Source organism: Leucopleurus acutus (genome assembly GCF_964270905.1).
Source record: "Leucopleurus acutus genome assembly, chromosome: 13".
NCBI lineage: Eukaryota > Metazoa > Chordata > Mammalia > Artiodactyla > Delphinidae > Leucopleurus > Leucopleurus acutus.
The window spans coordinates 5,199,456-5,271,249 of NC_139155.1; the positions used below are offsets into that span (position 1 = coordinate 5,199,456).

A 71,794-nucleotide genomic window follows, 5' to 3' on the forward strand; every position below is an offset into this window, starting at 1 on the left:
TTTGTCGAGGCTACATGAGGTAACTGCGTCTTTTACCGTCCACGAGGCTCGTTTACATCTCCTCTCACACTAACAGTCCACCTCGACACTCGCAGCGGAACGACTTTGTTACAAATTAACGCCCAGCTCTGCCTGATCTGACCTGATTGGGAAATCGCGGCGATTTTGATGTGGGGTCGCTGCCCTACACAAGATGGACTCTGCGCCCGCCCCGTCGGACCCTCCCTCGTCGGCCACCTCGCCTTGTCCGCCACGAACACCCACACCCGACGGCTCAAGCCCTGGCGCCCGATCTCCGCGCCACCGCCTTCTGCGCAGACACAAAGGAAGCCCCTCCCTCCGCGTGCTCGTACAGCTGTGACTGTGAAGGGCACCTTCTGCAGCCAATCAACACTCGCGAACTGGGCGCGGCCCGTTGGAGTTGGTGGAGTGTCGGCCGAGGGCGGGATCCTTGAGTGACACGAATTTTGGCCAATCATCGGAGGCCTTGCTTCGGCCTCCCCCCCACCCCCACCCCAGTGCCTGCCTCCCTGCCCAGGCGCTGAGTAGCGCCGTGGGGAATGTCCCGGGGTAAGTTAGCGGAGACGCCGGTTGAACTCCGCCCGGCTGCGCTGCTAGTTTTAGGGCCTGAGGCTCGCCGCGTTCCGAAATGGCAGAGGAGTCCGACAAAGCCGTGAAGTACTATACCCTGGAAGAGATCCAGAAGCACAACCACAGCAAGAGCACCTGGTTGATCCTGCATTACAAGGTGTACGATTTGACCAAATTTTTGGAGGAGGTGAGTTGGTGGAGGCAGGATGCCGACTGGAGTTTGGGGGTTCCCTGTCGAGACTTGTCGTTCGCAGCGTGGTGGGATTGACCTGTCCGGCTCTATATGCGCACCTGAGTGTGTTAACCAGTGCGTGCGCACCCGGCTTTGCACACCTGGGAGCTGCTCCCCGTGTCTGCATACTTGTGTGTGCACCCCCTGAGTCTGTACACCTGGGAGCGGACCCCGAGTTTGTACACCTGAGGCTGCGCGCCCGCGTGTTCACACCTGGAGGTGCATAAGCCACTGCCGCGACCAGGTGAACCAATTTAGCAGCCCTTGTAGGGCAGAAACTGTCTCCCGAGACCCTTCGCGGGCATGTAGGAGAGCACCACTTCGCACTTCGTGGGAAACAAAATCTCATCTGGAGCTGTCTTCCTAAGAGAGAGCGCAACTACGGAAGGATTTTTGAAGATCCTTTTTATCCTTGAGTGTGCATAGACCAGGTCTTCATCTAGGACAGGGGTCGTCCTACTTATTATTCCTGGAGTGGATTCCTAATTGGAGCCGGTTGGAGACCACCCACCTTGAGAGCTGTGGGATCCCACAAGAGGGGACCTTGAGTTCGGAGGTCCAGGTGTGGTCTGCGCCGGCTCTCCCCCTGGCATCCACAAGCCCACCCCACCATCCACGCCCACCCACCCGCTGTTCACCTAGAGGGCGCCCAGTGATATTTAAGGTATCCAGTGACGACTTCGGTGAGGTACAGTAGTGGACTCCTGCGGGTGAGCGTGGGGGTATGTGTGTGGCTTTGATGAGGAGCAAGGGGGAGGGACAGAGAAGTGAAAAATGCCAGTGCGACTTCATTCTTAAGCAGCTTTGGGAATTGTAAAGTAACTTTGCTTAACTTTGAGGAAAACATTTCTTTGATGAGATTCTTTGCGTTGATTATAATTTTTGCAATAAATTCTAAGGAGTTTTTCTAAGGAGTTTTCTTTGCTGCCTCTGGCTGTGTTATATCACTGTGGGGGAGTTTCAGTCATAAATCTTCATGTAACACTTACTCTCCTTCATTTCCCCAGACAATAGACAGGAATGCTTAGTGATGGGAATTTTCTACATAGTTTGTGAGGAAAATGAAGATAGAGGCCTGGTCTGAGCTGGATCACAATTTATATCAAAGGACATTGGTTTTGTAGAGAATGTTTTAAAAAAAATTTTTTTTAAGATTGAAGTTGATGGTTATTAGTAAGATATATTACTGTTAAATTGTCCTCAGGTGATGTGCCAGAAGATAAAATAGTGTCCTGATCTGGTTAAGAGTGGTTTATAGTAGGGGGTCAGATCTGATCTGTCCTGTTCCTTCTGCTGAGCTACAGAGCTTATTTGCTATTAGAGATTCTTGAACTAGTAATCCTGCATCATAAGGTCAGGTCTAATTGATACCAGATGTCTGCTTAAAACTGTTCCTTCCCCCTTCCCATGGTATATGTAATTGTAGAATTTTAAGATCCATTGTGTGCTTTCTTTATTTGTGTCTATAAAAAAGAATAGCATTTATAAAATAATAGGATATTTTATGTTATGAAGCTTTGCCATTTTTTTCTTTCTTTTTTGTGGTGTCTCTCCTATTCATTGTGTTGTACAGGGGGCCTCTATGGTCTCCCCCCACCAGATGCCAGTATCACACCCTCCCCCCGTTGTGACAACCAAAAATGTCTCCAACTATTACCAAATGTCCCCTTGGGGACAACAAAGTCACTGCTAGTCAAGAATCACTGCCCTAAGATATATTTTGCATAACTTTTATGGGTACATTTCTCAGGAGATAAGGAAGAGAAGATGATTAAGCTTTACTATAAACCATTTACATTTCATTCTTATGAGGCAGAAAAGGAATTGCACAAGGTTTTCTAAGCGAAACGGGAAGAGATGCAAACCAGCTGTTCAATGGGTGAATTAGCTGACAGCAGATTCCTTTATTTTTCACTCAGTTTTCAATACTCTTTCTTTAAAAGTAGCTTGGGGAGAACATCTCTCAAGAAAAATGCGATGAGTCGAGTTTATCACTAATATTTGATAACTAATACTTATAGCAAGATAACTCAAAACTACTGTTTATAGTGAGATACATAAAAACAAGTTTACAGCGGTTCCTATAAACTAAACTTTTCTTAATTGCTTCTTGGTAGAAACTCCCCAGAATAGCCTATCTGTGACACCACTGCTCTCTGGTACTCACTCACGCCCTTCCTTTTGATCAGTGATCCTGTATCTGCTGAGTTCTTGTAGTGGAGACTGTGGAACTCGAGAGGAAGAGATATCAGTTCTATTCTCCGAAGTTTCCGTTTGAGGAAGCAGGAATAACACAGAAAACAATGCATGGGCAGGGATTACACACAAAGCTGTGCTGTATCAGCCAGTCTAGTTCAGCGGTGGGGAGTGGACCCGGAGTGGCCGTGTGAGGCGTCAGGCATCGACTCTGGTGAGTAGGGCCTAACATCAGCGGTGACAGACCGGCTCCCAGAGCTGGTCTGGATTAAGGTAGAACAGGACAGTGGCTGACATTGTGAAATGGGACCGATCAGAAGGATGAAGGTATGCAGCGAGGAGGAGGCTCCTGCAGCCTGTTCTAGCTGGTCATCGGCGGTGCCAGCCTTCCCAGAGCATCTGATTCTACTTTTAGGGGACATATGTTCTATTTACTGTTTTCACTATCTGTTTTCACTTTTTGTGACCATCTCTGATTAATGCAGTGTCCTAGGCTTTGGCTTCCTGCCCCAGCTTAGCCATCCTAGGATTCCCTGCCAGTGACTTACTGCATCTTCAACACGCATCTCCTTCAGAGACCTGCAGGGCGCTCTGCCAGAATTTTCACTTCTTCCTAGATTCCTCCTGTTCCGTTGTTAGGGCAGTGCTATTTCTCTCATCCCTTCTTTTGAAACAGAGAAAGGAGCCCAGAAGATATGTTTCTCCCCCCTTGCCCTGCCCCCTTTCTTCCATCATTTAAAAGCTCCAGAAATTCATGAAGCCTTTGCGTGGTAACTAAAGAAGATTCTACTTTCCCTAACTTACCCAAATATGAAAGAAGTTTTTTGTTTGTTTTTTGCCTTCCTGCCTCTAAATAGTGAACTTTCATTATGGGCTAGATCTCCGTATATATCATAGATCTATATGCATGTCTGTATTCATGTTGAGACAGTATATACTGGGATGGATGGAAGGGGGTCCTAGACTGTGCCTGCGCTCTCTATGCCTCATATGCCTTATTTAACGTAAAATGGGAGGATGACAATAGTGCCAACTTTGAGGGGTTATGATAAGAAACAAAATAATGCTGGTTAAACATATAACACAATGGCAGGTGTATGGTCTTCACAGTAAATGCAAACTCCTATACCTGTACAGGTCAGCATGGGGTGTGGCTTTCTTTCTGTAGCACCATATGCAGCTGAGTGCTAACATGAGATTTTAGGTGAAGGTGAAAATCTGGCAGGTGATGTTGAAACAGGAGAGCATTATAAAAATTATACCCTCTGGGCAAGAACACAAGTGAAGTTTCTAAGTTGTGCAGTGAGCTCCATCTCCTGAAATAATAGCCTTATAAAGCTGTTTTGTTTTCCAGAGAAGGGTAGACACCTGAGAGGGAAGATTGGCTCCTTATTACTGGCAATCTCAATAGCAGCAGGTGTTCAGTTACTATCTGATACTTATCTATGAGATTATGAGCCTTGTTGCCTACGTATTTTTTGAAAATTTATTTATTTTATTTATTTATTTTTGGCTGCGTTGGGTCTTTGTTGCTGCGCGCGGGCTTTCTCTAGTTGTGGCAAGCGGGGGCTACTCTTCATTGCGCTGCGCGGGCTTCTCATTGTGGTGGCTTCTCTTGTTGTGGAGCACGGGCTCTAGGCGCGTGGGCTTCAGTAGTTGTGGCATGTGGGCTCAGTAGTTGTGGCTCGTGGGCTCTAGAGTGCAGGCTCACTAATTGTGGCGCACGGGCTTAGTTGCCCTGTGGCATGTGGGATCTTCCCGGACCAGGGATCGAACCTGTTTCCCCTGCATTGGAAGGCGGACTCTTAACCACTGTGCCACCAGGGAAGTCCCTGCCTACGTATTTTGAAGTAGGTGGGTTTTGTTTTTCAATTCTGAGTTATAGTTTTTGAACTTATATTTGTGAATTTGAGTCTTGTCATTTCTGATTATATCATTAGCAAGGTTAACGACTGTAGAACTTTGAATGAAAATGCAGGCATTTGGGGCCAGGGAGAAAAATGGTTTGCTTTTCCTTTTCTGTGAGTTGGGCAGTAGCATTTATTCAGGTCTTATGAGTGCTGTGGAACATGAGAAGAAAATATCACATAATTGATGGCAGTAATATTAACTTGCTTTCAGTTTAAGTCTTTACATGTTTAATTTGTGAAATAGACACCTTCCTGAAAAATACTATAAAGCATAATATTTTGTGTCAAGTTGTCCTCCTTTACATGATCAAAATGGAAACTTGTTTCTGTAGAACTTTTTCTGGTGATCTTGGGATTCTGATGCTCTGTATCTGCATCTTAGATGTTCTTTAACAGCATTCTGCCTTACAAAGCTGTTGGCTTCTGACTCACTTTTGCCTTTTGAGTCTTAGGCAGTATTCTCTGTAGCAGGTTTTGTTTTAAGGACTTACTTTTTGTTGTTTTCCTTGAACATGGCTGCCTGCTTTGCAGAGATGAGTGGTTCCAAGCCTGGGGGACCTCAGTGCCCTGGGGAGCCAGGAGGAGAGTGTGGGTGCTTGAAACTCAGTGTCCTTAATTTTGAAAAACACAGAGGACCCTACATCTTTACTGTTGGTAGGACTGTCATATTTAGTGCTAAAATCCCAAGTGCCTTTGTTTTTTTCAAGGAAGTTTGATAATATCCTGAATCTTATACTACTATAAAGCTGCAGTTGCAAATATGTCTTTGATGAGCGTGAAATGGAAAAGTTATTATTATTTAACATACATAGTTTGGTAAATAAACCTCAGAAAATATGAAATCCATAGGAGGAAAATGTAAAGGGATCCTTGGTGGTAAAGGTGGTTCAGGCATCTTGGGTAAATAGGCATCAGAGCCTCATCTCACAATGGTGAATGTGAGAATTTATATGTTGAAAAAATCCAGGAGCTGTGAGCACATTTAAAGTTGTGACACTGGATGAGATGGCCGAGGGAAAGTGGAAAACACTAACTCTGTGACTAGGGCAGGGGACCTAAGATAACTAGTACAGCTTTAAAAGAAAACAGACATCCAGTTGCTACACAGCTGCTGTTATTTGCTTTGAGATTCCCCCCCCACCCCCATATCCAGGGTTCTCCATAGGAACCAGGGAGAAAGTAAAGGGAAGTTGTGAAAGAATAAAAAGAAAACCTTTGGAAGGTCAAAGGGCTAAAATGTGCTTTTCTTTCCATCTGCTGTCGTTTTACTGTGTTGCCTTCTAGAAGGTGGAGAAAACAGCCATTCCAGTTGCCCATGGGGAGTTTTTAAGTAGAGAAAGTTCTGAAGGAGTCTTCAAGGATGCCATTTGTTCTAACACAGATGACATCTGCATGATTTTAAGAATCTGTATTATTTCATTCAAGAAAGAGATTGTTGGGCATGCGTGCAGAGGTTAAATGTTGTTTTCTAAAGGCCTCTTAAATAACTGGCCTGGAAGGGCTTGTTCTGAATGGAAATCTGATGAGGTTACTGCTCTGATGAAATCCTTCTGTGGATTTAGCTAATCCCCTGCCCTCTCCTTCCCACCCCCTCGCTGATTTCGGTCCTGCCCTCTGAGCTGTGGGTGGTACTGTGTTTGCTTGTCTGCCAAAGTCCCTGTCTCACTTACACGTGGTTCCTGGGGGCCTCAGGAAGGGTCTCTCCCTCCTTCCTTCACACCGTCGTCCGTCTTCACCTTCCTTTCTTGTGGCTCTAGTTGTTAGACTGTCTTCCTCTTCAGAGCCCCTTTCCTGACATAGTCTTCAGGATTTCAGTGGTTCCATCACATTGGTTGTTGATTTATGAGGTTTCAGTTCAGGTAATGTATGTTGTTATTGTGTTAAAGAATGTGATTTCTAGAAGAACATAAAAAACTTCATTTTGTAGAAACAGACTGTCATTTCTCTGCTTAGTCCCTTTCCATGGCTTCCCAATGCATTTAGAATAAAATGCCATCTCTCTCCCGGTGTAACAAACTCTGCGTGATCTGGCCCCTTCCTTCCTCTCCCACCTCAGCTGGTAACACTGTTGCCTTGCCCTCCACACCTTTCTGTGTCCCTAACAAGTCAGGCTTGTTTCTGCCTTAAGACCTTTGTGCAGTTTTCCTTCTGCCTGGTGTGCCCTCCTTTCACCACCCTCTTCAGGTCGCCGCCCAATGTCTTCTACCAGAAAGGGGGATGTTCTGTCTCATCCTGCAGTGTCGGAGGCCCCGGGGCCCAGTGTTTTTCACTTTCCCTCAGCCGTCTCATCCAGTGTCACAACTTTAAATGTGCTGACAGCTCCTGGATTTCTATCTCCAGGTCACAAAGATGTCTCTCCTACACTCAGGATTCTTGTATCTGCAACTCACTTCGCATCTCCACTCAGATCTCTAACATGCCTCTCAGACACAACGTGTTGAAGACTGAACTGACCTTCCCTCACACATCTTGCTGCCACCTTCCCTATCTCAGTGATGACACTTCCATCCATTTGCTCAGGTCGAAAACCCTGGGGTCATGTCTGATCCTTCTGTCTCTCTCACACCCACACTGAATCCCCCAGAACATTCTGTGGGCTCAACTTTTATAAAGGAGTCAGAATCCAACTAATCTTTCCCCCTCTATGCCGGCTCCCTGCTCCAAGCACCATCACCTCCAGCCTGGTGACCCTCACCCCTGACTGTGTATTTTTGGTAGTAGAGTGCTATTTTAAGATGTCAGATCCTATCACTTTCCTATTCAAACCCTTCAGTGGCTAATGACACCACCCAATTTAAGACTTTGGATATAGCGGCAGTAATCAAGAAAGCGTGGTCCTGGCAAAGAGACGTATACGTAGATCAATGGAACAGAGTAGAGAAACCAGAAGTAGACCCATGCAGATACTTCTGACTTTTGACAGAGATGCAAAAGCAATTTGATGGAGGAAGGACAGCCTTTTCAACAAATGGTTCTGGAACAATTGGACAACAGTAGTCAAAAATATAAATCTTGACCCAAACCTCACACTTTATATAAAAATTAACCCCAAGTAGATCATAGATCTAAATATAAAATTTTGAAGAGACTTAGGATTAGGCAAAGTTCTTAGACACAACAGCAGAAGCATGATCCATATAAGAAAAAGTGGATAAATTGGACTTCATAAAAATTAAAAACTCTGTTCTTTAAAAGATCCTGTTAATAGAATGAAATGACGGGGCCATTGACTAGGAGAAAACTTTTTCTAATCTCATATCTGACAAAGGACTTATATCCAGAATATATAAAGAATTTTCTAATCTCAACAATAAGGAAACAAATAATCCAAATAGAAAATGGGAAAAAGACTTGAATAGACATTTCCTCCAAGAAGATATATGAATGGCAAATGAATACATGAAAAGATGTCCAACATCATTAGCTGCTAAGGAAGTGCAAATTAAAACCACAGTGAGATACTATAACATACTTGTTAGAATAAAAATTACTGATAACCCAAATTCTGGTGAGGATGTAGAAATGCTGAATTGGTCATGCATTGCTGGTGAGAATGCAGAATGGTACAGACACTCTGGAAATCAATCTACCTGTTCTAAAAAGCTAAACATAGACTTACCGTATGACCCAGCAGTAGCACTCCTTGACATTTGTCCTAGAGAAATGAAAGTTTATGTCCACATAAAAGCCTGTACGCAAATCCCAGCAACTAGAACAATGCTGGCACAGAGAGAGGACTCAATATTGATTGATTGAATGAATAAAAGTTTGTAAGTGTAAACAGTATTAGACAATTGATACAGAGTGGCTGTTGGGCTGGCAGCTTTATTTGTAAAGCCCCGAACTGGAAACAACTCAACATGTTCCTCAGTGGGTCCCTGGTGAGACTGGTACATGCATAGAGGGAAGACAACTCAGCAGTAAAAAGGGAATAAAGCAACCTGACTGGGTGTCAAGGGTATTACGCTAAGTGAAAAAAGACAGTCTCAAAAGATTGCACACAGTGTGCTTCCATTTCTGTGACATTCTCAGAATGACGAGGTCACAGAAGTGAAGAACAGATGATAGGTGGTGGGGGAGGGGGACTGCAAAGGGGCAGGAGGGGGAGTGCCTTTGTGGTGGCAGAATGGTCCTGTGTTCTGTGAATCTGCATGTGGGGAAGTGCCACAGACCAGGACACAGAGATACACCAGACAGACACACAAGTGCACACAACAACTCTAAGTCAGTCTAGTGACTCCTATTTAAGATATTTGCTGGTTTTGACGATGCATTACAGTTATGGAAAATGTTGCCCATTGAAGGAATCTGAGTGATGGGCACATGGCACCTCTCTGCAGCTATTTTCAATATAAAGAGTTAAAACAGAAAACACATTCATCAGCTCCCTCTCTTTCGTGGTTAAAGCCAAGCCTGTAAGGCAGCTACAAGGTCCCACCGCCTTCTGGCACGTCCTGCGTCATGCATGCTGATGCCCTTGCTCTTTTATGAACGTGCCAGGAAGCCTTCCACCATATAACCCTTTGCGCTGGAAGGTTATCCCCCAGATAGCAGCATGCTCACTCCTTCGCTGTCTCAACGAGGCCTCTCCTGAACCCCGTTTACAACTGGTCACCCCCCAGCCCCTGCATTCTGGGCCCACCACCCTGCTCTGGTGTTTCTTTTTCCTGTAGCACATGTCACCTTCTGACATGCCATGTAACCTATTTCTCACGTTTACTGCTTATCTGTCTCCCTCCACTGGAATGTAAACTCTGTGAATGCAGGAAGTATCCCAGCAACTGGAACAATGCTGGCACATAGAAAAAACTCAATAAATAGTTATTTATTGAATGAATAAGTGAAAGTTTACAAGTGTAAAATATTAGAAAATCGATGCAGAATGGCTGTTGGGCCAGCGTGGGTAATTTCCTGACAGCTTGTTTTATTTCTCTCCTGCCTCCAGTTGCCTTTTTTAGCCAATTTTTTTAATTCTTAACACTAGATATAAAAGGAAAAATAGGCCTAATGATTTGGTATTGAGGAGGACTGGTTCCACCCTCAATCCTCCTTTTCAGTCTCAATTGTAGCCTGTCCTGTCCTCTCATCTTTTGGCCATTCCAACTCAAGATGGATCCTAGCATAGATAGAGGAATAGCTCCTCTTAGATCATAACCCGTCTTCCACTGGGCCCTCAATTTTGGTGGCTTTGCTTGTTCTTATGAGGAGCGTTGGGTTGAGCTGGGTCACAAGGCAAGCGGTGCGTGTTCTAACTCTCCTGGCCTCGGTGTCCCCTGCTCTTGTCCCTCGGAGGCAGACCTGTCCCTGCCCCTTCCTCTACCCCAGGGTCATTACTTCTCAGTCTGGGACTTACTCTTCCCTTCAGAGATCCCAGGAGTTGTTACGTCTCCAGTGAACTCACTTATTTAACCTAATGATATAAGTTTAGTGACGGTAGAATTAAAAATATTGGTCAGGGCACACTGACTAAATGCAAAATTATCTTTGATTCATGGTAAATTTGGGGCCAAACATTTACTGTCTCAACTCTAAAAGTAACCATGGGGCTTCCCTGGTGGTGCAGTGGTTGAGAATCTGCCTGCCAATTCAGGGGACACGGGTTTGAGCCCTGGTCTGGGAAGATCCCACATGCCGCGGAGCAACTGGGCCCGTGAGCAACAGCTACTGAGCCTGGGCGTCTGGAGCCTGTGCTCTGCAACAAGAGAGGCCGCGACAGTGAGAGGCCCGCGCACCGCGATGAAGAGTGGCCCCCACTCGCCGCAACTAGAGGAAGCCCTCGCACAGAAATGAAGACCCAACAGCCAAAAAAATAAATTTATTAAAAAAAATATATATATATATTATATAAAATAAAAGTAACCATGAATGATTTTTCTTCTCTTTCTTTTCAAGGAGAGAACACTATAACAGCACTCTGCAGGTTAGTTACCAGCTCACAGCTGCATTGCTTATCTGTTCTCATCCTAATGACCTTTAAGAATGATTTCATGTAGCGAATGTTCTTTGTCCTTATGGTATGTTGTTTCTATTAACTCTTGTCATTGGGTCTGTGGCTTAGTAGGATCAAGCCAGTTGATTAAATCCACAGAAACCTCTTGAAGATGAAGGGCAGGGTGGAAAGAAGGGGTCCCTTGGGGTTTGGGGTTTGGTGCTGGACTTGGCCTCAGCAGTTTACAGGGACCAGGCGCTGTGTGAGGTTCTGTGCAAGGTTCTTTCTGGCAGTATTGAATGTGCAGTATTGAATAAGAAAGGGAACGAAATTGATATTGATGGAACACCTATTACATGCCAGGTATTATACTAGTTATATCACTGATCTCTGTAGTTTAAGTGGGAGAGGTATCTAATGATGGAGAAATGGAAGCTCAGGAAGAGCTGCTACCTTCCTGGGTTGCTCTGCTAAGACGTGGCAGAGCTGGATCTTGAATTCAGCTTCCTTTGCTTCCAAACCTGGGCTTCTTCCGTAACACAGTACTGCCTGGACGTGGAGGCCAAGACAGCTGGAGACCAAACCGCAACAAAGGTGCAGGGGCTATGGCCAAATACGTGACTGCTGAGGGGTCTGCTTTAACATTTTGTCGAGTGATATGGGGAAGGGTCATTGATAGCAATTGGGAGGTGACATGTGCGTGATTCTGTTTTCTCATTGCCTCCCCCAAACAAAAACAAATAAAAAAATGATCAACAGTGCATTTTTATCCATGTGAAATCCGGTTATTTACAGTGCCTGCAGTTCCTCCAGGGTGCCATTGTGTCTCTGCCTCCGGGCCTTTGTGTTCTCCATTTTCTTTGCATAGAACACGCCCTTCCCCACCCCTTTTCACTTGGTGAACCACCAGTGTACCTTTTACACCGGAGTCTAAGCACCCCCTCCTTAGCGACCCCTCCCTGGCCGCTTCTCACCTCCAGCTCTGGGAGAGCTCATCCCTCCCTCTGTTGTGCCGTGGCTCTGCACCTGGGGCTTACTATGTTTAGCTCTTACTTGTCTGCCTGTCACTGGAGTGTAACTCCCTGAGGGCAGGGCCATGACTTACCCACCTTGGAAACAACAGAGCTTGGCGTGGCACTTGGCAGATGTTTGAGTGAGTGGGTGGGTCTCATAAGCCAGCAGCGGGAATGCAAAGATGGGCCTTGTTTCATGTTTCATTGCATCATTTTCAGAGTGAAATGAGAAGTAATTCAGATGATGCCTGTGAGCCTCTGGTCCCTAAGCTTTGAGGGTTCAGTGAGAAGGTGCGCAGAAAGCCCCGAGGCGGTGCAGACGCAGGTTCCAGCCCCTTCACCCAGTCCACAGGGGGGCAGAGCAGAACAGAAGTCTGGGGAACCCAACCAGCTTCAAGGCCATCACCCTTTGCCTTATCAGAAACAGTGTCTAGAAGTGATAGGAAACATTTGGCTGTCTTGTTATTTTTTTCTAAATTTTATATAAATTGATTGCACTCCGAATAGTTTTCATTTTTGGCTTAACTATTGAAGATCATCTCTTTAGATAAATTTGTTTTGCCTAGTCATTGTTTATGCACAGTCTTGTTTGTGCCACCGTTTTTTGGCAGTGTTAAGTGTTTGGACTGACAGATCCTATTTAAAACTCCAGAACTGGTGGACTTTGGGTCCCTATAACATTACATTTATGTGGAAAAGGTTTTTCTGTTATTATCATTTGTTTTTGCCTAGTTAAGCAAACCCTTGAAGTGAATGGCTTTGACCTGATGAGTATTGCGATACTGCAGTGTGGTTCTGCATTCCCTTCTGGGTTTTTTATTGGGACAGCCTCGTAGCCAGACAGAGCCCCGAGACAGAAGCATGTCTATCCTTTGAATTGTCCTTAGTTATTAAGGCCCAGGAAGGCAGGGCAAATGACAACATTTCTTGGGGTCTAGAAGTGAGATTCCCCAACAAAGTCCCCAAAGAGATATGTGCAAAGAAACTTTATTTTTAAGGCATCTAAAGTCACTTTGTTCAGAAACATGAAAATGGCCATTTAATTTGCCCATTCAAAAAAGAGAGGGGAGGTTGGACTGTAAGTCAGACCCCAGTGTTCTGGTCCTGCTACTCCATGAACTGTCAGTGCGATGTTGGGCTTAATTTCTCTAGACCCCCAGTTATCCATCTGTGAATTTAAGGATGTTGGGTCTCTGAAGGTTCTTTTAGACTCTGAACTTCTGGGGTTTTAACATGTAGCCTAGCCTTTTGAGTTAAGATCTCCAGTTGAGTTTTATGCTTTTGATGCTGTGCTCACAGGTGAGGTGGAGGGCAGCCGACTTTCAGGAAGCCGAGAGGGGCTTCTTATTAAGGCTGGCGCCTGTGGGCCGGTAGAGGGAAAGAGAGGGGTTTGTGCTGCTATGCTGGTCAGATTGCTGCATGTCTGCAGTGGTGCTCTCCCTGTCTGGATTTTGAGCCTCTCTGTTCTAACCATGACAGGTCCATCCGGCATTTTGTCATGGTCGCTCTGCTCTTCAGGAACCCACAGTGATCCTCAGTGTCTTCCACTTCACACTGGCTCTCAAGGCCCTAATGGTTTGGTCCTTCTAACCATCCAGCCTGTGTTAGGATTCTCCAGAGAAATAGAACCAATAGGAGATACTCATACATATTTCATATATATATTTATGTATAAAGAGATTTATTATAAGGAATTGGCTCCCATGATTATGGAGGGTGAGAAGTCCCCCAGTCTGCCATCTGCAAGCTGGAGACCCAGGAGAGCTGGTAGAGTGACTGTCTGAGTGTGAAGGCCTGAGAACCAGAGGAGTCAATGGAAGGCTGAGGGCGGGGGAAGGAGAGATGAGATATCCCAACTCAAATAATGATACAGGAAAACAGGTGAATTCTTCCTTGCTCCACCTTTTGTTCTATTCAAGCTCTGAATGGATTGGATAGTGCCCACCCACATTGAGCAGGGCCATCTCCTCCACTGAGTCCACTGATCCAAATGCTAATCTCATCTAGAAACACCTCCCAGAAATCAAGTTTCACCTCAAGTTGACATGTGAAGTAAGCCATCACACAGCCTCACATGTTTTACTTTATTCACACTCGTCTCTTCCGTTGCCCCAAGTATGCCATGCATATTTCAGCTCTACCCACCACCAGTCCCTCCCATCAGGAAGCGTGCACAAGCCTCTTAGATAGCCTCATCCACCAGAGGGCAGACACAATCACAGAGAGATAGACAAAATGAAAAGGCAGAGGATTATGTCCCAGATGAAGGAACAAGGTAAAACCCCAGAAAAACAACTAAATGAAGTGGAGATAGGCAACCTTCCAGAAAAAGAATGCAGAATAATGATAGCGAAGATGATCCAGGACCTTGGAAAAAGAATGGAGGCAAAGATCGAGAAGATGCAAGAAATGTTTAACAAACACCTGGAAGAATTAACAAACCAACAGAGATGAACAATGCAATAAGTGAAATGAAAAATACACTAGAAGGAATCAGTAGCAGAATAACTGAGGCAGAAGAATGGGTAAGTGACCTGGAAGATAGAATGGTGGCAATCACTGCCGTGGGTCACACATGAACAGTCAAAACTATGAAGCTATATCTGTGTTTTTCTTCTTTAACCTCAAATTAATTGTATGCTTTTTCAGGATCAAATTATGTCTATTTTTCATGTACTTTTGTGTGTCCCAGGCGATGCTTTGCCCATAGTATTCATAAATATTTGGATTAAATGAATTAAACAAAATTGAATTTGAAATTATATGGTTTCTGAATGGTACGAACTATTATAGTTCAGGAGAAGGAAAGGGGTGGGAGCTAGAATAGTTGGAATGGGAAAGTTGTTGTCAGTCACTTAACCAGTTGTATGTACTAGTTCTAAGACCAATGTGTAATCAGCCGTGCACATCTCCTTTATTTATCCAAACTTGCTTACAAATATTTCTTTGTATCTGCCATGTGCCAGGCATTGAACTAGGTATTGGGCAGCAGGGATGAGTAAGACAGACAAAGGCCTCTGTCCTCATGAATCTTACAAATGATTGACAAAATAGAGCTTTAGGAGTTCTAGGTGCTGTGAAGGAAAGAGCAGGGAGGGGATAGAGACCGTGGTGTGAGGACGGGGTAGGCCCTTGTGGATGGGCAACTCAGCGAAGGGCTCTGAAAAGCTGACATGTGAGCAGGGATAAACGAGGGGACAGACGAAATCTCATCAAGGTTTGGGAGAAGAGCATTCCACACAGAGGCAAATGTAGGGGTTCTGAAAATCCTCAGATGTTAGCTTAGTCCAGGGTAGCTGGTCATAGTGGAAGCGAGAGAGGTAACAGGTAAACAGGTAACAGGCATGATGGAGTAAGCACAGTCGATTGTGGGAAGGATGGAGAAGAAGCAGGAGACCCGTTAGGGGTCAGTTGTGGTTGTCCATTCAGGAGATGCTGGTTTGGTCTTAAGGTGGTAGCATTGGAAGTGGGGAGAGGTGGTTAGCTTCTGAATATGTTGTGAAGATAACCAGCTGGATTTGCTGATGGATGGCAGTGAGAAGGAAAGAGGAATGAAGTTTGATTTCTAGTTTTTGGCTGCAGCAACTGTATGCATGGTGGCAACATTCACTGAGAATAGAAAAACTGGGAAGGAGTGTATCTGGGGGCAAAGTAAAACGTTCAGTTTTGATTATGTTATGTTCAGGATGCTCATTAGACATTGAGTGAACAGGTTAAGTAGGCTGTTGCATGTGGGAGAAGTCTGGAGCTCAAAGGAAGCCTAATGAACTGCACTCGCTAGAGAACAGGTGATATTCTGGGTCGGAGACCAGGTAAGATCACCAGGAGAGCTAGTACAAGTGGAATGGGAGAGCGCCAAGGACTGAGCGCTGGGGTTGAGACTCGGAGAAGATCAGGAGGGGAAATAAAGTTGAAGGGAAACTAGGAGAGCCTGTTGTACTGGAAGCCACGTGAAGAAAACATTTCAAGGAGAAGAGATCCACTGTGCCAGCATTGCTGAAAGCATTTATGCTGTGAGCAGTAGAAAGCCAGTTGTAATTCCAGGACCTGGTAGCCACCATTCTCTTTATACCACAAGAATTTACCACGTCTTTCTGAAAGTGTTCTTAGGAATGGGTAGAGGTTGTGACAGTTGATGTCTTCTGAATTATGGATTATGCCAATGTTTCATCTTTTAAAATCTATTTCCTGTTAATTTGCTTGCAAATAACCTTTATATACAAAAAGATGTAAAAAATGAAAGCTATTTCCAGTTATTTTATTGGTATTCCCTAGTTTGTATCTGGAGATTCTCATATGTTATCAGCGCAAGGTGGTACTTGGGGACCTTATAATAAGTAGAGATTTCACAGAAGCAGACAGGGAATTATGCACATGGAAAATGGAATCTTCCTCTGGAAAAATGGGAGATTTTTTGTTAGAAGGACAATTCCAGTGGGAATGGCTTGTTTTGCCATGGCTGCCGCCGGTTCTGTCCTTCCTGGGTCCTCCTACCGTCACCGCTGACGTTCCCTCCAGTCTTTCTCTCTCTCTGGGCTCTACAGCGGCTGACTGCCTGCACACGGTGGGATGAGTGGAGGTCCTAGCGAGTGACCCTTTACCAGGACAGATTTCTGATACAGACTTCACCAAAATTTGTCTCAGACTCTTTTTTTTTTTTTTTTTTTTGCCGTACACGGGCCTCTCACTGTTGTGGCCTCTCCAGCTGCGGAGCACAGGCTCCAGACGCGCAGGCTCAGCGGCCATGGCTCACAGGCCCAGCCGCTCCGCGGCATGTGGGATCTTCCCTTACCGGGGCACGAACCCGTATCCCCTGCATCGGCAGGCAGACTCTCAACCACTGCACCACCAGGGAAGCCCCGTCAGACTCTTTTTTGTTACCTCTAATCTTGCCTGCCTGTAACTAGGCATTTTGGTCTTTTCCTTAATCTTTTAGAAAATCCTCAGATAATTTTGCTTTGCATGCCTGTTCTTATATCACTTTCCTTTTTCAAAGCCTTGCCTTTTCTTTGGGCTACCCCAAATTCTATAACCTGCCCCAAAGATAGTAGTATGTTCTCTGAGAGTTTCTGGAAAGAAATGGGAGACATAGACCATCTCTGGGAATAACCAAGACGGTGCCAACACCAGTGTTCCCAGTTTTCTTTCTTTGTCACTTTCGGGCGCCAGCAGGTAAGGAAGAGCATTTCTTTTAGTCTTCAAATGTGATGGTTGCCTATTAAAATGGCAGCATGAACTTAGTCACAAGAGTGAGGACAGTGACAAGACGAATTGCGGAGTTCCACACCATCATGATTTAGACTTGATTTCCTTGACAGTGTGTCTCTGTTTGCCTCTCCCTGCACATAACAAGCCAGTCCCATATTTATTGTCTTACCAAGACTTGAATTATTTTTTTCCAAAAATCAATTTTTAGGCTTTGTTTCCTTACTAATTGTTTAAAAAAATCCAAAAAAATCTTAAAAAGTAGAGCAAATGTATTTTAGCATCAATTCATTTATTCTATATTTTTTCCTAAACAGTGGTCATTCAAACCAATATAACCCAAGATGTTTCTCTCATTCTCTATTTTTTTCCTTAGAAAACTGCCTTATGAAAAAAAAAAGAAAACTGCCTTATAAATGATTTAGGCAGGGTCTGAATCATAAATGGTTACATATGTGCATGCATATACATATGCATAATGCATACACACTTGCACATGCAATGCATGTGTGCATACATACATGTAGACATGTTTCCTGTGCTTGATGAGAAATTAAGTTGAGAAGTTGTCCTTTTGTTTTAGGTGAAGACTATTGTGTTACGGTCTGTGAAGTAGAATGTTTACTTTCTTCAGTTTAGCACTTTAAAGATAAAATTATATATATATACACACATATAAAATAAATTTATTTTATTTATTTATTTTTGGCTGTGTTGGGTCTTCATTGCTGCGTGCGGGCTTTCTCTAGTTGCAGCGAGCGGGGGCTACTCTTCATTGCGGTGTGCGGGGCTTCTCATTGCAGTGGCTTCTCTTGTTGCAGAGCACGGGCTCTAGGCACGCAGGCTTCAGTAGTTGTGGCGTGCGGGCTCTAGAGCGCAGGCTCAGTAGTTGTGGCGCACAGTCTTAGATGCTCCGCGGCATGTGGGATCTTCCTGGAACAGGGCTCGAACCCATGTCCCCTGCATTGGAAGGCGGATTCTTAACCACTGCTCCACCAAGGAAGTCCCAAAATTCTATATTTTTAAAACTTGTATAATTTTCTGATTGTTTACAAAAGGTCAATCTATGTTTTTGTTTTTTGTTTTTTGTTTTGCGGTACGCGGGCCTCTCACTGCTGTGGCCTCTCCCGTTGCAGAGCACAGGCTCCAGACGCGCAGGCTCAGCGGCCATGGCTCATGGGCCCAGCCGCTCCGCGGCATGTGGGATCTTCCCGGACCGGGGCATGAACCCATGTCCCCTGCATCGGCAGGTGGATTCTCAACCACTGCGCCACCAGGGAAGCCCCAATCTATGTTTTTAACCTCATTTGAAATTTTCCTTTGAAGATAGGCTGTAACTGGAAAATAATGATTTAATTTGGGAGACTTGTCTATGGTCACATATCTTTAACAGGACCCAAAAGTTAAGGAACTCATGAATGAAGCCACCCACACAGAAGAAACAACAATCTGTGAATTTGCATAATTTGTGGGTGCTGCATAAGTTAGTCATTTTGTGTCTCCCACGTTGTTGCTTCTGTGCCTGTCAGGCTGTGCCTAAGAATAAACAGACTGTTCGAGAATTAACAAACCACATTTGTCATTGCCACGGCCTTGGAGATGCATCAGGAAGCTTCAAGCTGGCTTTCAGAGTGAGCCAGTCAACAGCTTGTACCTCCAGGGCGGCTTCACATGTTTAAGTGGACTCATATTCTGTGCCCCAGTGGAAGGCTTTTAAATAAGTGTGGAAATACGTTCAAGATGTAGATTGGGTAAAGACTGAGAAAAGCTTTTTGAGATTTTGAGAGCTTTATGGAAAAGCAAAGAGGACATTCCCAAAGGATGAAAAATGTGTGCCTAATGGTTTTATTGTCATGTGAATAACTGGGAAATAAATGTCTTACTATTGGAGAAAGTTTGTCTACACTTTCAAGTAGGAAATTGGATACAAAGGAATCGTTTTCACCCAGGTTATGAATGGTTTATATTGCCACATTGTCATCTGTGGCTTCTGGAGTAGCCTATTTGGTTAAGTAAACTGGCCACTTCCTTTTAACTCATTTGCCTGGAAAACATACTCATTTTTCTCTCTGTCCTTCAAACAGCACCCTGGTGGGGAAGAAGTCTTAAGGGAACAAGCTGGAGGTGATGCTACTGAAAACTTTGAGGATGTCGGACACTCTACAGATGCTCGAGAATTGTCCAAAACGTTTATCATTGGAGAGCTGCATCCAGTAAGCACCTTTTGGGGGCCTTGTTTCTCTTTAAGGCTGTGGGTTGACCTTACTCGAATCTGTAGACTTGCATATTACAAAATTTAAAAAGGAGAAAAGCAAAAAACAGTTCCTCCTGACTTTAGAAATAAATTGACCAGAAATTTCTTTGTATTTCCCTGGTTGCACTTTTCACCAGCACTTAGAATCCTCTCACTCCAGGGTCACGTCCTGGGGACGGTGCGTCTCAGACTCTGAAGTTTCCCTGAGCAGCAGATTTTAGAAGGTGGGGGTAGTGACCCAGAGTAGGGTTATTTTGTCTTTCTTTCTTCTTTGACCAGAATATTTTTCTTAAGAAACTCCTTTCTACTTTCATTAGTTTGAGGATATTTAAATTCTAAAAAATGATTTAGAAATTTAAAAAAAATCAGCTATGTTAAATGAATAAACTCTGCCTTCTGTAAAACCCACACATGGTCCTCAACCTTGTCACTCTACCTGAGACCTTTGAGAACATCATCTTTGGTGGCAATCCATGGACTGATTTTGCAGAAACGTAGGCTTGTTTTGGCTTTTATGTAAACCCAGGGCTGTAATAGGAATTTAGGCCCTTCGGCAGCATTTTAAAATGTACATTTATAACTTCACTCATCTGTCAACCAAAGTTATCAGGAATATAGCTGCAAACTTGGAGATGTGCAAACTTGGAATCTGGAGCAGACAGGTAGATCCCTCTCACCTCTAGAGAGAGCCTGGACCTCTCCTCAGAGCCAGTGCCTTCCTTTCTCCTCCCCCAGCTCTGGGCACGTTACCAGTGGCCAACCTGAAGGGGTGGAGGTGCTCCTAGAAGCAGGCTCCAACAAGAAAAAAACATAGCAAATAGCCTCAACCCCAGTGAGCACACCTAGAAACCATATGAAAAACAGCCATACAAAAAGTTCTGTTGCGTCTGATTGATGCTTCTTGTAGTGACTGTGAATAAAGGAAAGGTTGAAGTAGGCTCTTTGGGGAAGCCTGAAGGTAGGAAATCTGTTTTAGAGCAGTTTCCGTCGAGTGAAACGTGGTTTTTTTGGTGGTGGGAGATGGTACTTTGAGAAAGGAAGCTTCATTTATCAGGAAGGTTTATTCATCCACATATTTTCATCTTTATCTTCATATGTCACCAAAGCGAAATAGTTGTATGGTAATTGGAAAGGCCTTCCCTTAAAATGTTCCATCCTGTCCTTATTCTTTCCATTCCAAAGCTTGTGAGGGTAGAGCAGGTGGGATTTCAGGCTGTGACTGCAGCATTTCTGCCTCACCTGTGATCACCCTTTAGGGAGTAGATTATAACCCTATAATTGGGAGACTACAGGAATTCACTGAGGATACCACACAAATTACACACAGACACACAGACACACACACAGACACACAGACACACACACAGACACACACACACACACACAGACACACACACACACACACACACACACACACACACACTACCCCACCCACCCACCTCAAAGTGAATTTCAGAGGATAGAAGGGAAGAATCTAAGTAGGTCTCAGCTGCTCCCTGAATTACAGATCATAAATATATATACAGATCAGCATATAAATATGACTATCATGCTATTTTAAACTTTGGAACGCTAGATCGAAATAAATATAGGCACTTAATCTGCTATTAATTTTTGCAGTCAGATGGATCAAACTGTGTATTTGATAACCTAGATGGAACCTAAAGTGCTAATTACTGAATAATAATTTTTTTTTTAAACTCAGTAAAAGCGAGTACTTTGGAAATGGTAGTTTTACAGATGTTTTTCCTTTCATAATGGACCTTACTTTTTTTTTTCTTAATTGCAGGATGACAGGTCAAAGATAACCAAGCCTTCGGTAAGTGTGACCATCTCCAGTATCTCAGCTATAGTTATCTGCACTGTATTTCATACCTGTCAAACTGGAGGGCATTTATTTACCTGAGGCCAGCTTAGGTCTTTCTAGGTTAGATGAATATGTACCCTGTTGTCTCAGCAAAATTTTTTGTTTGTTTAGGCCGTTCAGTATATTTCATTAGAATAGCTTGTATATTCTCGTCACAAGACTCTCAATACTTAAAATAACTTTTTCACCATAATTATCAACAGATACCTTTTGAAGAGCTACTTTTTATAAGTAGCATTGTGCTTCTGATCCGAAAGATTTGACATAAGCCTTCTTTTCAGAGAACTTAAAATCTGAGCAGAGGTCTTAATACTTAAACCTTTAAGGACACTACCTATGTCTTCTTCATCTTCACGTCTCTGGGACATAGTAGGTGTTCAGTAAATATTTGTTGGTTGAATTTAATGCTAATTAAAGAACTTTTTGATGTATTTTTCCTTAAGGAAGGAAAATAATTCTAGTAGTGCTACTCTTATGCCCTGGTTCACTAGCCCTTCTCTCTGAACTGATCACCTCACTTAGATGACTTAGTACCTTTTTTGAGGCTCCTTTTTGGACTGTTGAAATTCTGTGATACATGAAGTTTTTTGCTTTTCTCTAAAGTCTGTCAGGGAAAAAGTGTAATTTTTCCCATTAGGTGTTCAGTATGTTAGTAAGCTTGGTGCATATCATTCAGCTGTAGTAAAACAAGGATTTGCTAAGGCTTGTTACCTGAACTTGGAACTAATGTAGGTCCAGCCATGTCCTGAACCACGATTCCTACCAGCAGAAAGCAAGCACCAATTAGAGCTAAGATCTCCTACATAACTGTTTTACTTCTGAGAGACAGACTCTTCCTTTAGAACATATGTGACTTTGCTGACTTTAGAGCAGAACTGGAGGAATATGGGACAGGAACTTGCTATTTTTCTTAGAGGCCATAAGCAGACACAGTGAAAGAAAATACATGACCACTTTCCTAGATTTATCTTTTCTGTGCTTCTAGTTTATCAGAAGAGAGTGTTCCTTGTTGGGTGTGTCTTATAACCATTCCATCTATCTCCAGTCTGATAAATGTACACTGTGGTCTGAATTTTTGTCTGCTGGAGATACTCAAATTGTGAAGGAATCTGCACCAAAGATTATTAGCTTGAACCTGCCCAAAGGGAAACAGGTGAAGCTGCCAAGTTAAGATATTTGTAGACACAGAGACACATTTTTAAGTTAGCAAATCCAGATCTATCAATTTGACATGGACGATATCATTAGTGGCAATACCTACTGATAGGATTTTGTGGTTGCAGTTTTCAAAACATTGCTATGTTAGTGAATTGATTTGGTTCTCGTGATATCACGGGGGAATTCCTGGACCTTCTAGGGAAGGTGAAGGCAATGAAACTCAACCTTGTTCCAGGCTTTGACCTTGTTCAAGGTCACACACTGCAGACCCACTGCTAGCACCCACTTAAGGCTTGGCAGTTGCAAGTCTCTCATGCCTCCGTAGGCTCTAGCCTTCGCATCAAAGGCATCACTCCATCAGCAGTATTTTTAGGAAAGCCTTCCAGTGAAGAAATAGGCTAAGTGAGATGAAGTTATAAATGAGGTGACTTTGATTTGCAAAAGCTCAGTGGGCTTTGCATGCTTTTATTGAGAGCTTATCATGTACTGATTTCGTTGTTAACCTTTTCCTACTTGAAATTGAACCCCTCAAGGTCATGGAGTGAACAGGAGGCACAGCCTGTAATAAAGACCAGAGTCTTTTTTCCCTGTTCTGACAAATTTGTTAGTTACATACCAAAACCCAACTGTGGCCCAAGTGCTAATTCAAACTGGCCTTAACTCTTAAGCATCCCTGGGTTAAGAGCCTAACAGATAATAAGCAATCAAAAATGCATATTGTCTTTTACAGTTCAGCTCTTTAGAGGATCATTGTTGTTGCTGGCGGTGACGATGCACTAGTAGTGGAAGGCAAGCCAGCCAAGTTTCCATGCCGAGTTGTCAGCATGTTTGGTGAAATGCATGTGCTCGGTATAACAAAATAACAGATCCATGTTTGCCTTCTGTTTACTATTTCAGGCTTAGCTGTCTAGTGTGACAATAACATTTTACCTTAAATGAACTGTTGTATTTGTTTCAGAACTGATTATGTCTTTCTTTATATGTCTCTAATAGCTAAATAATATTTTCTCATTGTCCAGTTACTTCTAGTAATCCTTATTAATTTTATTCATCTATGCAAAATTTGAAACCTAATCTTGCAGTAGTTATGGATACATTTTGTAGTCTCTAAGATTTAATATTGCTTAAAAAGATAATAACTGTGAAGTTTTCTTTTAAATGACTATTTTTTTCCCTCCTCCTGTGTCAGGAATCTTAAAGGCCATGTTACCAGGTTGGTGGGTCTCACAACTGCTTTGCTTGCTCTTCCTGGAAGGTTTCTGCCTTTCCATGGGAACGTCTTTAACTCGCCTTGCTGTGTGTCGCTTTGCCTCACTGCAAATCGCTGATTGTTTTGCTAATGGTTTTTTACCTTGTGTTTTGGGAAACTACAGAGATAGAACTCTGTGAAGCTGCCTTATTTCTGGCTACCTTTCTTTGAGGCACTAATACTTTTGCTGGTGTGGCGCTTCAAAAGAATGCTTCTTAACAAGTTTTTAAGCCCGAAAAAGCTTACATTTCATTAGGCCTTAGTTACCCCACTGTTTGGGGAAGTATGCATCTTCCTAGAGCCATCCATAGTTCATTTTCATGGTACTGACAGGAAGGACCCCACTCAGAAAGTGCTGGAAAGTGATATAGGCTGTAACTGAAAGACCGCGGCATTTGAAGGTTTCTTGGTGGGTGACAGTGTGAATTCAGCCTGTGACGCCTCCAGTGTCTTTTTAGAGCCTTCTTGACAGAGTTAAAGAAGGCCAGGAAAGGTGGTCCAGACTGTTATAATTTAAGTGATACTTCTTATTTTTTCTTTTTGGTTGACATGTCTTTTTATATAATCTGGGTACACTTTTACTTCGTATGAGATTTGATGAAATAACTGATGTTTTTATTGAACATTTCATTCATGCATTTGAAAAATGAAACAAAGATAATGAAACTTTAAAGATAATGATAGGTTTTGTATATGTATAAATGATACCTGTGTTCGGTTTCTATGTTAAAGTATTTAGATGTGCAGAATATTTTAGGTAGCCTATTAATTTTTAACATTTTCTTTCAAATTATCTAATTTTTTTCTTCTGAAAAAATGGTGAAATTAGGTATTCAGGTGAGAAGTTTATGATATAATTTTCCCTTTCAACTGTTTTTGAAGAATGCACTGAATAAGAAGGATGAATTGAATAAACTATTGTGATCTTGTTTTTTTTTTTTTTCTTGCGGTACGCGGGCCTCTCACTGCTGTAGCCTCTCCCGTGGAGGAGCACAGGCTCCGGACGCGCAGGCTCAGCGGCCATGGCTCACGGGCCCAGCCGCTCCGCGGCACGTGGGATCTTCCCGGACCAGGGCACGAACCCACGTCCCCTGCATCGGCAGGCGGACTCTCAACCACTGCGCCGCCAGGGAAGCCCTGTGATCTTGTTTTAAAACAGGTTTTAGTCAATTGAATAAATGTTTAGATGTTCCCCTTAACTTACTTTACTTTTTCTCTTGTGTTTCAGGAAACTCTTATTACTACTATTGATTCTAATTCCAGGTATGTGGTAGTTTTCTTTAAAAGCATTATTGTGATCAGAAGGCTCCTAAAATCAGAGTTGGACTGGGGACGTCTCCCCTCATCTGAGGCGCCTCTGTTGCTCCGGCTCCCGTCGTGTACCTCTCAGTGGACAGGCCAGGAGTCATCTCCACTTAGCACCCAGACTACCCAGGGCCTTTCCTCCTCAACTGTCTGACAGCTCCGACCATGGACACTTTAGAGCGACCCCAGATCTCACCCTCCAGCTGCATCTACCTTAAGGAACAGAACAAATGTAGTCTCCTGTTCCCCCGTGGCAGTCCTGTGACCTGGGCAATCTTTTAATCTCCAGGTGGACATTCCTCATTTCCTTCCTCATTTGATATGTGGTCAGTTTCTTAAATTGTCATGATTATACCTCCCTAAGCATGGCTCAGTTTTCCCTTGTCCCTTTTTTAGGTTGGTCTTAAAATCGAATGCAGTAATCCAGTGTAGCATGAATCACTTGTTCTAAGGACTAGATTGCTTTATTATAGTTTAAGATCATAATGACATTTTTGGCAGCTCTACCATCCTGACTTGTTTAATTGCCATTATATACATTTTTGGGGACTCAAGCTCAAAGCTACACAGTCCTGCTTATTAATTTCACCCTGTCAAATTTTGCTGCCCCCAGGCTGTCAGTGTTCTGGTACATTCCCTGCAGTATTTCCTTATTTCCTCTTGCTTTCCCCTGAAATGTCAGTCTCCTTCTAAATGGAAACTGAAAACCTACCAAATTACACTTATAATCCTTTTGCAATTTAAATCTTTATTTTGAACTTGATCTTTGAATGGGTTGATATGTGAAGAATATTAAAGGGTAGAAAGTTTATGACAGAAAATATATGTATACGTAGCTGTTACCGGCTCTTTATTCAGATTCTGGAACCTATACATTAATTTCTGTTTTCTAAGAAATTATAGGTTCAAATCTGTATTGAAGATCTTCCTAACCCTGCCCCTGATATCATCTGTCATTTATAGTAGATCAAAAATTCTATGCATCAGGACCAAACAATGTGTAAATTAGGGATTTTTGTGAATTTACACCACAAATTAAGTAATTTGGGCATGTTGTTTATTAACACGTTAAACCTACTACACACATCTAAAGAGTAGATTTTCAAAACAAAATCACAGAATGTTGAGCTGTGGTGCTAGTAGCAACCGTAGTAATCCCATGCTTCAAACTCCTTAACTTTATGCTCAGGGGACGTGATTTGCCCTTGGCTATAGAGCTTGCTGACGACTCTCTTGAAATGAGAACCTTGGTCTTCTGTTTCTCAGTTCAGTGCCATTTTCAATTCTTCACTTACGGATGTAACTAGAATAAAACCTGCTAGGAATATTCACTTTCGTGAACTTGTGATATGTAACCCAGAGTTGGTGTCTTTTTGATAAGTCACTAGTTCTAGGTGGCATCTGTCGGGGGAGTGATTCATAGCTCTTTGTATAAGTACATAGAAACAGATCTAAATGGAACTGGGAGGACATTAGTTTTCTTATAAGGCTAGAAGGACAGACCAGTTGCCAGTATACCAGGACATGTGTTGTACTCACTGCACTTTCAGCAATTCAGTTCCTTTTCATCCAAAAAAGTTAGAGAGGTAATAAAAACATGCCATGGTGACTTTCATGGTAGAGAGAAGGAGCACAGTTTTGAGTGCCCTCCTTTGAACACCATGCAAGCATCACTGCTGTTTCTTTCCAGCTGGTGGACCAATTGGGTGATCCCAGCCATCTCAGCACTGGTTGTAGCCTTGATGTATCACTTCTACACATCGGAACACTAAACACGTTCTCAGAAGCCAATGGAAGAAAAGACTGCTTTGGTCTGGGGAGAAAGAAGCCACCGTTAACTGCTTCAACTGACAGAACCCTGCACCTGAAAATGATTTGAATACACCTGTTTTCCTTTCCTCCTGCATTAGACACAAAACAAACGAAAAGAACTGTCCTTTCTGCTCCTGAGCGTTTAGAGCGTGCCTTTTTATCCATCAGCTTTGTTTTGATGTTCCACCACTATGTCATTTGCATTGTGGGCACAATCCTTTAAAACATACCACCATGTTTGGCTGTCTGTTTGATATGTAATTGTCTTTAATGTTTGGAATCTGATTATTTGGCGGTCATTTAATTTGCTAATCTTTCAGATCCAAGTTGTCTGTCTGATGTGAGCAGGGATGTCCTTGGATCTCTTCTTGTGCTGCTTCATCTAATTGAATAATCAGGTATTGAATGTTTCCAATGTAGTTTTTTTTTTTTAAAGGAAATTAAGGAAGGCCCAGAAATAACAGCTTAAAGATTTCTAATAATTGTTCCACTTGAACAATCATATAGATGATAAAAAGAGAAAGTGGCCTGCAAGACCTAGAAAAGATACTCCATCTTTTCTTTGATTAAAAACACCAGCAACATCAACAAAAGACTGTGAACCATGAGAGAACATTACCACCGTCCATTCTCTCAGCTTAAACATGTCATTCCGAAGAGATTCTCAGTTATACAGGTTCTCAGGTTTTACAGACTCCTCCTTCAGAGGTGAAAACTGTTTACGTGCTCCTGTAAAGAAATGTTGCTTCCCTAATTTGTAAAAACACACATTTGAAAGAGATTGTGGGACATTTGGAATCTGATTTTTGAAGAAATTTAGCTCTGGTGATGGGCCATGAAGAACTCTGGTGTGGACTGATTGAGTGGACTGATTCAGTCATCCCGTCTTTGTTTATTATTCTCTGCCCAGTGCTTTTTTCTTTAAATGTCGAAACTTGAGAGCTGAATTTATAGACTCGAAGTACTTGGTAGTTAGCAATGATTGTCCATTGGCCTGCTCGCCGACTGACGAGCCATGGAGTTCTTCAGAAATAACACATTGGAAAGGAATTTGTTTAAATTACAGAGCATAGATTTTTATAATCAATGACATGTATTACCCTCTGCCTTTTTTGTCACTGGAAGTTAGAGCGAATGTAGGAGGACAGTGGGGCAGCTGTTTCTATCACATGGGAAAATACCTTGTAGAGGAATCCTTTGTTTAGATTTTAATAAACATAAGCCTGGAACAAAATCATGCCTCTTGTAATGGACTTGAAGTGCCCGACACATCCCTCTGCGTTTTGATACATCGACAGACGAGTCAGCAGGCTCTGCTGTAACGTGCTGTCGTGACTGTGTAATCATGGATAGGTCAGTAGCTAAATAAAAATGACTGTGGGACCTTCACTCTGCTTTTTGGTGCTACCGTATCAAGGATATCCATGTCGAGTTCCACTAAGATAGAGCAGTCGGTTCACTGCTCCGGGCGTGGTTTTCAGCATCATTATGAAGGGTGTGTCTGGAAATAAACAGTATAACCAAAGGGATTAAGGCAAGAAATTAGTGCCCTGGTGAGCATTTCTGCATCTGCCCTCTCCCACTCCCCCACCCCACCGCGCCATAGATAGGGGCTCTGCAGGTTCCTGTGAAGCTTGGAATGAAATGACCACCAAGCTTGCACTCCTCTGCCTGGCCCACATGTGCAGTGAATGTTTGCATGTCCCCCATCTGGATCTCTTAGAGAAGAGCTTGCTTTAAATTTGGATGAGATACTTGGTGTGTGAAATTTGAACAAAGCAAATCGTACAATAATTGCGATATTTACAGTTAAAAGCCATGTCCTGTCTGTGTGCAGAAATCTCTGTGAGTCTGGGTCGACCCAGCCTCCAGACTCCTTTCTGCTCTTCTCTGGCTGCGTGTGTGTTCACTGTCACCTTATCTGGAGGCCCAGTTTGGTTTGGCTCCAGATCAGGGTGGGGAGCTCTGGTACTTGGGATAGTCCAGCATTGCTCTCAGGGACCAGGGTCCACTCCTTTGCCATCGGCATTAGCAAAGACAAGCTTTCATATTGTCCCTGCTCTCAGCGGGCCTTACCAAGTTCCTGGGAGGAGCAGGCATGGAAGAGAAGGCATAATGGTGGGGATCGTGCTGGACTTCTATGTCTGCTGTGTCCAGCTGCTCAAAGGCTGGGCAGGCTGGGGGAGGGCCAACAGGAGAGGAAGATGTTTATGCAGGAAGCTTGGTGTCAGCCTCAGAAACAGTAGAAAAAGATAACAAGGGATTCCCGCAGTGAGTGGGGGAGGGGGTTCATCTGGAGGCACATTTTGTAAAAGATCAACAGATGTTTGAGAATTTCATTGATCACGAAATCATTATGTAAGTTCTAAAACTAAATCACAGTCTTACATGTTTTTTGACTGTCAAATGTGAACATTTCCATCAAGATAGAAAATGAAGCCCAAGTTGTAGGTGGGAATGATGCACCTGTCAGGGAAAGTCCTAAAAAATGGAGAAATAGGTAACCCTTGTATTCCTGCTTCTCTCTACTGTTCCCTCATGCCCGGGTATCTCTACCTAGTCACTCCTTTTTCCTACTAAGGCAGATGACGCAGAGAATCCCATAAGTCATGAAATTCTCTATGAACCAAACAAAGCCCATGTGAAGTTTGGAAGTAGAATTTCTTAAATAAAGGCTAGTTGTTTTAAGGAGGGTGGGTGGGCAGCGGGTCTTTCTGATCTCACGGGTGGTCTCTCCACATCTGGTGGTATTTGGCATCTTCTCGAGGACCAAGCTGAAGTTGACTCAAGGTTTCAGGTTGGCCTTGAAACAGTTATACTTCCAGGGGTGCGGCTGTGGGTTGACTCCCCCTTCATCATTCCCTTTAAAGAAGACAAAAGCAAGTGAAACAAATATGCTTGTGTCTGCAGCGTAGGTCCTCCAGAAAAACGATGCAAAAGGTGCAATTGGAAAAATTTTACCTTCAATCCAAATTAATCTAAGAAACCATTAAAATGACATGTTGTCATTTTTAGATAAGAAAATTCTGTTTGTTTTAACATTCTTGGAGCCATGGGGGAATTCTAGAAATAACTGAACAATTAGAAGTTCTGGTAGAAAGAATTTACCCGATACTTTTAAGTAACATTTATCTTGTGGTGAACATTCAACAACTTTGAAAACTCTTGTTTCATTGTCCTAATATTTTACTGATAAACTGAATTTATTTCACCTTTATGATTATGCTTGTCATGTCAATAGCTCTTCAGGAAGAAGTCATTTGAGAATTATCAGATGGAAATATTTAATACATAAGTAATTGCATTACTTTCACATTCGTTTTCTCAGTTAACCAGTTCAAGAACAACAAAAGATTCATAATTATCTTGGAAGAAAACATAGGCATAGTTCTTTATGATTTTGGAGTAGGCAATGGTTTCTTAGATAATGATACCAGAAGCACGAACTACAAAAGAAGAAATAGATAAACTGAACTTCTTCCAAATTAACAACTTCTGTGTTTTAAAGGACCCCATCAAGCAAGTGAAAAGACAACACACAGAATGGGAGAAAATATTTGCATATCATATTTAATGAGGAACTTTTAAAGAACTCTTACAACTCAATAAAAAATAACCCATTTGAAAAATTGGCAAAAGATCTGATTGTACACTTCTCCAAAGAAGATGTTCAAAGCCAATGAGCACATAAATGATGTCCAACAGCATTAGTCATTAGGAAATGAAAGTCAAAACCACAATGAGATAGCACTTCACACCCAGTAAGAAGGCCATAATACAAAAATCTGGTGATAGCAAGCATTGACAAAGATGTGGAGAGATTGGAACCCTTGTGCATTGCTGGTGGGAATGTAAAATGGTACAGCCACTGTGGAAAACATCATGGCAGTTCCTTAAAAAACATTCCTATGATAAACCATAATGGAAAAGAGTATTTTTAGAATGTATATGTATAACTGAATCACTTTGCTGTACAGCAGAAATTAACACACCATTGTTAATCAACTATACTTCAATGAAAAAAAAAGTTAAACATAGAGTTACCTATGACCCCAAAATTCGATATGCTCAAGAAAATTGAAAACAGGTACTGATACAAAAACCTGTGCATGAATGTTCACAGCAGCAGCATTCATAATAGCCAAAAAGTGGAAACAGCCCAAGTATTTGTTCATCAACAGGTGAATGGATAAAAGATGTGTTATATTCACGCAGTGTTGAATTTGAGAACAAAAAGTACTATGCGTGATACAACGTGGATGAACCTTGGAAACGTATGCAAAGTGAAAGTGCTCAAGGCTCAAGGCTCGGAAGCCAATTCTTGAGAGACAAGTATTGGTAGGAAAGGAAAGGTTGCTTTATTTCGGAGGCCAGCATCCCAGGGAGAGGGTGGACTCCTGTCGGAGAACCAACTCCGGATGGCTGCTCAGGGCACAGGGGCTTTTAAAGGGGAGTTTCAGGGGGAGGGAGGGAGCAGAACAGCACAGTCTGTTCCGACAGTCATCTTGAAACCAGTAATGTGGTGGTCTGGTCAGCATCACCTTGGTTGTTTTGAGTGCAGTTAATTTTTAGTTCCAGGGTTTGTTTCTATTTCTTTGAGGCCAGTTCTCGTAATTGTGGCAGCTTATGTCATGGCTTCAGTTTGGTCATCATGTAGCCATCCTCCCCCTGGTGGGGGCTTCAATATCTGCAAAGCAGCTCACAGGATGTGGCTCAGAATATTACCCGCAGCCCTTAAGGAGGAACTAAAGGTCCTTGACTGTGCTTAATGATTAGACTATTATTGTCTGGTCTCCTTTCACTGTTTTCCTTTGTTTCTGCATTTTCTCACTTCTCTGATTAAACTTATTCTTTGGCTAAAGTTTTTCCACAGACAAAAGGCAGGCTGAGGACATGGTCGGGGGACAAGGACCATGGGGTCCTGCTCTGTTTCGAAAGCAGTCCCAAAAGGCCACATATCGTATGATTCCATTTATATGAAATGCTCAGAGTAGGCAGTGGTTGCCTGGGGTTGGGGAGAAATGGGGAGTGACTGCTAATGTGTATGGGGTTTCTTTTGGTGGTGATGAAAATGTTCTAAAATTGATTATGGTGATGGTTGCCCATATCCGTGAATGTACTAAAAAACATTGAATTGTATAATTTAAAATGGGCGACCTTGTATGGTGTGGGATTATAATATAGTTCAATAAAGCAGTTATTTAAAAAATTCAGCACAAAGTAAACATCCCCTACCCCCAAGAAATTGGTCTTCTCCCGTGTTCGTTGTCTTAGAAGCATCTTCCCAGTTCATGCCAGCAGCTGGAGTTCCTCACATCCCGCCCACCCACAGCATCACTTCCTGAAGTCAGCACTCTGTTAAAAGTGGCCTCCTGGGCTTCCCTGGTGGCGCAGTGGTTGGGAGTCCGCCTGCCGATGCAGGGGACACGGGTTCGTGCCCGGTCCGGGAGGATCCCACATGCCGCGGAGCGGCGGGGCTCGTGGGCCATGGCCGCTGAGCCTGCGCGTCCGGAGCCTGTGCTCCGCAACGGGAGAGGCCACAACGGTGAGAGGCCCGCGTACCGCAAAAAAAAAAAAAAGTGGCCTCCTGTAAGATGTGGGATGTGAAGCTAGAGAAGGGACTTTCGCTTTTTTACTTTATATTTTGTCCTCTTATATATTATTTGAATGAAAATGTTTGACTTTTGCAATTAAAAATAAGAAATAGCTCTAATGGTCTGTCTACTCTCTACCCAAATCCATCTCCCTTCTCCACCTGCAGTGTCACTGCCTTAGTTCAAGACTTCAGCTCTTCTAAATTTTTGCTACAAATCCTCCCTGGCTTTTCCCATCTGGATCTGTTATTTCTATTCCATGGTGTATCTTTTAAAGCTTGTCCAATTCCTGGGACATAGGAGGTGTCTATTTGTTAACTGAATAACTAAAAAATGACTGATGTCCCTTAGCTGGTCTCCCACCTCACATCTCTATTTCTAATCTCTTATTCCCATTATCGGATTATTTTTACTGAGACACCACTTTGATATCACTCTTGCCCAAAAGCCTTGGCGATAGCGCCAAGTCCAAGGCGGTGCTGAAGGCACTTGGCAAACTGCTCCTCAGCCTGGAAGGATATTGAGCTTTAAGAATTCCAGTTTTGTATATTGGAATACAGGTGCGTTTAGACTCTAGTAGTTTCTCGGAAGTGGCAAGAGGCGGAGAAAGACGTTATCTGACAAGCCCCTGATATTAGCATGTCGGATCCTGTTAGCTGGTGAGGCTAGGTTAGTACCTAGACCTTGGAGCCTGTCCAAAAATGGAGGGCGAGGGAGGGTGGAAGGTTATCAGTTGCAAACAGGAAGGAGGGCAAGGCTGGTTACACACCCAGAGGTCAGGAAAGTTCTAGGCTCTTGGAGCTGAGTCTGATTAACTTCTGCTAGTTACTCTTTATCTCTGCCGAGCTGCAGTATCTCATGACTTCAGCAAACCTGCCCCAGACCTGAGCCTGTAGACTCTTCCAAGCTGGTGAAGTTTACTTGGCAGTGAGCCCAGTCCCTAAAAGCCTTCGTTTTAACTAAAACCTATAGGCTTTAGGGGCCCCAAGGGGCACTCTCCTCCTGGGAACATAGTGATTATTTCAGCATTCAAGACTTACCACTGAGGCCAACAGTAACCAGAGAAAGCATATTTCTCTTTCCTCTTGGTGTGAGCTTGGTCACTGATTTGCCCCGAGACACTGAAGCACTAACTAACTCATAGGAGAATTCCCAGCAGATACAGCTAGGAGCATCTCTCAATGTTTTTGGCTAAAATTTTCATATATTAGAACAAAATCCTTTCAGGGAAATCATGGGGTTGATCATTGCCTTTATCTCCAATGCTCTTCACTGCTTGTTATTTTTCAGAATCATCTCTCCTGGGCATTATGCCCCTCCTTGGTTGGTTCTCTACTTTTCAAGTTCAAACTGGATTCCATAACCCTTTCATTTCTCTTCTCATGAACCTGTTCCCTCCAGAGCCAATGTGTTGCCCTTTTCACCTGTGCCCCTATTCTGTTTAAAGCTCTCGCCCGCTGAGGGATTGCAGAGGACCTATTCTTCCTCAGTTTGCTGAGTCACGCCAGGGGAAAAACACAACAGCTCTGATGCATTACATCTTTATAAAAATTAATTCCATAATGCTCATAGGATTTCCTTTCTTCCCTTTATGATTTTGGGTTGCCTGTCTCCTCTTCCTATTTTTAGAATGTAGTCGAAGCCCCTTTAACTGTATGGTTAGATGGTTGATTACTCAAAGTCGGGTAAAGTGGAACATCATCATTTTTCTTTAAGTTCATTCAAATGTTGATTCTCTTGTCCAGTGCTTTTGTTTGAGAACAGGTCCATTACATTCAATTAAATATTGTCATTGCAATTATAGATACAGCTACGATAAGCAGACTGGGAACTAACGCAACTGATAAACCTACATTTAACTAGGTAGAGTTGGGATGTGCAGGCACTCAGGAAGGCAGACTCAGTTGAGCATATCAGTGTGTCATGGGCATTGGTTAAGTATTTCAAAGGATGAGGAAAGAGACAATCTGGTGACTAGATTCAGTAGAGATAGGCTGATAGAGCTCCTACTGTAATTTATACTGCTAAATCTAGCCTGTTGAGCCTCACCCATCTCAAGCTCAAATCGTAAATTTTCATTTATAACGTGTGTTGGTGTTATGTGCATTCTCATAATCAACTGTCGTCCTGTGACAGCAGCAGTTATCTGTCAGTGGGAGAAACCCAAAGGAAAGAGCTTTCTAGTAACTTCTGGCCCAGCTGAATAGCAATTAGGCTTAAATGAGTGGCACTTGAAGTTTGGGGCAGCTGATTTCAACTTTAAAAAGCAGCTCCAGCGGTTGTTAAACTCCCAGAAATTACATGAAATGTCCTGTTCGTGTGCATGTTTTTCTGAGAAGGGTATTAGTAAGTTTTCTTAAATTCTTAAGGGGTCTGTTATTCCCCAAGGATCAAGGGCCACTCGTTACGTAAGTGTAAGAATGAAGGAAAAAGTGTTCCTCTTCACTTCCAAACTGTTGCCTAAAATCCTCCCCCAACTATGCATTGAGCTCTTGTTATGAGCCAGAACCATCTGGGCCTGGGGACCCAGCCCTGACCAGGACGCCACAGTCCCTGCCCTCTGGAAGCTTCATTCTGGTGGGAGGTGTGCAAATAACGGGTAAATAAAGACACGTGCGTGGAACATCAGTGAAAAGTATTATGAAAAGAGTAAAGCAGGCCCTCTAAACGGAAGAGGAGTGTGATTTTAATTAGGTGATGAGGAAATCCTCTGTGAATTGGAGACATCTGGGTGGAGACTTGAAAGAAGTGAGGGAATGAGCCATGCAAATTTCTCACGAAAAGCATCCCCAAAATCAGGGATAGCAAGTGCAAAGGCCCTGAGGCAGCAGGGTGCCTGACATTTGAAGAAGAACGAGAAGGCCAGCCTGGCTTCAACACACATGATCTGATTTACGTTTAGAAGGATCCATCTGGAGATTATATGGGTGGCCAAGAGCAGGTGCCTAAGCCTAGGAGTAAATACATGTATTTATGAATACATTTTTATGTATTTAAATTTTTCAAAACGGGAATTTTAAAATTATAGTATTTTATATATATTAATAGAAAACTGAAATGACATATAAGTCAGAAATCTATAAAAAGAAAATTTTAATTGATGGCCACCTGAACATACCTGTGATTAACATTTCAATATATATATTCTTCCAGAATTATTTCTCACATTCCTTTAGATAAGTGGAATCACAGTGGAAAGATTTTTTTCACTCAATAGTAAATTGCAGAACTCTGTCCGTATCAAAAGGCAAAAGGCTTCCTCATTATTTTTTTTCCTTTTGTCTTCTGTCTTCTAGTCACTTTTTTGTCTTCCTTATTATTGAATGTGATCCATTTTGTACTATTATTATTTTTATTGTGGTGAAATATACATGTATTAATTTTTAAAGGAAATTAGCAAGGCCTGCACCCTGGCTTCTCAAGGCGTGTTCTGTGGACCAGCAACAGCACAGCATCAATGAGTTTGTTAAATGCAGAATCTCGAGCCCCACCTGAAAGATGGAGAGGCACTGGCCTCGGTGGGGTTGACCAGGAGGCCTGCAGAGGAATAGCCCTCCCCCGCCACCTGAATGGGGTCCTCCCTAAGGCCCTATCTTGTGCTGTCTGCTCTTCTCTATTCATGCTGCTCAGAGGAAGTCAACTGTTGTTATGACTTAAGAATAATCTTATGACGCTATACTTTCATACTGAATCTCTTACCAGAGACGATCCATCCATCTCCAGCATATTGAGAAGTTTCCATATGTCAGTTTTTGTAGGAAACCCCAAGGGTACAAAATGATCAAGACATTTGAACAAGTGGGAGGAGTTCCAAGGGGCTGGCTTGGGCATCTGGGTGGTGGCCATGCTCTCCAGTCAGGTTGGAGACACGGGCTGAGCCATCACTACAGATGGTCGCTGAAGCCACTCATTGCTTGGGATCATCTGGGAAGAACGTGTGGAGTGAGAAGATGGGACCCGTGTGAGGACAGGGGAGGCCTGGGAGGAGGCTGAGCGGGAGGGAGGCCAGGATAGGGCAGGACACAGGCGCGCAGAGTGTTCAGTGTCACCAGTGTCCCCCGGGGGTCACGGACAATAGCGGGTGCTGCCCTAACACCTGTGTAGGGTTTGCCACAGGCCAGACACCCTTTGAAGGGTGCTACATTTATGACCTCACCTAAATCCTGTAACACACACAGGAGGTAGAAACCTGCTATATCTCTGGGTTAGAGATGAAGCAACAGAGGCAGAGAGAGAACTCTTCCAAGGTCACCAACATGTGACAAAGCCGGGACCCAACTCCTGCAAGGCTGGCCCTGAGGTCCGTGCTCTGAACCAGTGTGCCAAGATTGAGACTGAAGACTTCCCCTAGAACAGCAACAGAACAGTCGTGGCAGGCCTTGTGGAGAGCAGCTCCCTGGAGAGGAAGGGGTGGGAGCGGGTCACAGATGGAAGGGAGAGACTGCTTGTCCAGAAACTTGGCTGTGAGAGGACAGGGAGGGGTATTAGCTGGAGGGGCTGGGCAGGGGGTGGGGGGCTTTTTGCTTTATTTTAACTTAGAAGTGGGAGATATGAACACATGTTTAAGTGCTGGGAACTGCGTATAGGCAGAGGTTGAGAAAAGTGCTGACTGGTGGCCACAGGTCCCTGGGCGAGCTCAGCCCTGGAGGAGGGCTTTCCACTGTGAAAGGGCCAAGGAGGCCAGGATGGGAGATAGGGAAATTGGAATTTCATGCCTCTTGTCTTCTGTTTTCCTGAAGTCATCTGAGAGACGGAGGTGGTGGAGGAGAAAAAGGAATAATAATAATGAGGAATATAAGAAATATTTATTTGAGCCAAACTGAGGACTATAGCCCTGGGGAACACAGTTCAAGTGCTTCTGGTAACACGACCCAGATCTAACTCTTAGGAGACCAGCCTCATCATTCTCAGTGATGTGATGTGGGTAGGATTGACCCCACTCCTAAATCCAGGGTGAACCCAGATTTGCTTGAGCTAAAAAATTCTATCTCTTGGCCATAGTGGGAAGATATGTTGCTCTGTCAGAACCAAGGAGGCAGAAGAGCTGTTTGCTAGTGTTCACGGGAAAGTGAAACACCTTCCCTCCTCCGTGTGTGCTGTCAGAAGAGACCATCTCTCCTCTCCTGGATGATAGGGTGTAAAGATGTATGTCATGGACTGCCGCAGCCACTTTGGCATCATGACGTATTTTGGGTCCTACTGGGGTGGGGACTCATGAGGTCTGGGGATGAGCCTGTCCTCGTGAAAGGCAGATTGGAAGGACTGGGAAAATCTGAGTTCTTGGAGACGCTGACCAAGCTGCTGGACCATGCCTCTCTTCCGCATCATGGGGCATGTTTTCGGGTCGGAGGCCTCTAGTACTGCTGATAAATTTACAAATGTTGACTTATAAGAATGGCAAGTTTCTTTTGGTTCAACCTGCGAGTCAACATTCATAAACCCCCTTGGCCGTCTAAGTCAGTTTGAGGTGAGTTGTTGCTAAGACAAGCTGGAACTCAGAACCATGCCCAGAGAAGGAGAAGCTCACCCCTAAACCCCGGTGCTGACTGCTCCAGGACGTCTCTGTGGTGCCGTTGCTGCCACCGGCTCCTGTTGCCGCTCACACCTGGCCAGTACAAGAGATGCGTCAGTTTGCTGCTGTAGCAGCGATGGCCACGGCTGCTCTGATGATGCCCAAGGGACACAGATGTGGGGTGGGCTTGGCTTAACCGACCCCAGGTTTTTATGAGCCCCAGCCCGGGAGGATTATGATTTGGAGCAAATCCCAGCTCAGCGCAGCCAGTCAGAGTGAGTTCACGCACAGGAGTCCCCCTGCGTCTGGGGAATGTCCGCAGGCTCAGAGGGTGAGGAGGACAGACACCTCTCTTTGAGAGTTACAGGCTCTGCTGTGAATGTTCCCTCCTCTTAAACATCAGTGTGGCTGAAAACAAGTTCCTTCCGTAAATGTGTTGAGGATGGACGGTGGGACCTCCAGGTGCCGCAGATGTCTGAATTTTTAACTCAGAGTGAATATTTGGGACTAGCCAGAAGGGATTTTGGTGTGGCGAGGTAGGTCGGACCGATGCCAGTTTTGCGGGCTGGAGGAAGTTTTTCTAGGTTAGAATATGCACGCTTTCGGCAGTGGGTTTTTCCTGCCCGCGGTGCTCAATAAGCTTCCGGCTTCACCTGAAACCATAGTTCATTAGTATCAACCCAACATGTTTTATCAGGTAGCAGTCATTTGCTTACGTGAGGGAAGAGGAATCCTAAGTCAGTGTTTGCATACACGCTCTTCCTCCATAAGATGTCCGTTTGACTCACTTCTCCTGACGGAGACAGCAGGAGCCTGGGCAGGTAGGGCCACCCTGCTGGGAGCTGTGCCCTGGGCCTCTTCACCTCCTGCCCCCCTGCCCCTTGCTGGGATAGGAGCTGGTCTCCAGGAGGGACAGCGCTTGCTTCATAAGCCAAAGAAGGCAAATCATTGGCTTTTCTTAGTCCAGCAAAGGTTAGTGGAGGCCTCTAGCACTTCGTGCTTTCCCACTCATCAAAGAGTAACTTGAGCACAACGATGTGGTGAAACACGTTGCTGACACAAGCCTCAGAGCCCAAACCTTTCAAATCAAAGGTTCTTTGATTCCGTGGTTTCATGGTTCTTTTCTCAAGTCAGGGAGGTTTAATTAGCTCTGTTTATTAGTCGAAGATGGTTGCCTTGCTGTCGATGACATCAGTTTGTCTGTTTCCAAACTCTTTCTCAAAAAAAAAAAAGTGCACATGCCCCTTACTGAGCCAAAACCCACAGGGGACAGCTTAACTTGTTGGTACACATACTGTTAGGCAATCTCTTGCATTGCCAAGGCTGACGATCGGGGACTATTAAAACCCATCCACCTTGGGACTTCCCTGGTGGTCCAGTGGTAGAGAATCCGCCCTCCACTGCAGGGGACGCGAGTTCAGTCCCTTGTCAGGGAACTACAATCCCATGTGCCGCACAGCAACTAAGCCCACACGCCACAACTACTGAGTCTGTGCGCCTCAGCTAGAGAGAGAAAACCCATACGCCACAACTAGAGAGAAGCCCACGTGCCACAACAAAAATATCCTGCATGCCACAACAAAGACCGGATGCAGCCAAAAATTTTTTAAAAAATAAAAATGTAAAATAAATATATTTTAAAAATCCATCCAGGCTTCCCTGGTGGTGCAGTGGTTGAGAGTCCACCTGCCGATGCAGGGGACACGGGTTTGTGCCCCGGTCTGGGAACATCCCACACACCGCGGAGCGGCTGGGCCTGTGAGCCGTGGCCGCTGAGCCTGCACGTCCGGAGCCTGTGTTCCACAACGGGAGAGGCCACAGCAGTGAGAGGCCTGCGTACCGCAAAAAAAAAAAGGAAAAAAAAATCCATCCACCTTATGCCTAAGGAGTGGAAACAAAGAATTCACTATTAAAGTGAGTCAGATTCTGAGTATCTCTTAGCAGTCACCTTCCCGATGTGGAGACTGAGTCCTCAGAATCGCAGCACTGTTTGATATTCAGATGAGATGAGCGTTCTCAATTTAATCTCTTCCCCTTAGAGGCTAAAGGCGGAACCAACTCCTTCCTTTGCAGTGCTTTAAGCTGCCTTTGATTGTCCTGTGGGCAGGAGAGAAGAAAAATGTGTATTTAATGCCCAGTGTGCCTGACTTTAAGGGTTGGTCTTAGGTATAGCCAAAGGAGAAAATAATAAACAAGATTTACGTTACATATATAAATGTTATATGTCTTTCTCCCAGCTTCCGGTGGCTTGCTGGCACTCTGGTGTTCTTGGTTTGTGGAATCGTTACCCCGCTCTCTGCCTTCATGTTCACATGGTGTTTTCCTTCCGTGTGTCTGTGTCTTCACAGGCCATCTGATGACGACACCAGTCATGTTGGATTAGGGCCCACCCTATTCCAGTATGACCTCATCTTGACTAATCACATCTGCAATCACCCTATTTCCAAATAAGCTCACATTGGGAGTTAGGACTTCAACATATGAATTTGGGGAGAAACAATTCAACCCCTAACCATGAGTAAACCTAATATTGGGCCAGATTTTCAGGGAAAATGTGACCCAGGGCCCATTTTTTTAAAATTAAGTTTTAAAGCAGAAAAGTACTGTGCCAGAAATTGGTTACACCTCTCATAAAGGGAAAGAAAAGCAATGAAAATGAAATAGCTACTAGATCCAGGCTGGCATGCCTGTCCTGGGAAAGCGGCGTTGTGACAGCACTCTAGTGCCCCCTCGTGCAGGGGGTGCTGCCCGAAGTCGTCTGGTTGGGACGTCTTCTGTGGAGGAGCATGTATAGCGCTGTTGAAGGGCAGGTGGTTCTGCAGGTCACCCAGCTCTTTGGGCTCCGTCTGGTCCTAGGAGACCTCACAAAACCCAGGTGAGCCGAGAGCAAGGCAGGTAGAAGGTGCAGCATGTGAAACAGACCTCGGCTGCGACGGAGACCACGGCTCCAAAGCGAGCAGGTGTGCCGCCGTGTGTTTAGCAAATTGCGAAGCACCAGGACTTGGCAGTGATAACAAAGGGAAATTATAATAAAGCCGTCACAGCTCAGGCATGCAAAAATGGAGTCGGATGGCCACCGTGGATGTGGTCACAGACACATCCGTGCGCCACTGAGAACCTGGACTGCCTGTGAACTGTACCAAGGACACCACCAGCAGCACCTGCCAGCTGTCAGCTTATGGTCTCAAGGCCTCCCCTTGTAACTGTACAACCATTTCAGTCCCCAGCCAACCCTGACTTACCAAGCACCCCCATTTCTTGCCAGCTCCAATGATACTTCTTGATAAACAACTCAAGTAACCAACTGTAATCTTGTGGTTTTTACCTTTATAAACGCCCCCTTTTGTTAGTCTGGCAGAACACAATTCAAGTGCTTCTTGAATCTGTGTATCCAGGGCTGCAGTCCTAACAAACTCCAAATAAACACCTTTTAATTTTACCCCATATTCACCCTTTTAAAACTAAGATTTTGTAGTGCCATCTTAATCTGACATAAGATCCCTAGATGATATCACTTATACATGCTTTTTTGAAAAGAATCATCATAACAACCTAATCAGGTCTCTGTTTCTAAAATTTTGGTTAACAGAATGGAGCTCAGAAGAAAATCCCACACGTCTATGCTGTTCCATCTTTTCATCATGGATGGTTTGGGCCACAGGTGGTCTCCCCAGGCTCCGCTGTCCCTTCTCAGCTGGCAACCTCTTCCCTGCTTGGCAGTTCCCTGCAGATGACTCAGCACCCATTGGGAGAAGAGCTTGGCTGAAAGGTGCTGCAAGGCTCACGGGCAGACCCAGGCAAGCCTGTGGACACACCTGCTCTGAGCAGGTGTAGTACAGGTGCGTGTCAAGCAACTCCAATCTCAAGGTCACTAGTAGTCAAATGAATCAGATTTTCAGTCTTTACCTGGGAGGAAGGGGTGTTTGCAATGGATATGATGTTATGTATTTTTGCCTCAAGCTCTGTATTGAGTTCGTGACTGACAAAGTATTAGAAATTACAACTCCTCACCACTGGTGCTCACCTCGCCATTAAATCACTTCTCAAGCCAGCACAGGAGTAGATTGAAACAAACAGGCAAACAAACCTCGCCAAAACTTCCTTTTCACTCCAAAATTTTGACCATGTTGACTTTAGGGCACAGAAGTTGAGTCAAGCCTTCTGAAAGAGAAGGCAGGAGAGTGAGCGTATGGGATGGAGCCAGAGCTGGGAGCCAGCAGGGTCAGAGCCGTCTCCAGGGTCAAGTGGCTTCCTCTTTATTTCTGGTGCGTTCTGTCTTTTTTTTTTTTTTTTTTTTTTTTTGCGGTACGCGGGCCTCTCCCTGTTGTGGCCTCTCCCGTTGCGCAGCACAGTCTCCGGACGCGCAGGCTCAGCGGCCATGGCCCAGCCCTTCTCTTTACTTCTGGTGGCCGATTTGCAGTCTCTAGTACAGATGCTGGGAGGACATTTTTGGCTCTGCTAACTATTGGCTGGAGTCTTCTGCACCCCATGGATGAGCCCTCCTGGGTCGGGGGATCTCCATGGTCCAATGGGTGGCCCTGGTCATAGCGTGCAGCCCTAGTGCTTCCCGGTGACAGTGGTACTTCCTCCTGGGGGGTGTTTTGGAAACATGTGGGGCCCTTTTTGTCTTCTAGCAAAACTGCCCTCTAACGTTTATGTATTAAAATATATATTATTCGATTACGAACAGCTTTCATTTTATTTTCCCTTTATATTAGATTTAGGTTGTTATGATGATTCTTTTCAAAAGTGTGTATAAGTGATATCGTCTAGGGATCTTATTTCAGATTAAGATGGCATTAGAAAATCTTAGTTTTAAAAGGGTGAATATGGGGTCTGATAGCATTGAGAACCTATAACTCACATGTCTCCTACATATGAATATAAATTATTTGATTCCAAAGAACGATACATCTTTTCTCATGTTTCACATGTTGACCCCTAACTTGGAACAACCTATAGCGTTTTGGGGAGACACTTCCCCCAGAATGTACACTGAAGTAATGGATCTGTTGATACATGCACCACAATGAATACAGGATGGAAGTCACAGGTGTGGAGTCGGGGGTGCGCCCCTTTAAGAGTTCAGCTGAGGAAGAGTCAGCGTGCATTGAGTGCGTTAAAGTTAAGCAGGGTGGTCGAATGCCTTTGGTAGGCACTGCACGCCTGTTTGATTTTTGCTCTGTCTTATCAGTATGGTGTTTATTTGCTCTTGGTTCCTGCTGTGTCATCTAGACCTTTGATACAGTCCTTGGTCACACACGATCATTACCTCCGGTTTGGAGTGGGTGCAATTTGTTGGACTGGGGAATAGCCCAGGAAGCCTCTGGTGCAGAACTCAGTCCCTTTACTACACAGCGTTCTCACACTTGCAGTCCCCAGAGCCTTCTTGCTCATGTCTGCCTGTGCCTGGGGCAATGATTCTATGGAACAATGTACGTCAGTGCCCGGACTGAGAACCATTTCCCTTTATAACGAACTCCGTCCGTGTGCACCAGTGGACAGCCACACACCCTAGTCGTCATCCACACGAGGACGGTTGTTACTCTCCTCCACCTCTTTACCCCAGCTGACGAGGCACTGCGCCTGCAGGAACATCCCTGGCGGTCATCTCACCTTCTCACGAATGCCCCAGACATACCCTTTGGTCATCTTTGTTTTTTCCACATCTCTCCACGGAGCAGAGTTTAAATGTCAAAGTTTAGTCCATGAACACCTGGTCAAGGTGCTGCTTGGGTGAACCGCAAGCTTCCTTTCTGTTGGTCTGAGGTTCAAACCACCCACGATGGCTCTCTAAGCCCCAGGCTACCATGACAGGGCTGCCCTGCCATGTGTCCCCTCGGCCCCCTGCAGGGATGACGTCCCCACTGAGCCTGCCTCTGAAGTGGGAGGAGGTGGGAGCACAGACATTCCCCCAGGGAATGCAAGTCCTTGGATCGGGTTCCAGCGTTTCTTCTATGCTGTCTGTGCCTGACGGAAGCAGGTGGCCGTACCTTCCGTTTCCCGACCACTGCGTGCTAAGCATTGGGCATCCATCATTTCACTCCACCCTCACAACAACCCTGCAAGCGCAGTTAGTTTACAGAGAAGGAAACTGAAATTCAGCAAAGCTCGGTGACTTGCAGAAGGTTGCTCGGCTCGGAGGGCCCACGCCCTGAGTCTCACCTTTTCGTTCTGGCTTCGCACAGGTGCAGGCTTCTGGTCCCGGCTCTGCTTTCTGCATCCTTTTCGCCTCTGGTGCCTAGCATCTCTGTGCTCCTCCCTGGCAAGCTTTCCTCCAGCCTGGCTTCTAGGAGCTCCTACATTTATTCTTTACAGGTAAAGGAATGTTGATGCCCTGGTTTTTAGGATAGCAGCATTGTATAAGACCTCCAGGTATCGGTGGCCTGTAGAATTTCACATGTCAGTCTGGATAAGGCAGACATATGATTTTAAGTTGTGGGGAGGTTGATAATCTGTACTTTATTTGGAGCTACACCTGTGTGCTTGTTTATATTGAAATCATATGTGAGAGAGGAACGTTATAGGTTGAATTACATCTCCCGAAAAAACACATGTTGAAGTCCAAAGCCCTAGTACCTGAGGATGGGACTTCATTCAGAAATAGGATGGTTGCAGGTGTGATAAGGTGAGGTCTGCTGGAGCTGGGTGGACCCTAATCCAATGACTGGTGTCCTTATAAGAAGACGGCCACATGGAGACAGGTGCAGCAGGAGAACGCCTTGTGCTGATGAAGGGAGAGAAAAAGAGGGATGCAGCCAAAGCTCAGGAATGACAAAGGCTGCCGGCAGCCACCGGAAGCTGGGAGAGGCAGGAAGGCTTCTCCCTTCCCTGCCCACACCTTGGTTTTGGACTTCTGGCCTCCAGAGCTGCGGGAGAATCAATTTCTGTTGTTTTAAGCCACCTGGTTTGTGGCCTCTTGTTATGACAGCCCCAGGAGACTAAATCAGGGGAGAAACCGGGATGTGCCCTATTTGAGACAGCTGGTTAGGAGGGTCTGAACAGCCCTCATGTTCCCGCATGATAACCGGTCATGCGTCTCTCTGCACCCGTGGATCTTGGCCTCATAACAAATCCAGATATTTAAACAGACAAAAAAGATTAAAGAAAAGGTGTCAATTAGATAAGAATGAGCACTAAAAGGCAGTTTTAAGGAGTGTTTTGTTTTGTTTGAAAGGCTGTAAAACTAGTATGTTTTTGTTTGTTCGTGCTAAGAATGATGATAATGCGATGCTGTCTGTAATACGAACCACCAATGGAGAGAGCAGTTTATCAGAAATGCACTCTGGCGGCCACAGGGTGGAAGCCTGTGGAAGACTCTCCTTCCACAGCTTTGGAAAAGAGGACTTGGGTTTTCCTGAGATCAGTGTGCACCAGTTTGTTGGTGCCCAGCTATCAACTACCTGCGGGGGCCGTCTTCTTTCAGCTGAACCCGTGTTAAATTCCTAGAGGCGTTTTCCTTAGTTAGAAATGCCTCTTTCTTTCTGTCCCTTCCTTTGGACTTTTGTCACCTGCTCAATGGATCCCAGAAACATACCCTTTCCCTCATACTTCTTATCACCACATCAGCCACTGGGTTTACCACTCACTGGGTCACTGGATAATTTCTCCTGAGCTAAACATTCGTCATATATTAAGAGCTAATTTGACAATCAGCCACGTCCAGGAGGTGGGAAATTCTGTAAGAACCTGTTTCTTCAACAAGTAAATGGGATTAAAAAAGAGGGAGCACTATTATGGGTTAAAATGCTCTTTAAGAGATCCGTCATGTTGACTGTATGGGCCTTGTTTGTTCATGACTTAATTTAAACCAAGTATAAAAAGACACTGTTGAGATAATTGGAGAAAATTAATCATGGACTGGGTACTATTAGATATTAGATAATGAGATTATTGCTTTTCATTTTGTTGCAGATGATAATGATGTTGTCCTTAGCTGTTGGAGATGCATATTGAAGTATGTTTACAATTTGCTTTAAAATCGTTTTGCCAAAATGTATGGGGGAGGAAGGGGTGTGGATGAACTAAGAATGGTAGGTGAGACCACACAGGTTCTTTCACGATTGCGTGTGTTTGAAATTGTTTATAATACCATGGTTTAAAAAGAGGACATGGGGTAGGGCTTCCCTGGTGGCGCAGTGGTTGAGAGTCCGCCTGCCGATGCAGGGGACGCGGGTTCGTGCCCCAGTCCGGGAGGATCCCACATGCCGCGGAGCAGCTGGGCCCATGAGCCATGGCCGTTGAGCCTGCGCGTCCGCAGCCTGTGCTCCGCAACAGGAGAGGCCACAGCAGTGAGAGGCCCGCGTACCGCAAAAAAAAAAAAAAAAAAAAAGAGGACATGGGCCACGTGCTCTTTGGTGCTGGCGCTGCCCCAGAGTCTGGGCATCCTGGAATTCATTTCATCGACATGATGGCAGGTGAGGGGTTCAAGGAACTCCCTGTGATTTCCACGAGTATCCCAGAAAGTTCACTGCTCCGTTTTCTAGTTAGAATAACCTGGTGGCTTGCTGTCCAAAGTCACGGGAAAGGTTCAAATCCAGGGACCAGGGCCGGGGATCAGATTTTGAAAGCCCCATTCCGAGTGGGGCTCTCGGTCCCAGTAGTTCCGGCCCAGAGTGGTGCCCTTTTGCACTGGGAGCCCAGTCCTTTATCACAGTGTCCTTATTGATTTTTTCCTCTTAGCCTGAACTCTAGGCCTCTTTGTTCCTGGGAGAGAACGTAGAAAGAACCGTGTTATATAATGCTGGTTCCAATAAAAGCTGACCTTGGAAAGGACACCCCCATGATAGAAATGCACTCATTTGTTCAGTCACTCAAGACATTGTTGAGTGCTGTGTCCACTGAAAGGCCTAGAAGCAAGTACACCTCGGTAGCAATGAGCACCTTGTACCCAGACCTTGGTGTCAAATACTGTTTCTCACCCAAAGGAGCCAGGGCTCCTCTAAGAAATGGCCGATTTCAGGGCTAAGACAGTGTAGGTCCATGAGCGTGGGGTACCTTATGCCACAAAATAAGGAGTGATTAAAAAAGAAAAAAGGATGGGGCATGTCGGAAGGACACAGGAGCCAAGTTGATGGGACTCTCATTGGCTAAATCTGGCCCAGTTTCAGCAGCCAAACAAGTACAGTAGTGACTTATTAACTGTTAAAAAAAAACAGAATTCTCGAGTTCATAGTGATCATTAAAGGATAAATAAATGGGAGGACTTCCCTGGTGGCGCAGTGGTTAAGAACCCGCCTACCAGTGCAGGAGACACGGGTTCGAGCCCTGGTCCGGGAAGATCCCACATGCTGCGGAGCAACTAAGCCCGTGCACCACAACTACTGAGCCTGTGCTGTAGAGCCCGCGAGCCACAGCTACTGAAGCCTGTGCACCTAGAGCCTGTTCTCCGCAACAGGCGAAGCCACTGCAGTGAGAAGCCTGCGCACTGCAACGAAGAGTAGCCCCCGCTCGCCGCAACTAGAGAAAGCCCACGCAGCAACGAAGGCACAGTGCAGCCAAAAATAAGATAAAAATACAATAAATTAAAAAAATAAGTCAATAAATGGGAGAGAAAGGAGGGTTACAGGAATGCCGAGTGTTGGCTGGTGATGTGTGAGGAGTGCCAGCAATGGGAAATCTTGTGCAGCCGTCACAGTAAAGACGGATTCAGGCAAGAATTACTGATGGATGCTGAGTCTAAGGGGAATATTTTATGAGGACCGGCCTCCGTGTGTCTCCCCATAGCCTGCTTAGTCACTGCAGGGGAAGCAATAGGACCATGCAGTAGGGAAACTGGATGATGCCTGTGATGGGTGCTGCTAGAGAGGGGTCAATGGACCCCGCATGTCTGCAGTGGACACAGCATCGCTTATGTGGTTTACTGGCCAGGAATGCATCAAACCCTAAATGAGGGCAATTCCATTAAAAAAGGGGGAGGAAATTGTTCTTCAGAAATGCAGTGTCATAAAAGGTTTTTTAAAAAGCTGATGGAATGTTCCAGAGTAAAGGTGACTAAGGAGACGTGGTGAATGGATGCAGTACCAGATCCTGGGTGCTGTGCTGTGCTGAAGGAAAAAAATGGTAAAGGGCTCTGTGGGTCCACTGGCAAAATCAAAATACAGATGGTGCCCTGGTGGTAGGAAGGGATTGGAGTGTTTCTCACAGTGGCTGCAGGGTGTCCTGTGAGCCCTGGCAGGGCCCTGGGGCGGGACTGGGTCCTCCGTGTCTGCTGCACACGTGTTTCCAGGAGCTGCCCGTCAGGAGCCGGGACACCCCTGCCCTGCTTGGTCTGCCTTCCATGCTCCTTGCCCTTGACCCCTCCTTGCACCTCTGTCCTTTCCAGTGGAGCCCAGGCCAGGCCTTCTCTTCTCCTCTAGTTTTCCCTGAAAAGCGCCAAAAGGTACAAACTGTTCATTCTTACTTAGTAGTTGGGCTGCCGGTTGGTGAGCTAAAAGACAACTTTTTTCTAGCCCATTTGACATTGGAGAGTAGTTAATCACTAGCTTCCCTGGTTTTGTTTTTTATGAGTGAATCTCTTCCTTTCGTGTTCTGGGTTCTCAAATATTTGTTTCTGAAATGGCATTTCTGATACAGAAGTGTATATAATTGGAGTGCATGGTTTTCATTAATAAAAGTGTAGTATTTCAACAATATTGTCATCACTGGACCACGCTATAGCACTCCTCACTTGGGGTGGTCAGAACCGTCCAGGAAGCTTGGGCGGGCCCTGTAAGTTCTAGAGAATGACTGGGCACTGCAGTGGATATTCACCTGTGAAGAGACCTTGATGATGCCTAAGTCTATGTAGCTGCCCCAGGGTTCTCAAGCCTAGTGAGGGCAGAGGGCAGGGCATCTGACCTGTGTCTTTTCAGCCCACCTGAGGAGTCACCTAAGGCCTGTTCTTGGGGCTGTCGGCTTCCTGCGCCTCTCTGCCTGAGGGTGTTCTCTGGCTCTTCCTGGGACCATGGCTGGCCGGCTGGTGGGCAGGCTCAAAGTGCCAGGGAGCCTTTGGGCAGGATGGTGCTGAGGCGTGCTCGATGCCCTCGCTGAGTCCCTGTTACCTGTGCCTATGTCCCTGCCTCACTGTCACAACCTTCGTTGCCTGTCCTCCCTTCCCTGGCTCACCTCGCACGTTCACTCCTTGCACTTGTGGGCTTGTGCCAGGGTCGACCTCCGGGGATGCCAGTTTGAGACCACGGGCTTCTCCAGCAACAGCCCAAGCTCACGAACTCAGGCTGCATCCAGTCTGTGTCTGCTAATGTTCACTGAGTTTATCTTTTCATTTTCCTTTTTAGAAATAATTTTCCAAATAAATCACTCAATGAAGTCTTAATTTAAAAAAACCAAGGTATCAAAGGGCATATTAACATACTTAAGAAAAATTTCTGAATTAAAAGCAAGAATGTTCATATTAGCCCTTTATATACTGCTAAGGTATAATGCTATATAATATTATTATATGACAAGAACAAACGACCTGTAAATATTCTTCCAACAAATATTTTAGGAATTATACTTGTCAGCTCTAGTTTTATTAGAAATCAGTATCAAGGACTGTTAACTTGTTACTACTTCACACATATTGCCTGGTTGATTGAAGATACCAGCAAAATAGGTACATGTGACACATCATCTTCAGAGCGATAGGAATTGTCAGTCTCCAGAAAGTGTGATGACTGGCCATCACCTTCTACTCATTTGTGCATTCATTTATTGAGCAAGTATTTTTCAAGTGCTACTATGCATTGGAACCACTTGTTTCTAGAGACACAGAAGTGTGAGCAGGTAGAGGGCAGGTGCAGGAAGGAAGGGCAGTGGTCTGCTGTCACAGACGTTTTGCCCCATATTCCATGAGAGCCCAGAATGAGAAGCAGACAAGATAACTAAATGTACGTGACACGTAGAATTCGAAATACTGTACCCTGCACTTTCTTCCCAAATGAGAGCCAGGGTTGTCCCAAGTCTGGCCTTCTCTCAAATTTTTCATTTGAAGTACTGTCTGTTACAATCGTGATTGATATTTCAAGCCCTCTTGCGACACAGATTGGAGTGGTGCAATTGTTTGCAGGGCTGACTGGCTTCAGGGGCCACTGGGGCAGGCGGCATGGCTGTTGCCTCATTTTAATCTCCCGGGCCATAAGTGAGAGCACTTCTCTTGTTCTTGGCAACCACCGCTGGCTGAAACAGAAAGCAGGATTAGGATTAGGAGTTGGGAGGGTAGGTTTTAAATTTGGGCTTTGCCTTTGACTCTGTAACCTTAGGCAGCAAGCCACGCTCCTCTCTGGGCACAGATTTCTTCAGCTGTAGGGCAGTGGATGGTGAAGAACACATCTTGTTGCACAAGAGTCAGTTTAAGGAAAACATGGTTAACAGGTCTCCTTTGAAAAAGGAAAGAAACGGTAACTTTTAAAATCAGGCATCGCAACACTGTGTCTGCCTTTGAATGTAACTTCTGAGATTTCTTTCTCCTGAAAATAGTGTGTTGCTTGCAGGTGACTCCTCATTAGACGAGGTCAACCTAAGACCTCTTGCAGCTTTATAAGTTTGACCCCCACTATTCTAGCCTCCGGTAGCATTGACGGTCTGACATGTCTTGACATATCTGACATAGTGGATATGTCTTGAAATGATATGTACAGGGTTGCAAAAGAGGTGTTTGAAATCTGTGGCCTGTGTTTGTCTGTGCATAGTTCCAAATATACCATAAACTTGGTGAGTGGGCTAGGCGGCCAGCCCCGTTCCAGCTTTACCCAGAGCAAGTCCATGCTCACCTCCGTTGTGTATTGAAGGGGTCTGCTGAGCCCAGAACATCGCAGTGGGAATGATGAACTCCTTATCTGACATATGTATTTGCTTGTTCGGTTTTTTCTACACCGTGTTTTCTTTCCTCTTGACATTTGTTCACATACAGTAGTTCTATTTACAAGTCACGAGAGTTCATTCAGAAGCATCGCTCCAAGTCTTTGGGGTCATTGCACCCCAGAGCGCTTCTTTTGAGCACAGCCTGCTTTACGTACTTGGGTTCTACTCATCCCAAGCCTGCCTTGCAGGGCGCTGGTTCTTGGCAGTTTTTGCTATCAGATCTATTCCTCACCTGTCCCCTGTTTGGCTCTATGTCACTTGGGGGTGACCCCGGCAGGCTTCATTTCCTAGACTCTTGAGAAGAGCTGATTCAGCCAGTGGGGGCCAGGGTCGGAGATTGGCCAAGCAGGGGGAAGGGACAAGCCGCAGGGGTTTCCCTCCCTGTGTTTCCTGGGGTGTCTCAGGCAGTGGCTGCACTTTCTCTTTGGTACTAACTTCTGTCGGATGGGCCTGCCGTGGTTCCCACCTCCCTGGGCTCTAGGAGCCCCGCCTCTTCCCTTTGTCCCTCCAGCCCATCATGGGGGTGTCTTCTTGTGTGACTGATCTCTTTGGGTCCTTGTTTGGCTTCTCTGCCTTTCCATCACCTGTATAACCAATTCCTTTCATCAGATTCCCTCTGTTTTTAATCTTTAAATGATCTTTGTTTTTCAAGTTGGCCCCTGGCCGATGGAGTTCTTGTTAGCAGAATTAGTGCCAGAATCAGATCTTTGGGATGGGATTAGGGGACTGGGCTGCTTCCCTGCTTGAGCACACGGTGGTGCCCTTCCTGCAGATGGAGGAGGGGAATCCTCACTGAGGACATGGATTTGTGTCATGACTGCCTAAACCATCACCTGTTGTTTGACTTGGGATGTTGGTTGGGTTCAAGGCATTGGGATACTAACTGGAGGCTGCTTTCCACTGATGTGCAGTAATAATGATCACGAGGATGGTGCTGGACAGTTTCCAGAACGACAGTCCTGAATTGGAAGAGCTGGAAGTCTTGGGTTAGGCACAAATGCATCCAGAGGTCAGCCTTAAAACAAGCATTCATTTCTTGTAGCCACAAGGCAGGCATGGCTGACCGGGCCCAGTAACTAATTGTGGGGGCAGCAGAAATGACAACCATACTAAATCCCTTATGTTAACTTTGCGGCATTAGTTGGGGAGAGGTGGGACCCGGGAATTAGGGAAGGAGACATTTGAGTGGCCTCAGCTAAGAACCTTGACAACCCCTACCCCCAGTTCCTCCAGCCTGTCTTGCTAGACTCCTCCCTGTCTGAGGAAAGGCTTTCTTGCGTAAGGACTGTGTGTTCAGGTGTGTTCTCACAAGCTGTCTTTGCCTCCAGGCCTATAACTACAGTGGGTCCCAGCATCTTTGTTCCCTGTAGGTGCTGCAGAGAAGGATCTCTGCTGCAGAGAAGACTCAATAATCAGTGGACAAGATGGTCCATTCTGTGGAGAACAGCATCTTCCTCCAGCTACCTGGAGGCTCAGTGGGCCATGGCATCAGGGATGGAGGTTTTCTACGGCTCAGCACGGACATCCTCTTTCTCAAGTCAGCCTGGGTACCAGCGCCGCTGAGGGCCCAGTCTGCCAATACTGAGTCCCTGAAAGGATGCTGTTGCCTGGTGGTCGTGGGCGGCAGGGTGGGAGGTGCTGCTGGAAACCTAGTGGTGAGTTGACGATGTTATGCTCATCTTATCATGATGGATTCGTCCTGAATGGAAAAGCATCCTTTCTGGGTATGGATTTGCCCTCCCCGACTGAAATGCTTTTGTGGACTTCAGACACCCCTTGCCCATGGTCATGGAACCCTGCATGGGGGAGCATTGTCCATTCAGGTGAAGAAGTGCAGCTTTAGGCCTCTCACTTCTCACCACATACGCCATCATCACGTGGCCTGAAAGAACAGAGGAGCAGCCGGTGCTGGCTGGGAGGCAGCCCCTCGGGAAGTTGGGTACCATCCTACAGGACGTGGTGTATGTCTTAAGCCAGTGATGGGTTGATGACGTTCTTTGTCCCACAGTCTGGGAACAACAGGGTGGAACCTAATAACCCATTGAAGAGTTTTTGCTCTCTGTTCCCACAGCCTTGAGGTCTGCTGGTCTGGATGCCTTAGTTCTCATTTCGAGAGAGGAAAGCTCCAAACAACAAGGTCCTACTGCAGAGCACAGGAGCTATAATCCATATCCTGTGATAAACCAGAATGGAAAAGAATATGAAAAAGAATGTATATATTCTTTTTCATCTATATACATATACATAGATATAACTGAGTCACTTTGCTGCACAGCAGAAATTAACACAACATTGTAAATCAATTATACTTCAGTTAAAAAAAAAAAAAAAAGGAAAGTTTCCATTAAGGGGCATACCACCATGGTTCCATGAATGTGGAAGTTACCTCGATCGCCACCTGACTGTCTTGAATTCCTTGTGCCACACACAGCCTCGGGCTGCTTCTCCCCTGCCTCTTGCCTTACAGGAGAGATTCTAGATGAACTTTGTTTAGCTACCTTTTTATCAACTGGGAAGGTTTGAAGGTGGAGTAATACCATGTTTTGATCACCTGGAGGGAAGGGTTGACATTAGGTAAACTCTTAATAAATCTTAGCGTGAAAATACTTGAATGCAGAAGAGAAAGCAGTAATTAGGTTGATTCGTAATTAGCAGCAGCAGGAGTTTAGAGCAGAAGTGGGGAGAAGGCGGGCACCTTTACTGATTCACGTTTTCACGTTATGACTTGGAGGGAGGCTTAGGGCTAGTTAGGGACATCTCCACCTGCTGAACATTGGTGTATCTTTCCGGAACAGCCGAGTAACCTCTCCAGAAAGTTTTCAGCCCATCAGAGACATGCAGCAGGGCCGTGTGGGTCGCTCCATTCTTCAGGGTGGGATAGTGATGGGATGGAGAAGAATGCACAGAGCAACTTCCAGAATTCCCTCTTTAGGGTCCAGGAAAGGGAGGGAGCAGGCCCTGCTTCCTTCCTCCAGGCTCGTGGTCCTGGGGGAGCATTTGACGTGGACAGTGCAGCTGGCGGCCCTCGGCCTCAGCCAGCCCGTGGTGGAGCCAACCTCGCACCTGGTCACTTGACAGTCATGCAGCCCTGCCTTTGCTCCATGTTGCCTTGGGAGTCCCTGGTCCACATTCATTCCTAGAGGGGACTCTGGCCCAAATCAGCTCTGGACGGAAGTCCATGGAGTTCCTAGGGCTATAGGATGTCAGTGACGGTAGTGCCGAGAGGTGTCCTAGCTGTCCTCTGGGCCAGCCCCAGTGTTGTACAGCTACTTTATTCCAGGGGCCCTTATTCTGACTTCCAGTTCAGTGTCTTTCCCTGGCATCTTTTGTGGAGCTTTGAAAGGGCACACAGTGGTGCGGGGATATGGCCAGAGGGCCACCGGGAGGCCTCGACTCCAGGTGGGCTCTGACTGGATGACAGAGCAGGCACTTGACCTCAGTTCTCCGAGCTCTACTAGCCTAGACCCGATTTAAGCGTCTGCACTTGGAGCCACGCTGTCTGAGCTTGGAGGCTGGCTCTGTCCCTCGCCAGCGGGGTGGCCGTGGGCAATTTGTACAAACTCTGTGTCTGAGTTTCCTCTTTCATAGAACAGAGACAGTAATGGCGCCTACTTCTTAAAGTAAGAGTATCCAGTGAGTTAGTTCATGTAAAGGGTTTGGAGCATCTCGTATTTAGTAGGTGTTCAATAAATGTTAGCTCTTACCTGGGTTTTGGTAGTAAGGTGATATTTATCTAGGCATAAGTTCTGTGCCAGAGTTTTAACATGTTTAGATTGATGAAATCTAAATAATGAACCATAGTTTAAAAAATACTCCTTGAAGGTATACATGCTTTATCTGTGATTTTTGTTGGTATGTTTGTGTTTTAAATACAGTACATGCCCTGTTTTGTTTTTTGACAGCTTTATTGAGATATAGTTCACATGCCAATACATGCTTTATTTTGAGAGTGGAAAATATTCTAAATCTAGAATACTGGCCAAGATTGCAATAATAAGACCATTATTGGACATGCACATCTAAAAACAATATTTCTTTTATACATCATGTCCCACAGTTAGAACTGTGTCTGGTTATTTTAATATATAATTGCATTTTCAAAGGTAACAAGAATTACACAGCAGACACTAGTTCAAATTTTTATTTTACTTTATTTCTCTCCTATGAAGATCCTTAATTCTGAGTGCTTACAGCATAATGCAAGTATATCACCTTACTGATGAATGTTTACAAGAAACTAAATAAAATTATTGTTAAACACTCAGCATTTTTGTTATCAAACGTGGGTATTCATTTTCTTAAGCTGCTTTTGCTTCTAGCACTGAGTGGAATTGAGCAGACGCGAATAGGAGCGATTTCACTGTTTACACTGTTTACTGAACCAAAGTGTTGGACCTTGTCTTCTCTGGGCTTTTTTTTTTTTTTAATTTATTTATGTGTTTGACTGTGTCGGGTCTTAGCTGCGGCATCTGGGATCTTTCATTGTGGTGCGCGGACTCTAGGACACATGTGGGCTTAGTTGCTCTGTGGCATGTGGGATCTTAGTTCCCCAACCAGGGACTGAATCTGAGTCCCCTGCATTGGAAGGTGGCTTCTTACCCACTGGACCACCAGGGAAGTCCCTGGGCTTTTTAATTTCTACCATTTGAATGACATGCTGCTCTCTTTTGATTATATGTCATGGGCTTAGAAATAATATTCCTGTATCGCACACATGGTATAGTTTTTCTGATAGACGCCATTTCTCATTCTTCCACACTGATTTAGTTTTGGTTGACAATACTCAAGATCTTAAGGCATTTGCTCTTTGGAAAAGAAAAACTAAATGTCTCACAATTTGACTCATGCTGATAATACCCTGGTGTCAGTGTCTGCATGAACCTCTACTCTCCTCTGCCACGTCCTCCCATCGCTTGTCCCTGCTGCCCTTTATGTGGCAGAATTTTCTAGAAGGGACTCCTGGATGCTCAGTCATAGTCAGTGAAAGACAAAATTTTTACTAATCTCATGGCTCTGAGAAAAAGTGAGTTGCTCACTCCCAGACCACTTAAGCATAGCAGCTTTTAATCTCTAGGAAGTTCAAAAGTGCTCTTAAAACCTAAAGCCCATGACCAAAACTTCTCATTAAATTTTGTCTAAAAAATATATCGGTAAGGTCAAAGGCTACCTCATTGCACCTCATATAGTGTTTCTTACACTTGAGTGACATTATTCACATTAAAAAACTTGACGATATTTTAAATATTATTTTAAACTCTCCTATTTTAACTTCACTTACAAAGACTTAATTTTTCTTGTCTGGCTATTATGATTGTCAGCCTCTAATTATTCGGAATAACTGAGACATGATATCTTTGATGAACTATTTTTTTTTTTTTTTAACATCTTTATTGGAGTATAATTGCTTTACAATGGTATGTTAGTTTCAGCTTCACAACAAAATGAATCAGTTATATATATACATATATTCCCATATCTCTTCCCGCTTGCGTCTCCCTCCCTCCCACCCTCCCCATCCCACCCCTCCAGGCGGTCACAAAGCACCGAGCTGATCTCCCTGTGCTATGCGGCTGCTTCCCACTAGCTATCTACCTTACGTTTGGTAGTGTATATATGTCCATGTCTCTTTATCGCTTTGTCACCGTTTACCCTTCCCCCTCCCCATAGCCTCAAGTCCATTCTCTAGTAAGTCTGTGTCTTTATTCCTGTTTCACCCCTAGGTTTTTCATGACATTTTTTTTTTTAATTCCATATATATGTGTTAGCATACGGTATTTGTCTCTCTCTTTCTGACTTACTTCACTCTGTATGACAGACTCTAGGTCTATCCACCTCATTACAAATAGCTCAATTTCGTCTCTTTTTATGGCTGAGTAATATTCCATTGTATATATGTGCCACATCTTCTTTATCCATTCATCCGATGATGGACACTTAGGTTGTTTCCATCTCTGGGCTATTGTAAATAGAGCTGCAATGAACATTTTGGTACATGACTCTTTTTGAATTATGGTTTTCTCAGGGTATATGCCCAGTAGTGGGATTGCTGGGTCATATGGTAGTTCTATTTGTAGCTTTTTAAGGAACCTCCATACTGTTCTCCACAGTGGCTGTATCAATTTACATTCCCACCAACAGTGTAAGAGGGTTCCCTTTTCTCCACACCCTCTCCAGCATTTATTGTTTCTAGATTTTTTGATGATGGCCATTCTGACTGGTGTGAGATGATATCTCATTGTAGTTTTGATTTGCATTTCTCTCATGATTAGTGATGTTGAGCATTCTTTCATGTGTTTGTTGGCACTCTGTATATCTTCTTTGGAGAAATGTCTATTTAGGTCTTCTGCCCATTTTTGGATTGGGTTGTTTGTTTTTTTGTTATTAAGCTGCATGAGCTGCTTATAAATTTTGGAGATCAATCCTTTGTCAGTTGCTTCATTTGCAAATATTTTCTCCCATTCTGAGGGTTGTCTTTTGGTCTTCTTTATGGTTTCCTTTGCTGCGCAAAAGCTTTTAAGTTTCATTAGGTCCCATTTGTTTACTCTTCTTTTTATTTCCATTTCTCTAGGAGGTGGGTCAAAAAGGACCTTGCTGTGATTTATGTCATAGAGTGTTCTGCCTATGTTTTCCTCTAAGAGTTTGACAGTTTCTGGCCTTACATTTAGGTCTTTAATCCATTTTGAGCTTATTTTTGTGTACGGTGTTAGGGAGTGATCTAATTTCATACTTTTACATGTAGCTGTCCAGTTTTCCCAGCACCACTTATTGAATAGGCTGTCCTTTCTCCACTGTACATTTCTGCCTCCTTTGTCAAAGATAAGGTGACCATATGTGCGTGGGTTTATCTCTGGGCTTTCTATCCTGTTCCATTGATCTATCTTTCTGTTTTTGTGCCAGTACCATACCGTCTTGATAACTGTAGCTTTGTAGTATAGTCTGAAGTCCGGGAGCCTGATTCCTCCAGTTCCTTCTTTCGTTCTCAAGATTGCTTTGGCTATTCGGGGTCTTTTGTGTTTCCATACAAATTGCAAAATTTTTTGTTCTAGTTCTGTGAAAAATGCCAGTGGTAGTTTGATAGGGATTGCATTGAATCTATAGATTGCTTTCGGTAGTAGAGTCATTTTCACAATGTTGATTCTTCCAATCCAAGAACATGGTATATCTCTCCATCTATTTGTATCATCTTTAATTTCTTTCATCAGGGTCTTATAATTTTCTGCATACAGATCTTTTGTCTCCTTAGGTAGGTTTATTCCTAGATATTTTATTCTTTTTGTTGCAATGGTAAATGGGAGTGTTTTCTTGATTTCACTTTCAGATTTTTCATCATTAGTATATAGGAATGCCAGAGATTTCTGTGCATTAATTTTGTATCCTGCCACTTTACCAAATTCATTGATTAGCTCTAGTAGTTTTCTGGTAGCATCTTTAGGGTTCTCTATGTATAGGATCATGTCATCTGCAAACAGTGACAGCTTTACTTCTTCTTTTCCGATTTGGATTCCTTTTATTTCCTTTTCTTCTCTGATTGCTGTGGCTAAAACTTCCAAAACTATGTTGAATAAGAGTGGTGAGAGTGGGCAACCTTGTCTTGTTCCTGATCTTAGTGGAAATGCTTTCAGTTTTTCACCATTGAGGATGATGTTTGCTGTGGGCTTGTCATATATGGCCTTTATTATGTTGAGGAAAGTTCCCTCTATGCCTACTTTCTGCAGGGTTTTTATCATAAATGGGTGTTGAATTTTGTCAAAAGCTTTCTCTGCATCTATTGAGATGATCATATGGTTTTTCTCCTTCAGTTTGTTAATATGGTTTATCACATTGATAGATTTGCGTATATTGAAGAATCCTTGCATTCCTGGAATAAACCCCACTTGATCATGGTGTATGATCTTTTTAATGTGCTGTTGGATTCTGTTTGCTAGTATTTTGTTGAGGATTTTTGCATCTATGTTCATCAGTGATATTGGCCTGTAGTTTTCTTTCTTTGTGACATCCTTGTCTGGTTTTGGTATCAAGGTGATGGTGGCCTCGTAGAAGGAGTTTGGGAGTGTTCCTCCCTCTGCTATATTTTGGAAGAGTTTGAGAAGGATAGGTGTTAGCTCTTCTCTAAATGTTTGATAGAATTCGCCTGTGAAGCCATCTGGTCCTGGGCTTTTCTTTGTTGGAAGATTTTTAATCACAGTTTCAATTTCAGTGCTTGTGATTGGTCTGTTCATATTTTCTATTTCTTCCTGATTCAGTCTTGGCAGGTTGTGCCTTTCTAAGAATTTGTCCATTTCTTCCAGATTGTCCATTTTATTGGCATAGAGTTGCTTGTAGTAATCTCTCATGATCTCTTTTATTTCTGCAGTGTCAGTTGTTACCTCTCCTTTTTCATTTCTAATTCTATTGATTTGGGTCTTCTCCCTTTTTTTCTTGATGAGTCTGGCTAGTGGTTTATCTATTTTGTTTATCTTCTCAAAGAACCAGCTTTTAGTTTTATTGATCTTTGCTATTGTTTCCTTCATTTCTTTTTCATTTATTTCTGATCTGATTTTTATGATTTCTTTCCTTCTGCTAGCTTTGGGGTTTTTTTGTTCTTCTTTCTCTAATTGCTTGAGGTGCAAGGTTAGGTTGTTTATTCGAGATGCTTCCTGCTTCTTAAGGTGGGCTTGTATTGCTATAAACTTCCCCCTTAGAACTGCTTTTGCTGCATCCCACAGGTTTTGGGTCGTTGTGTCTCCATTGTCATTTGTTTCTAGGTATTTTTTGATTTCCTCTTTGATTTCTTCAGTGATATCTTCATTATTAAGTAGTGTATTGTTTAGCCTCCATGTGTTTGTATTTTTTACAGATCTTTTCCTGTAATTGATATCTAGTCTCATGGCGTTGTGGTCAGAAAAAATACTTGATACAATTTCAATTTTCTTAAATTTACCAAGGCTTGATTTGTGACCCAAGATATGATCTATCCTGGAGAATGTTCCATGAGCACTTGAGAAAAATGTGTATTCTGTTGTTTTTGGATGGAATGTCCTATAAATATCAATTAACTCCATCTCGTTTAATGTATCATTTAAAGCTTGTGTTTCCTTATTTATTTTCATTTTGGATGATCTGTCCATTGGTGAAAGTGGGGTGTTAAAGTCCCCTACTATGAATGTGTTACTGTCGATTTCCCCTTTTATGGTTGTCAGTATTTGCCTTATGTATTGAGGTGCACCTATGTTGGGTGCATAAATATTTACAATTGTTATATCTTCCTCTTGGATTGATCCCTTGATCATTATGTAGTGTCCTTCTTTGTCTCTTCTAATAGTCTTTGTTTTAAAGTCTATTTTGTCTGATATGAGAATTGCTACTCCAGCTTTCTTTTGGTTTCCACTTGCATGAAATACCTTTTTCCATCCCCTTACTTTCAGTCTGTATGTGTCTCTAGGTCTGAAGTGGGTCTCTTGTAGACAGCAAATATATGGGTCTTGTTTTTGTATCCATTCAGCCAATCTGTGTCTTTTGGTGGGAGCATTTAGTCCATTTACATTTAAGGTAATTATCGATATGTGTGTTCCTATTCCCATTTTCTTCATTGTTTTGGGTTTGTTATTGTAGGTCCTTTCCTTCTTTTGTGTTTCTTGCCTAGAGAAGTTCCTTTAGCAGTTGTTGTAGAGCTGGTTTGGTGGTGCTGAACTCTCTCAGCTTTTGCTTGTCTGTAAAGGTTTTAATTTCTCCATCAAATCTGAATGAGATCCTTGCTGGGTAGAGTAATCTTGGTTGCAGGTTTTTCTCCTTCAACACTTTCAATATGTCCTGCCACTCCCTTCTGGCTTGCAGAGTTTCTGCTGAAAGATCAGCTGTTAACCTTATGGGGATTCCCTTGTGTGTTATTTGTTGTTTTTCCCTTGCTGCTTTTAATATGTTTTCTTTGTATTTAATTTTTGACAGTTTGATTAATATGTGTCTTGGCGTATTTCTCCTTGGATTTATCCTGTATGGGACTCTCTGTGCTTCCTGGACTTGATTAACTATTTCCTTTCCCATATTAGGGAAGTTTTCAACTATAATCTCTTCAAATATTTTCTCAGTCCCTTTCTTTTTCTCTTCTTCTTCTGGAACCCCTATAATTCGAATGTTGGTGCGTTTAATGTTGTCCCAGAGGTCTCTGAGACTGTCCTCAGTTCTTTTCATTCTTTTTTCTTTATTCTGCTCTGCAGTAGTTATTTCCACTATTTTATCTTCCAGGTCACTTATCCGTTCTTCTGCCTCAGTTATTCTGCTATTGATCCCATCTAGAGTACTTTTAATTTCATTTATTGTGTTGTTCATCGTTGCTTGTTTCATCTTTAGTTCTTCTAGGTCCTTGTTAACTGATTCTTGCAATTTGTCCATTCTATTGTCCATTCTATCTCCAAGATTTCGGATCAACCTTACTATCATTATTCTGAATTCTTTTTCAGGTAGACTGCCTATTTCCTCTTCATTTGTTAGGTCTGGTGGGTTTTTATCTTGCTCCTTCATCTGCTGTGTGTTTTTCTGTCTTCTCATTTTGCTTATCTTACTGTGTTTGGGGTCTCCTTTTTTTTTTTTTTTTTTGCAGGCTGAATGTTCGTAGTTCCTGTTGTTTTTTGAGTCTGTCCCCAGTGGCTAAGGTTGGTTCAGTGGGTTGTGTAGGCTTCCTGGTGGAGGGTACTAGTGCCTGTGTTCTGGTGTATGAGGCTGGATCTTGTCTTTCTGGTGGGCAGGTCCACGTCTGGTGGTGTGTTTTGGGGTGTCTGTGGACTTATTATGATTTTGGGCAGCCTCTCTGCTAATGGATGGGGTTGTGTTTCTGTCTTGCTAGTTGTTTGGCATAGGATGTCCAGCACTGTAGCTTGCTGGTCGTTGAGTGAAGCTGGGTGCTGGCGTTGAGATGGAGATCTCTCGGAGATTTTTGCTGTTTGATATTATGTGCAGCTGGGAGGCCTCTTGTGGACCAGTGTCCTGAAGTTGGCTCTCCCACCTCAGAGGCACAGCACTGAGTCCTGGCTGCAGCACCAAGAGCCTTTCATCCACAGGGCTCCTTAATTTGGGATGATTCGTTGTCTATTCAGGTATTCCACAGATGCAGGGTATATCAAGTTGATTGTGGAGCTTTAATCCGCTGCTTCTGAGGCTGCTGGAAGAAATTTCCCTTTCTCTTCTTTGTTCTCACAGCTCCCAGGGGCTCAGCTTTGGATTTGGCCCCGCCTGTGCGTGTAGGTCGCCGGAGGGCGTCTGTTCTTTGCTCAGACAGGACGGGGTTAAAGGAGCCGCTGATTCGGAGGCTCTGGCTCACCCAGGCCGGGGGGTAGGGAGGGTCACGGAGTGCAGGGCGGGCCTGCAGTGGCAGAGGCCGGCGTGACGCTGCAGCCTGAGGCGCGCCGTGCGCTCTCCCGGGGGAGCCGTCCCCGGATCCCGGGACCCTGGCAGCGGCGGGCTGCACAGGCTCCCCGGAAGGGCGTGTGGCTAGTGACCTGCGCTCGCACACAGGCCTCCTGGCGGCGGCAGCAGCGGCCTTAGCGTCCCATGTCCGTCTCTGGGCTCCGCACTCTTAGCCGCGGCTCGCGCCCGTCTCCGGAGCTCTCCCTAGCAGCGTTCCCAATCCCCCCTCCTCGTGCACCAGGAAACAAAGAGGGACGTAAAAGTCTCTTGCCTCTTCGGCAGGTCCAGACCCCTCCCCAGACTCTCTCCCGGCCAGCCGCGGCGCACCAACGCCCTGCAGGCTGTGTTCACGCCGCCAACCTCAGTCCTCTCCCAGCGCTCCGACAAAAGCCGGAGCCTCAGCTCCCAGTCCCGCCCGCCCCGGCGGGCGAGCAGACAAGCCTCTCGGCTGGTGAGTGCCGGTCGGCCCGATCCTCTGCGCTGGAATCTCTCCGCTTTGCCTTCCGCACCCCTGTTGCTGTGCTCTCCTCCGCGGCTCCCAAGCTCCCCCACTCCGCCTCCCGAAGTCTCCACCAGCGAAGGGGCTCCTAGTGTGTGGACACTTTTCCTCCTTCACAGCTCTCTCCCGCTGGTGCAGGACCCGTCCCTATTCTTTTGTCTCTGTTTAGTTTTTTCTTTTGCCCTAACCAGGTACGTGGGGGGTTCCTTGCCTTTTGGGAGGTCTGAGGTCTTCTGCCAGCGTTCAGTAGGTGCTCCGTAGGAGTTGTTCCACGCGTAGATGTATTTCTGGTGTATCTGTGGAGAGGAAGGTGATCTCCGCGTCTTACTCTTCCGCCATCTTCCCGGAACTCCTGATGAACTATTAACTACTTTAATTAGATAACTGGAACTGTCCCAAACTGTCAATTATGTTTCAAATGTAATTTGAATTTATTACAATAATCATCATTATAAATTTAATATTGTGGGAAATGGAAGGTAAACAATATTTACCATGACTGGATTTCCAAAATGAAAATAAATTAGAGTAATACATATTTAACATCACCAGTTAATAGAACATAACTGATCGTGGATGTTTTAGAGTGGGGGGCACTACGCCGTATGTCTCCTCGTTACAACAGGGAAGGTGGTGTTAATGGTCTCAGTTATTCTGATGAAGAAACTGAGGTTCTGCGAGGTTAAGTCACCCAATGACCATGTAAGAGTCTCCCACTAAGTGAGCCTGATCGATGTACTCTCAGCACTGGTCATGAGCCCTGAAGTAGGCTAGGCATACCCTGAATGGCTGTTGAAGGAAAGATGGTTTTGAATAGCTGGTCTCTACATAGAGCGCTTTTGATTAAAAAAGGGATAAAAAAATTAGTTATGTATGATCTGACCCCAGGAAGTTGTCTCAAAAAAATAAACATCCCAGGGGTTTCCCTGGTGGCGCAGTGGTTGAGAGTCCTCCTGCCGATGCAGGGAACGCGGGTTCGTGTCCCGGTCTGGGAGGATCCCACATGCCGCGGAGCAGCTGGGCCCGTGAGCCATGGCCGCTGAGCCTGCGCGTCCGGAGCCTGTGCTCCGTGACGGGAGAGGCCGCAACAGTGAGAGGCCCGTGCACCGCAAAATAAAATAAAATAAAATAAACACCCCAAATCAGTTTACATACTTGTCATTTGGATACACCTGTCTGTGCATTGCCAGGTGAGAGCCATCCTCCCTCCTCCTCACCCCCACCCAACAGCTTGCCACTTATTTGGGGAGTGGCTCCCCCTGCCCCTGCCATTCCAGTTCTAACCACGTGGCTCTGGAGGAATTGCTGGGCTCCCGCTAAGCCCACACGTGGTGGTTGGGGGTGGCTCTCTCCTAGGACTTTCTGCTGAGAAGGAGCCGGTCCCCTGAGCTCAGAGGCGGTGGGCAGGGAGGTGACCTCCCTAACATTTGGCTGGCTATTCACGCCCAGATTCCAGGGGCTGTTCAATTTCTTTTATGCCCAAACTTGCTGATCTGGTTTCGGACATTTGAAGCTAAAAGCCTGACTTGCAGGAGATTAATTTGTTACGCATGGTGTCAGTTTAATCCTGAACAGCACCCATGCGTGCATCCAGATATGTATGGGTGTTGCGTCTGACCCGAGAAGCTGAGTTAACACTTGGAAGTGAGAAGATTTATGAGAAAGGGGATCTGGGCTGTGCTTGCCCCATGGCGGCAGGTCTTCCAATAAGCCTGGTTCTCAGGCCTGCAACACATGAGCTGACGGCTTCTCACCTTCCAGTGTTCTTTTCTCTAGAATCTGTGCAGCTCACCACCCTCACCACCACACATTTCTTAGTGTAACATCATCCTTCTTAATTTAGACATATTTTTAAAGCATATTTTTTTTAAATTTCAGCTTTATAGTGGTCTAGTTGACATAATAAAATTGTAAGATATTTGAAGTGTACATAGTGGTGATTTGATATACATATATGCTGGGGAAGGAGTGTATGTGTATCTAGTTAATTAACCACCGCACATATTTATCTGTTGTGTGTGTGAGATCATTTAAGTCCACTCTTTTGGCAAATTTCAGTTATACAACAGTGTTGTCTACTTTAGTCAGCGTGTTGTGCGTTCACTTCTCAGACCTTATTCATCTTATAGCTGAAAATCTGTACCCTTTTACCAACCTCTCCCTATTTCCCCCACCCCCCCAGCCCCTGGCAACCACTTTTCTGCTCTCTGTTTCTATGAGTTTGACTTTTTTTTTTTTGATTCCACATATACGTGATATCATGTGGTATTAGTCTTTCTCTGACTTACTTCACTTTGCATAATGCCCTCAAAATCCATCCATGTTGTCACCAACAGGTACATGAAAAGGTGCTCGGCAGCACTAACCATCAGGGAAGTGCAGATCAAACCACATGAGCTATCACCTCACACCTGTACGGATGGCTGCCATCAAAGAGAAAAGAGACAAGTGACAGTGAGGATGTAGGGAAAAGGGAATCCTGGTGCGCCACTGATGGGAATGTAAATTGGTGCAGCCGCTGTGTATGGGGGTTCCTCAAAAACTTAAGAACAGAACTATCATATCATCCTGCCATTCCAATTCTGGGTATATATATCCAAAGGAAATGAAAACAGGATATGGAAGCGTTATCTGCACCCCCATGTTCATTACTGTGTGATTCACAATAGCCAAGATATGGAAACAACCTAAGTGTTTTTCAGTGGATGAGTGGCCAAAGAAAATGTGGCAAATATATACATATAATATTCCATTATTATATTATATATGTATATATAATGGAATATGATTCGGGCATGAGAAAGAAGGAAATCCTACCATTTGTGAAAACATATATTTTTATATTCAACTACCAAATTACATTTTAAGTGAGACGATTGCTTTCTAAAGATGTATAAGGAGATGTTAAACTTATCTTTCTCGGATAGTTTCCTTTTAGAAATATTCTCAGAAGGTACTTGATCTTTTTCCTGGTATGTAGCTACATGCTAACTTTCTTCTCGGACTAATGTTTTGTTAAACCATTTCCAAGCTTAAAGGAATCTAAAACTCCAGCTTATTTGGATGTATTCTTTATTTCTTCATAAAAGCTCGATATAAGGACTCTTTCCCCTCAGTGCATGAGAGCTACACAGCTAAGTTGCCACATTTGGAGATATGCCTGTTGCTGAATTTCAGTAACTTCACAGTCATGACTTTTGTCTCATGACTTTGGTGCATTAGAGAACTTCTCTTTTGGGGAGACTTTCATGATTATAAGTTATTTAACTGCTCAATTATAACAAACTACCATTATTCCCTGATGCATTACTGTGCTTTCCCCAGTACCTTTTATATTAGGATATGCTTGCATTTTAAAATAAGTCGGATACTTCTGTCTCAGAACCTGGGGAACAATGCAGACAACTCTTGAACATTTTTGAAATGTTCTTGTTGGACGAGCACAACTTGTAAGGTGCCACCAGCCTGGGGGCCGGTCTTTTGGAGTTCCTGGACCCCCAAATCTTGGACTTCTGATGCATGGAAGTGAGAGCTTGAGGAGGACTTGGAGATCGTCTGGCTGGCGTCCCTCACATTACAGACCTGTCACTGGAGGCAGGGAGGGACTGACCCCAGGCCCCTCTGCCATCACAGAGGACAGTCAGCTCAATAGCTTCTTTCTGCTCACCTCCAAACTTCCCGGGCCAAGCTAGGCAGGACTTGGGCCAGTGGAAGCATCCAGTCACCAGCTCGGACCTAGAATCTCTCCTGTAAGGCAAGATGCAGGGGAGAAGCTGCCCGCAGCTGTGTGTAATTTGTGCATTTTCAGGAGGATTAATCAAAGCCCAGTGGCTTTCACTTTTGAGTTCTCAGGTGACAGCACGGCTATCAAAGCCCTTCCTGAAAGTATTTATATTCCCAGTCCATGGGGAAGAGGAAAGAAAAGGGATGATACCTAACACTCAGTAAGCATTTACTTACGTAATCGCATTTAATCCTCACAACCAGCCTGTGAACTAGGTTACCGTATGAGTTTCTCAGGGCTGCCATAACAAAGTATCACGGGAAGACTTACTCTTTCACAGTTCTGGAGGCCAAAAGCCCCAAATCAGGGTGTCGGCGGGGCCAGGCTCCCTCTGAAGGCTCTAGAGGAGGATGCTTCCTGCTTCTTCCACCTTCTGGTGGCAAATCCTTGGTGACCCTTGGCTTGTGGACGCATCACTCCAGTCTACCTCCCTCTTCCCTGTGTCTCTCTGTCCTCTCTTGTCAGGACACCAGTCATTAGATTTAGGGCCCTCCCTAATCCAGTCTGACCTATCTTAATTTACATATTAATTACATCTGCAAAGACTCTATTTCCATATAAGGCCACATTCACATATCCTTTTCGGGGACAAAACTAACCCCAAGAGTTACCATCATTTTACAGGTGAGTGAGCCAACTTGTAGCGCAGGTAAGTCATTTTTCAGGTTTTCGTTTGTAGGAGGCGGGATTCAAAGCCAACTCTGTGCAAGTAGAATCAGTGCCCGTCCTGCTGGGTGGGGCAGCCCTCCCTCACCCACAGCGCAGTCTGCTTCCAGGCCTGTAGCACCTGCACAAAAGCTTCTCCACAACAAACTCAGCTACGATTCCACAGCATTTGTTTATAAGGGAAGGTGCCTACACAACCTGCGTGCGGGAGCGACACCCAAGCACGAGGACGGCTGGGCGGTTACATCAGTCTTGCCGGTGATGCCCGGACTGCACGCAGCAGGCCAGGGCAAGGACCCTTGCAGAGCCGGCTCTGCTCTCGGGGAGAGGCCCTTCCAAAGGCAGAGAACCCACAGGACCTTGTCGCCTAGGCTTTCCCGTCAACACTCAGGCGACTGGAAGGTCTTGGAGCAGTAAGAGAAACTATGCACAGCCTAAGAGAAGGCAAGGAGAATGTTAAGTCCAAGAGCCTTTTGCTCTGTCATTGTGATGTTTAGCAAATTGGGAGGAACGTGAAGAAGGGCAAGCCACTTTACTTATTTAACAAATATCTTAGTGAAGATACACAGATGCTCTGATCTCACGCCTCTCCCAGGAAAGGAGGCCTGCGGAAGAGGTTTTGTTCCAAGCAACAAGAAGGGAGATTTGGGGATCATCTTCCCTTCCCTTTTCTGTTCCGCCTGGCAGGAATCTGAGTAATTTATATCGTTTTCTTTTTTTTTTTTAACTGAAGTATAGTTAATTTAGAATGTTGTGTTAGTTTCAACTGTACAGCAAAGTGATTAGTTACACATGTATATATATCTATTCTTTTTCAGATTCTTTTCCATTATAGATTATTATAAGATATTGAGTATAGTTCCCTGTGCTATATAGTAGGTCCTTGTTGTTTATCTATTTTATGTATAGTAGTGTGTATATATAAATCCCAAACTCCTAATTTATATCTCCCCTCCCCTCCCCAACCCCTTTGGTAACTGTAGGTTTGTTTTCTATGTCTATGAGTCTATTTCTATTTTGTAAATAAGTTCATTTGTATCATTTTTAAAGATTCCACATATAAGTCATATCATATGATATTTGTCTTTCTAATTTACTTCACTTAGTATGATAATCTCTAGGTCCATCCATATTGCTGCAAATGGCATCATTTCATTCTTTTTATGGCTGAGTAATAGTCCATTGTATATATGTACCACATCTCCCTTATCCATTCATCTGTCGATGGACACTTAGGTTGCTTCCATGTCTTGTCTATCGTGAATAGTGCTGCTGTGAACATTGGGGTAGTAATCTGAGAAATGTACAGACACCGTATTTCAACTTTTCCTTCCCCACAGATTTTAAAAAACTGTTTTTATTTTTTCTCATGGATTTTGGCTAAATTGAGCACTCCTTACATTAGACATTTGAGAAAATCAGGAGACCTATGCATTTGAGTTTTGTGACCAAAGATAGAAGTGGCACCTTCTGCCCCACCCCAGAGCCCAGAGCCCAGGGAAGACCTGCCAGCATCATGCTTCCTGCTGGACCGAGAGCAGAGAGAGGCGGGCAGAGCTCCGCCCCACTAGCCCAACCTCAACCGTTTTTATGGAGCGCCCCCTGCTCCTGGCCTGCAGGGTAGGATCTGCTTCTCTCCCATCTCTTCTTGCCAGTCACAGGGGCTTATCTCCTTCACGACTGGTCTGAAGAGCCTGAGCCTTATTGGCGCAGAGCGTGACTGTTGTGAAATAAGGTTGTTATACCAAGACACGTTCTTCTTGTCTCGTTATATGCTGATTGGCACACAGCACACGTGACTGGTATGACCTCTTTCCAGGGAGAAGGTAAGTATAACAATGATTGTTAGCACTTGCTGAGCCAGGCACTGTCTGGGTGCTGGATGTCTGCGCCCTCATTGCCCTCCTTCCGGTAAGATTTGAAGGGACTGCAAATATCCTGGTTTGCAGATGAGGAAACAGAGCTACCAAGAGACTGAGGAGCTTATTCCACGTCTCTCAGTTAACAAGACCTCCAGCCTCCATGCTTTGAACCACCATAAGTCTCCTTGTGCAGGAAACTTCCCAGTGTCCAAGGTGACATCTGCTTTCTTCTCACCCAAGGTAAAATAATTACAGGGGAATGGCTAGAGTTTCTCTGCGTTGTCCGATGGTTTCCAGAATGGCATATGCCAGTCTAGCCTGCCATCATCCTGCACTCTTTCCTGCCTTCCCGTCCCCTCCCCAGACAATAAAACCTTCACTCAGGCAGCTGGAGGGAGTAACCTAGAGAAAGAGGCCACACCAGCCCAGTGATGACACTACCCGCGTCCCTAGGGCATTCGAATTTGAGAGAGGACAGTCGTCAGTCGGTCCACAGTTCTCCAGTCAGTGGTGTGTGTGTCAGCTTTGTGTCTGGTGTGGGGAGGGGGCAAGATAGACACTTGAAAGTGAGAGCTCTGGTCCTCTTACCAGTTCTGTAACCTCTTCACTTCAATGACAGGCTGGAAATGCTTCTGAAGGGTGCCCCATGTTGGCATAAGGCTTTTCCAGTTCTACTCTGTACTTCCTAATTGAAATATTCGGAGGTTACGAGCCTCTTCTTGGAACTTGATTGCACCAAAGTGGAGGAGAAATAGATGAAATCCAAAATTAAAAATAGTCCCAGGAACAAAGAGCCCATCTTTAGAGGAATAAGAGGCTATTTTGGAAGGCAGCATCTAAAACACCTCCATTTTATCTCTTGGCCCTCTAGCTCCATCAACAAGGTTTCATCCTCCAGTAGCCCTGGGCATTTCCTTTATTAAGATACCTGTCAAATATTAGACAGTCACCCTCAGCCTTCATGAACTTGTTTATGGGGTAAGCTAAGTTGAGCTTTTTTCAGGAAAGTGTCTCTGCATTGGCAGAACAGCCTAGTGGTGTAAATACAATTTCAAAGGTGTTTCTAAACACTGAAGCGATGGATGGAATGTTTGTAAGTGCCCTCAAGTGTGTCAGAAGCATAATTTATAATCAGGGTGCCACTTGCCGGTCGTTCTTGTGTATTCATCAGCTCGAGTCCCCTAAGACTCGACTCGACTCTAAAATCAACTAACCCTGATTTTAGTTATTATATATAATTGATAGTAATCACCCTGGATGTATACCTGACATACATTATCCTCCAGCTTTTTACTACTTCACACTGCCTTTTCCCCAGCCCCTTGCCTTCAATGTTTCCCAAAACTCCTCTTTGACAACCTGTCCTTGTTGTCCAAGTTCAAAAACTTGCTGACGTCTTTGAATCAACCCTCAACCCTCCCAGTCATTCAGAAACCAAACCCTGTTCATTTTACTGGCCGAACTCCTCCTCTCTTGGTGGTACATCTGCGCTGTGGCCCCAGCACAGCCCCTGCCAGCTCCCTGGACCTTTGCTGCCGCGCCCACCGTCTCCTTCCGACCCCGCCTGCCCGGGAGCAGCCTTGCTTACCCGCCTTGCACAACAGCGTGAAGTGTCAAAGTGACACAAAAAGGAGAACACGTAGATCCCGCTTTAAGGAGCTTACGGTTTCAGCTCATCCTCTGTGTTGTGTGCAGAGACCGCTGCAACACGTCACCTGGGCCTCCCTGGCCCCCCCCGCCATCCCCCACCCCCACTAGTGTAGGACCTCCAGCCCCCATCAGAGCGCCTATAATTATGTCTGCGGGTCCCAGAGGGCGTGTCTGGCCTCCCGGACAGCCTGGGTACTCCATGGGGGCCCATCGCTGACTTCCTTCCCAGGCCCCCTGCTGCGGGGTCTGCTGGCCTCCAGCATCTGCCCAGGAGCCACTTCCTGCCAGACTGGGTCGCCCCTCCGCGCGGGGTCGGCTCTCCCACCTTGGCCGTCGTGCCCTGCAGCTGCGCTGGGTTCAGAGTGGTGGGCGGAGGGGGGCGGCTCTTTGAGTCTGCGTCACCGCTGTTACCTGAGCACTGAAGCTGCATGCTTATCTAAGTGACGGTGTCCGGGCCCTGCTCCCCGGGACCCTGGGGTTTAGGCCTAAATACAAGTGTGTAGGGCCCAGAGGTCACTCACCGAGCTGGACTGTGTCCTCCCAGCCGGCCTTCCTGGGCGGGGGGTGCCCTCAGGCAGAGTGTCCTCTCTCACCCCATCATCCTCTTCTGCTTCATGCCCATGAATACCTTCCATTCTGATCACGCACCTTCCTGCCTGAAAGCTTAGCGTTTGCTGCCCCGGTGAAGTCTGTTCAGGAGCCTGAACTGCAGGGCTCTGGAGGCACCTGTACTCCTACAGCCCCGACTTGAGCTGTGTGTCCCCCGCGCAGGGCTTAGCCAGCACTTCTGATGCCCTTTTCTCCCTCTGCCTGAGAATCCCCCCGCTGGCCCAGGGTCCGGAGTTGGGGGACCCATTGGGTGCCACCCCAGCATGTGGCTGGATGGTTGAGGGCTAGAACCCGGTATCAGACATGGTTCTCCAGGTGGGTCTCTCTACCCAGGTACCTCTGCCCCTGGTTTCCAATCCTGGGAGCTCCTGGGGACAAAGGGCTGAACCAAGGCCTTTCAGGGCTTAGAACTCCCTTGACTGTTCTCTGATCTGAGCTGGCTCGGAGCCTGGGGCAGAGGTAAGTGGGACAAACAGCAAGAGTCCTTACCTTTGGACTGGCAGGCATTTCATTTCTTCAGGTTCTCCGTCACCTCCTCCTCATGCCAAAGAGAAGGCACGTTCCCTTTCACCAAGCAGGACACAGCGTGACACCCACTGGATTCGGATTTCTCTGGCTTCTCAAAGCAGGAGGGGAGGGAGTTTCCCTGTCAGGCTACATGGCATGGCTTTTGGA

The 71,794-nt window shown here is 44.9% G+C and overlaps 1 protein-coding gene across 1 annotated transcript; it reads left to right on the top strand.

Moving 5' to 3' along the window:
• Positions 1-539: 539 nt before the first annotated feature.
• Positions 540-28,095, top strand: CYB5A (cytochrome b5 type A). Its single transcript, XM_082853150.1, has 5 exons — positions 540-778; positions 19,161-19,289; positions 21,120-21,149; positions 24,833-24,867; positions 26,600-28,095. The coding sequence occupies exons 1-5, from the start codon at positions 650-652 to the stop codon at positions 26,679-26,681; spliced, it is 405 nt and encodes a 134-aa protein (XP_082709276.1). The 5' UTR covers positions 540-649; the 3' UTR covers positions 26,682-28,095.
• Positions 28,096-71,794: the final 43,699 nt, after the last annotated feature.

What these genes read in the sequence shown, in the direction of transcription:
- CYB5A (XM_082853150.1), top strand. Translation starts at nt 650, where the DNA reads ATGGCAGAGGAGTCCGACAAAGCCGTGAAGTACTATACCCTGGAAGAG. An exon ending in TGACCAAATTTTTGGAGGAG is followed by an intron (nt 779 to 19,160) that starts GTGAGTTGGTGG and finishes TCCTTCAAACAG; the next exon opens with CACCCTGGTGGGGAAGAAGT. An exon ending in TCATTGGAGAGCTGCATCCA is followed by an intron (nt 19,290 to 21,119) that starts GTAAGCACCTTT and finishes TCTTAATTGCAG; the next exon opens with GATGACAGGTCAAAGATAAC.